Source organism: Antrostomus carolinensis, unplaced genomic scaffold (genome assembly GCF_000700745.2).
Source record: "Antrostomus carolinensis isolate BGI_N321 unplaced genomic scaffold, ASM70074v2 scaffold4503, whole genome shotgun sequence".
Taxonomy (NCBI): Eukaryota; Metazoa; Chordata; class Aves; order Caprimulgiformes; family Caprimulgidae; genus Antrostomus; species Antrostomus carolinensis.
Window position 1 is genome coordinate 45,713 of NW_010304469.1, and position 70,231 is coordinate 115,943.

The following is a 70,231-nucleotide window of genomic DNA, read 5'->3' on the forward strand; positions in this document are numbered from 1 at the left end:
TGATTCAGGGAAGGGTCTGAGTACCCGTTTCTCTTTCTGACTCCGCTAAGACTTGCTGAATGACCTTGGCCAAACCCATAATTTGTTTTCTTGGTTAATAAGTACTTCACGGGAGCACTGGGAAGAATCATCAAAAACCATGTATGATCTGTGGAAGAAAGTGCTGCACAATACAGAGCATTGGTTCATGTTTATAGGCTTTGCAGCCCAAAGGGCAAGCTGTCAAATCTAACCCATCTTTAAACATCTGGCAGGTCTCAGCTGGTGCTGATATACAAATGCAGGCAGTAGCATGATGGGAAAAGAGCAGCTCACAGACCTCATTTACATTTTGTTTTTAGGCAACTTCTCCAATTAAGGGGGGACCAAAGCCAGATTTCCTCCAAAAAGCACCTAATAAGAGCTAAACCAGACTACAGTGAGCCTCTTGGGTGGAATTTCAAATGGTCCATTTCCTCAGCAAGAATGGAAAGGCCAGGTATCAGCGGTCCCCTGTCTCCTTGCCATTCAGTGGTGCAACCTGCAGCTCAGTCACGTTTACAGTGGATCTGTAAATAGCTGGCAAAAGCACATCTCTTCAGAAAGATGCTGTGATCAATCATGTCAAGTAATTCTCATTAGCATCAATCAATTCTAGCTCTTTACCTTTTTTAGAGGAGACAAGGGAGCCCACCTTGTTTTTAAAGAACAAATCAGTGTCAGTGAGCAATATATTTAGGTACTGAGAGGAGCAGGGGAAAAGGCAGAATATAGAAACTGGAGCATAAGAGCAGCGAATTACCTGCTGAGCAGGAATACCAGAGTGCAGCGGTGAAGAAGAGCACAGCAAAGGCTGCCCAGGGCTTGCCGGAGAAGTGCTGCATGCCTGGGGTCCAGCTCCCACCCCAGCGTCCGCACAGATCAGGTCGCTGTCGCCGGCAGCTCTGGTTTCGGCAAATCCTCGGTAAGCTCAGAGAGCTGGTGTGCAAGGCAGAGGGTGGAGCAAAGGAGCTTCCTGCTGCCAGGACACCTTGAACTTTCCTGCCACAACAGAGTGGTGAAAGAGAAAGGTTCTGACCAAAACAGCTCTAGCAGGAGGTGGACACCAGCACTGAGGCAAGTGGAGGGCTCCTGAAGGTCAAGCCTGAAGGTGTCTCCCCAGGATCTGCTGCAGCTGGAGGGAGGAAAGGCCTCCAGAGCCAGCCCTTCCCCACAAGCTCCCAGGCAGCTTCTGTCCTCTGAATCAACTTTTGGTCCTGTGGAAATGGTATAATAGAGTTGAAAAGGAGCAGAGGATCAGGGTAGAGAATCTGTTTCCCTGTTTGGCTTTGATTTTGCATGTTTGTTGGCTTGACCTCCCCTCGAAACTGCCCAGCAGTGGTGATTTTTTTTGGAAGGGCTGTATGGAAACCTAAAAAACCCCAGTCTTTGGCCAAGCTGATATAGTAGCCATGGAGTTAACACAGGCTATGGGCATGTTTCCACTGAGAAATGGGATTGAACCGGTTGCTTTGTGTAGGCTACCAACACCTATTACACTTACACAGTCTTTCCTGAAGGACCTGTGTTGGGTTATGGGTTGGGATCAGTTCAAGCTTGGGGTCTCTGCACAGGAGAAGCTGCTGCCACTCTCACCCCATGAGCACAGCTGTATCACCGCCTCCGTCACCCATGTGCAATGTGGTGGTGCTGAAAGAGCAGTTTTTTCTCCTTTTGTAGTTATGCCACCTCCTCTGTGACACAGGAAAACCAGGAGCTGTGCCTTCCCAACAGCACAGCTCTATCTGCAGACCAGGAGGGTTGCTGGCAAAATGATATCAGCTGAAGGGCACGATTTTTTCTACAACCATGGCTGGAAAAGCCACGCTGTTGAAGTGCTTGTGTTGTCCTGCTCTGAGAAGTGCCGCACGATGCTGTTGTTACTAGGCTGTTGTCTCTGCTTGTTCCTATCTTTGACCCACCATGAAGTTCCCATTAGAGAAAACTTCAGGCATTGAATCAGGCAGGAAAGTGCTGGGGCAGGTGGGCTTAGCAGGGGGCAGGTTGCTGGTGCTCCTCAGCAGTGGTCACTCATGTTTTCGGGTGCTCATGAGAGGACAAAGCTGTCTGGGGGCCTGTTCTAAATGTGCAGCCATTCCATGGGAGGCCAGGGGGAAGGTTCCTGGGGCAGCAATCCTAGTAGGATGGGCAGTATCTAAAAATTTTCTCTTTTTTCCTTCCACGCTGCTGAAACCCCCAGGGAGGGGTGTAATAGATGTCCCATGGGAACTGCAGTGAGCTACATACAGTGGTGTCCTTCTGTGCAAGACTGAGGTTTGTTTGGTCTCCCTTTTTTTAAGTAAAAGCTTGAGAGCAAAACTCACATAGGCTTAGCCCTGCCCGGCATTTCTGTGGGATGAACCCACTTGTCCCTGCTGTCCACCCCACACCACCAAAACCACTCTGCTCCCCTCCAGCTGCGAGTATTTCCACGATGCGGCAGGATGCAGACAGCCAGAGGTTTCCCCTGGAGAAGGGGCATGCCAAGCTGCAGATGAAGGCAGGCCAGCTGAAACGGGTGTGTTTACCTGCCTTGCCTCCCTGTTTTTGTGTCAACATGCCGGTGGAGGGAGGGCTGTGCCAGCCAGTCGGTGACAGCCAGTGCCCGCTGCTGAGGGCCTGCATGGCCCCGTCCTTTGTCTGGCACCTGAGGGGTGGCAGCTGGGCCGGGTGCCTGAGACCAGCACCCATCACTCTTGGCCTCGGTAGACATGAGTCATGGCAGGAGAAATGCTGTAGAAATGCTCCCACTGCTCAGGGTTGCTTGAAATTAGCCTAAAGGATCATCTTCAGCTCTGCCTCATTTTGGTGTCTAAGGACTTTTGTACCAGTTGTTTAATTTGTGTTTTTATCCGAGTGCTCTGTTGCATCAAAACTAAAACTCAACCCTTTACTGGGGAGAGGCACTTCGCTTTCTTCCAGCTTCACCTGTCCCTCCTGAATGTCTTACCCATGATTCCCACAGAAAGTTAATTTTCTGAAAGTCCTGGCAGTTAATTTTATAAAAGTAATGAGTACAAAAGAGTTCTGTGCAGCACAAAATGCTTGAGGGGAAATGAAAAGACAAGACTACTCTGCTATTGTGAGAATGATTCCATTTGTAATGAAATGTCTTTTTAATTTTAACTATTACCTAAATACTCTTTGTCAGCTTGCAGGTAAACCTGCCCATTTCTGAGGGATACTGAAAATTTTTTTGCACAATTAACACAGTGTATTTTTTTTCCTTTCCAAAATGTGTTCCCTCTGCGGTTCAGAAAGGTCTCCTGAAGCAGTGGACAGGCTGTGCTTGGCTTCAGTGATTTTTGGATCAGCTTGGAAATGAAGGCTTTGCTTGGTAAATTCAGACAAAACGGGAGCCCTACAAAATCATTTCCTGACGCAGATGTGGATTTGTTTCATTTCTCCTGTGTAACACATGCACATTTCAGCGCTGTGACTGCCCAAAGAGCAATAAGGCTCTCCAAAGCCTGGTTTTCACGCAGAGCACCATCACCTGTCTCCATGGGGTGTCCTACAGGTGAGGCATGACTGCAGCACCAGCACAGACAGGGCTTCCTTTCCTTGGGTGCCCATTTCCATGCAGTTCTCAAGGCAGAACTCTGTTTACTCTAAAATTATGTACTTCCCCACCCCTCCCCTTGGAGACTCTTCCACAGTGTGTAGAGCTGCTGGTTAGCTTTCCCTGATGATTATTAAGGAGGCGATACCTACTGTTTGGTATATTTTGTGCCACAGAGAGCTTCACAGTTAAAGTTCTCTGATGACCAAGATATTACCCTTGGCACATCACCATCAGGTGTGGCTCTCAGAAAGTTATTACCTTTCTCACACAGGTACACACTCACTCTGTCTATATTTATATATTTTCTGTTTACATAGGAAACATGTTTATATTTTTAATTCCAAATGAAAGCTGATTACTGCTGCAATCCTGTTCTGTCCCAGCAGTGACCAGCATGATGGTAATTGAGCCGTGGCACGGTATTTAACTCAGGGCAAAACACACAACCCATAAGAGCACAGGAGAGCAGGCACCTCATCTCTGGGCATATCAGTGACAAGAGGATAAATCCCTTTTTTCTGTATGACATTTGAGGTTGGGTTAACTACACCCATACTCTCATTTCAGTGTACTTGAGGTGCTACTCTGCTTAGCTGCTACAGTAGGAGGGAGCTTTGGTGAAAGAGAGCTCAAAAATTAACATCCCATGTAGCCATGCAAAATCTTCTACATGGTGAAGCTGGTGGAGTGAACAAAGCTGAGATACTGATCCCAGAGCCACCTACAGCTGCATGAAACTTCCCCATGCTGCTGAAAGTGATGACAGCCAGGCTGGAGGGGTTGCACATTTGGGACCCCTCCTGAGCTCTGTGTGTTGGCTTGATGAACTTGATGCTTAGTTGACAGTACCCAGTGATTATTCAGAGAGGCTCTGTGCAGCCTTTGAGGTCTTGATGCTAAATGCCAAGGAGGATAGTAGTTGGTCTGACCTATTGATGAGAGCACAAGAGTGGCTCTATCTCCTACACTTGCTTCATAGGTAGCAAATTCTCCAAGTGCAGCTCTGGAAAAAGCATCTCTTGGGAAGGCAGACCTGTCTGTTAGCAAACCACTGTCTTTATATTGCAGAGTGGAGTCCCTCCCAGGTGGCCTTTATAAAGCTCAGAAAAGCTCGAGGGCCTTATAAAGCCCTGAAAATGGCTTTTAAAATCTCAAAACCTTAAGCAAGTGAACCTGATGCCAATAATGTGCCCATCAGGGAGGGGGCTGTTTTGTCTGATGTCTTCACTGATGTGGAGAAATAGCTATCTAAGATAAAGCTACCTGTGAACGGGTGATTTGATTTTTAAAACTAGGCAAATGGAGGAAAAAGTCAAACCCACAAATGTTTTTCTCTTTAAATGAAAGAAGGGGAGAGAAGATCTTTCTGTCACACAGAGGAAAGCAGCTCTAACATTTCAAATAACTCCATAACTGTGCCCTTTGTGTTTTCCAGTCCAGGGTTGGGGGTTGCTATTAGACAAAGGTTGTGCCTGTGGCCCTGCCATCACCCCATGCTGTCCCTCTGGAGACCCCAGCGAGAGAGCCTGAGAGCAGCCAGCCGGGCAGCGCAGGGCTGCCTGTGTAGGGCTGCCTTCAGCTCGCCCTGGCAGAGCTGCCAGCGCTGACAATGAGCCCACGGAGGGGGCCCTGCCCCGTCTCCTGCTCCTCCAAATGGCACCTCATCATCAGCTGTGATAATCTGATCTGTAGTAATAAGGTTATTATAAAATAATGTTCTTACTTCTACATGCCAGAGGCAGGAAATTGGATATGCTTTCTGCGTAGGGCTGCCTTCAGCTCGCCCTGGCAGAGCTGCCAGCGCTGACAATGAGCCCACGGAGGGGGCCCTGCCCCGTCTCCTGCTCCTCCAAATGGCACCTCATCATCAGCTGTGATAATCTGATCTGTAGTAATAAGGTTATTATAAAATAATGTTCTTACTTCTACATGCCAGAGGCAGGAAATTGGATATGCTTTCTGCTTCTCTCCTCTGCCCAGGAAGTGAGGAGGAAAGGGCAAGAGAGATGGCTTTATCCCTGAACTCTGTTCACTCACTCCTCAGCTAATGGGATGGAGTGGCCAGCATCATGCAGCTTGCTTTGGCCATGAAGTCTTCGCTGGGGGGCCCTTCTGCTCCCCCCACCCCAACAGCTTGTAGAGGAGTAGCTGACAGTAACCGAAGGGCTGAATAAGAGCAACGTAAGTGCAAAACAGAAGCAAATCCTGGTATCATCAAATGAACACAACAGCTTTGCTGAGGGGAAAAATGTGCTGCAGGTTCAGAGGTGGGGGAGTAGCCTGAGAAGCTGTTTTATTTTGTTGTATCAGTTAGGAACTAAATGATGATTCCTGTTATTTAGCATTATGGCATATTCTGCCTTTCCTGCACCAGCTTCTCCACAGCCTCATGTGGCAGACATTTGATCAACAGCAGTGACTTCACTTCTGCCTTACCAAGTTCTGATTTCCCAGTAGAAAGTGTTGACTTTCATCAGCCATTACTCCATTTCTTTGCTAGCACCGATGGCGAAAGCAGAGCTGACCACCGGTGGTGGCTGGTATGGGAGGAGCACAGTGCAGCCAAAGTGGGTGGGATGCTAGGGAGCCCCACGGCCAGCTCAGCTGAGCTACATGAAAGTTTTAGGCCCACCCGCTAGAATTGCCTTATAATTTTTAATACCTCCGTTTTGGGTCCCACAGCTTGAGGCAGCTGGATCTTGGAAAGTGGCAGGAGCCCTCCCGCACTAGCTAACCTCACGAGGCAGGGCCACCCTTCATTGCTTTTGAATAGAAAACCTGTGTGCTGGGAAACCCTCTGCTGCTACTCACCTTTCGGCATTGTTCCCTTGGATGAGCTGTACCCTTTGGCTTGTTGGGTAAGGGTCACTGGGTATCTCTGAAAAAACAGGTCTGAGAAAGCATTTCTTTTAAGGGGTGCTTTACAATTTACATATAACTATGCATTTTCATTAGCTCTTCTTTTGAGATAAAGCTTCTTATGGGTGCTAGATTTAATAGTGACCCAGCCAGTCTTATGTACTGGGATGAAACCCTACCTCCTCTGACCTTGCTGGGAGCTCAGCCATTGGTTTTAGGAGCAGCCAAATTTCTCTCTGGAGCCCCTGCTTTAGCAGCTGAAGTGGGAGAAAGTCTATAAAGCCACTTTTTCCCACAGCATTTGTTATTTCAAGGGGTGAGAATCAAGTTCCCATGTCTCTGCATTGCCCCAGGCTGGCACCCTTCCCTCCCAGCCCTCTCTTTCCTGTATAGCTCTGCCCATCCCTGGGCTGCAGGAAAATCATTAATCTCCCATAGTTTCCCCGTCCTTTCCACAGCTGCCTTTGATGAGGAAAAACCAGCAAGAAACAGTGCGAAAGTTTTCCACCTTCCTGGCAAGTCATCTTCCATCTAGGGCTTGCAAATGAGCTTTTTATGGGTTATAGCTCTCCTGGTACAGCAGGTTTCAAAGGCTCTCGCTGGTTTTTGGGTGGCCAGGGCAGTGTGAGCTGGCATGCCCCATCTGTTATTAGTCTCAACAAGCTGTGTGCTGCCACAACACAGCTCGTGCTTGTCACAGACGTGATGTGGAGGTTGTGACCGAGCCAGAAAGCACTGGGTCCAGACCACCTGGGGGTTGTTTCAGGACAGAAAAGATTTCCCTTCTCTGGTCCAGACCAGTTCTGACCTTAAAAGAAAAGGCTTGCTGAGCCCCACGCAAGGCAGGAGAGTTGGCCAGGGCACTTCGCTCGCTGCCCGGTGCAGTGCTTGCAGCCATGCCAAAGCACAACCCCGCTGTCGTCGCCTGACAAGACTGCTGGAAAACTGAGGGGACAGCCCTCCCCTTCCCCGGGGAGCAGGCCTGCCGGAAAGGAGCGCGGTGGCTGAGAGGTAAACCCCGAGTGACACCTTTACCAAAGCCATTTACAGCACCGGGACTTACCCTGCTCAAAACCTGGTGCGTTTGAACGGCGTGCAATACTGCTGGAAAATAGCAACCGGGGAGAGCGTGAGTGGTTTCTCAGTTAACTGTTCTTTTGCCAAAGGAAAAAATGTGTGTGTGTGTGTGTGTGCATGGGTGTTGATAGAGGCATGGCTGGCAGCAGGTGGCTTTGGACAAGTTTCCTGTAGCTACAGGAATGGATGAAGAGCAATCGCTCTGCCGTCCTCGGAATGGGGCTGGGAAAGGTTTCCTGGCTGGAAAGAGATTTCTCTTTTTGTTTTTCATTTTTCTCTCATTTCAAATCAAGATGAAAGTGAGCCTTTGGGGTTTTTCCACTGACTGATTACTGAGGAAAAGTAGAAGCCTGGGTTTGGCTGGTTCAAAGCGATTTAACTGAGATATTTCCCAATTCTTCATTTGACTTTTGTTATTTTAATTCTAAGGTTTTAACATTTTTAATGGAGGTTAACTGCAGGTTTAGAAACACAAACTACTTTAAATTGTAGTATCTTCACACTTTTCAGTCTAAAGAAGTTAAGAAGGGGCATTTTTATGATCTTTCAACTTTTTGAAAGTCAGAGCTAGGGAATTTTTTTTTTTACTTTCTTGCATGAGTAGTGGGCATCTCTTGCAGCTTTTGTGTCTTTTTTCCTGTGAAAAATACAGTTTGCTGAAAAATGTCCAGCCAGCTTTAAAGATTATACTCTTACTCAACCCACTGGAGATGGCACATGATATTTTTTATTTTAGCAAACTACTGGTTGTCTTATATTTTCAACATCTTAAATCATTTAGCAAATGGGTACAGAGAGTACAACAAGAAAAACTCACAGGGCAATTGAGCAAATACAAACTTGTGACTACAGTGCTCCTGTTAAACAAGGCTTTAATGTCTTGCAGAGTGTTTCTCTCACATTTAAGATAAATCTTTCATACATTATAAAGAAAACGATCAGAATCCACATTTTAAAAAGTGTTGCAAGACAAGGTTCATGGAGAGAGAGGGAGAGTTAAGGACAATTGACTTCCTATCTCTGTCAACAAGTAGAAGTGAGGATATAAAGGGATTTTACTTTTCTATTTATAAAATATAGGCTTGCTACAAAATGAAATGCATGCAAGAAGTGTACCTACTTGCATGTTTTTCTCTGGGTAATCATAATTACTGTGTTTATGCAAATCAGCTAATTTTTGCAATTTGTATGCTCAGGTGACTTAAAGTAAATAATAAGAAGCATACAGACAAAAGGAATGTTTATTATAGATATTTCGTGTATTTCATTTTGAAAACAGTCCTTTATGGGGAGAAAATGCTTTTTAAAGCTTAAAATTTGTTTTAATTTAAATAAGAGTCCTTTTCTCCCCATCCTCGTATAACATGCTCCAGGTGTATTTGCAATGTTGTGTTCGCAGTACCAATGAAAGTGATAAAAACCAGTCAGGCCTCTTTTACCCATCTAATTGAAAGGTGAAATTAATGGTTTTTCTTCTCTGTCTTGTGGAAGACAAAGATAAATTGAGTCCTTCACAGGGTCAGCATTCAAAACCCAAATTAAGGCCTGGAGTGCAGTGGCCTGAAGCATCTTTGGCCCAGCAGAGGACAGGGCAGGGTATTTGCTCGTTGTTTGGCCCAGTGGCTCCCCTTTTTCTCTGTGTCACACACACACATACACACCTTAGCACCCACCACTGCACTGGTGGGATACAACCTCATGTGGGACCAAGGAGGCTTTTAGGAGCTGAAGAAACCCTTTTGAAGGGCATGATGCGCAATGTTGAGTTAGCTTCCAGCACCTTGACTCAGTGATCCTAATGTTCCCACAGTGCTCAGCACCTTCTGCCACCTCCCTGGGCAAGGGAGACTGTGCTGCTGCCACCAAGGCCCCCTGCGGACTCACTGGTCAGAGAAGGGAAGGAGAAATGGCCTCAGTTTTCCGGAGCGAGGAGATGAGCCTGATGCAGCTCTTTCTGCAGGTGGAGGCTGCCTACTGCTGTGTGGCCGAGCTCGGGGAGCTGGGTCTGGTCCAGTTCAGAGACGTGAGTAGCACCCAGTCAGCACACTGAGCTGCAGGAGATGCACCCCAGGGTCTGGTTGTCCTTCCCACAAAGCACCTGGGGAAGGTGCACCTGCAGGGTGTTCAAAAAACCCCTGGAGACAGCGGGTCTGCTCCAAAGCTGACCTGAAAGCCAATCACCATGCTGACACCCAGCCTGTTCCTGGGTCCCCATCCAATGCTCTGCATGCTCTGTGCACAACCTTAGGACGATTCCCTCCTCCACCAGCAAATAGCGGGTCTCTCCGAGAGAGTCCATCTATGACTCCAGCTTTAACAGCAAGGCTGGGTGGAAATGAGCCTGGTAAGGCCACGATGTTCTTGGTCCTGAGGAACCCATGGTATTGCCCTGCTTCTAGGAGTCTGTAAGACACAAGCATGTTGGCCGTCTGCACTGACAGTGTTTGCTCTGTGCTGATGTTAAAAATGCGCGCAGCAGTGTGCAGCCTCTAGCCCCAGGCTTGTTTTCTCTCCTGTTTTTCAGCTGAATATGAATGTGAACAGCTTCCAGAGAAAGTTTGTGAATGAAGTGAGAAGGTGTGAATCCTTGGAGAGGATCCTGCGTAAGTAAATGCTTGTCAAATGCCATCAGCTTTCCGCCAATTGCTGGTGTGGGATTTATTTCTTTGTTAAGCGCTCTCACACTGTGGAGCAGACTTAGTGGCAAAACGATGATGTTTTCATCTGAGCCTCTGGAAATGTTTCACATGCATCAGCTAATTACTGCTTCATCCCGTATGGGCAATAAATTGTCGCCCCTGTTTTGAAAACTGAACTGAAAGGAGGTTAATTAGCTTATATAAAATCACAAGATAAATCTGGGGCTGGGCAGGAGGCTAATCCAGAAAACCAGACTCTTCCATGAGTGTGCCACCCATTGGCATTCACTTCCTGTGGCCAAGTGCTTCAGCCTGGAGACAAATCTTTTAAACCCTGAGCAACAGAGCTCATGGTGGCCGGCTCTCTTATGGACGTGTGTTCTGTGAGCTCTGCATTCTCCCCACCATGACACAGGTGCCCACTTTAGCCACTGGGCAAGGAGAGCACTTGCCATTGCTAGAGCAGAGGAGCAAAGCTTGCTGCATGCCTTATTCACTCCCCAAGCAACTAGTTGTGCCAGGGCTGCGGGCTGTCCAGGGGATTGGGGTGGGAGTGGCCACCACAACTTCAGGAGAAACACCATCCTCACTGAGAAAGAAGGCTGCTGGGTGTTCAACTCAATGGTCGTGTATATGCACTGGGATGATGACTCTTGTGTATCGCTGTCCCTTGTCACACCTCCATGTGATGCCTTGTTCCTGACAGGGGCTTTAGCAGCAGCTGGTGACCAGGATGATGCAGCAGGAGTGACTGCGTATCGAGACTTCTGTGTCCTTTCCTCACAGGTTTTCTGGAAAATGAGATGGAAGACAATGCTGAGACAGTCAAACCAGAAAAGTATCCAGAGACCCCCCTGCCTCGGGAAATGATTGATATGGAGGTACAGAATTTGGAGTGGGCTGAGGAGAAAGAGAAGGGGATGTGCACCGGGATGTCTGTGTAATGTGCTCGATACAGCCCTCCCCTGCAAGGAAGGACCGGGTAGCTGAGGCTGGCGCAGCTCTCCCTGCCTGTGGAGCTACTTGCCAGGTTGCTGTCTCAGCAGTTAGGTTAAGGCTAGTCTTACTGCATGTTCCTAAAGGAGTCCAGTGTTTTTACCATGCCCTGGGGAACATCCCTCTGGTCCCACATGTTAATGGAAAGGTATCACCATCACAGAATGCCCCCATCATCCTGTAGGAGAGAATAAGAAGGGTTTTGGTGATTAACCAGGAGAGCTGATGTTAGAACCAGCTTCACTGCATAAAAACCCCAGGGCTGCCTGTCCTCATAGAAGTATGGTTGTGATGTAGTAACACTGGGGCCTGACACAAATATTTGTGCCTTGCTTTTGGATGTGCAAGGAATGCTTTATTCTAGCCCAGCTGGGACCTAAGTTTACCGGCAGGGTAATTTTTTAATGCTGCACATGTAGGTGACTAGGAAGAAAAATCATGCTTTCTAAGGGCTTCATCTTCAGGAGCAAGGTAGTTGCCTGGTGTGTTCCTGGACCCACATCCTCACATAATTTTTGGTCTATAGCTAATGAAACTAAGCTAATGGCCTTGTTGTATGCTGCTTTTGTAGTCAGTAGACTGACAGCCAGCCCAACTGGGGTCTGAGATGTCCTGTGGGGAACCACAGAGGTGCCAAGACAGGCTCAGACACCTACACCAGGCACCCACTTATCTGCATGAGCTTCAGCCAAGTGAGTCAGAACTCTAACACCAGAAGAGGACAAAGCACCCAGTAGGGAATGTGGCAATGGGAAAATGAGGCATTGGCATTGATTAATGTCTTCCTACAAGCTCAGTGTTTATTGAAGTACTCATTGAATGTTTCTGTATTCCCCTTTGAAAAAAACCAACTACCTATTGTTTGAGATTTGCTATCAGCTTGGTAAAGGGCCATTGGTCTGCTTCAGAGTTTTTCTGGGTATGCTTGGACCCTAAACAGGCAGTGCTGGAGAAACTTGAAGCTGAGCTGCTGGAAGCCAACCAGAACCAGCAAACACTGAAGCAGAACTTCCTCGAGCTGACAGAGCTCAAACATCTGCTGAAGAAAACCCAGGACTTCTTTGAGGTGAGAGGCCTCTTTGCTCTTCCAACAGAGATGTGGAAGGTTTCTAAAAATACTGACATTTTCTTTTGATGTGTGTTGCTGGTATTGATTTTTATTCAAAACCCAGTGGTCTTTACCACAAGCCAGTAAGTTATGTCTGCAAAAGCACCTCAGTCACTTTGGAGCCTGCATCACTCTGTGAATCAGGGGGTCTCAAGAACCTGGTTCCCAGATCTCTTTGAAAGTGACACTTATGCTTTTCTGTTGCTAAGGTATAGTTTACCTTTTTTTTTTTTTTTTTTTTTCCTTCCCTCACCTTTTGTTCTAAACCTCTGTGGAAAGCTTCCTTTGGGGGAAAAGATGTCAGAAGAAAAATGTGAAAATAGTTTTCAAACTGGCAATGCTGAATAGTTTTTAAGACTAATGTTTTCCAGGCAGAAACCAGTCTGCCAGATGATTTCTTCAGTGAAGACACATCTGGACTGCTGGAGCTGAGAAGCACTCCTGCTGCTGCAGCTGCCAAGCTGGGGTGTGTATTGGTGATGGCCGCCAGCTTGGCCAAGCTTCCCACCTGCACTGCATTGCTGTGACACTGGTACACTTCCTTCAGCTTCTTAGCAGAGGTTGCTCACCAGCCTCTTCAGCATAGCTGTTTCATGAAGATGGAAGAGTGACTGTCCTCTGTAGTTATCATCAAAACTATGGTCAGGTTATGTGCCAGTGGGATAAATGGTGGCTTCTACTTCCAAGCCACCTACTCCAGTGACCCCTTAGTAGGTATTGACTGAAAATTGTTATCCTACAGCATCTCACACGTGGCTTCTGGACTCAGGTATCTGGCTACCAGCCTAGTCTTCAGGGAAGGATGTCTAACCGCAGCAAAAAGCCATGGGATTGCTTGCACTGGGCTTTGTCTGCAATAGAAAATGGCATCGAGGGTGAGATTTAGGGCAGCAGAAACACCACCTGATGGTAATATTGCTGATGGTAGTTCAGTGGACAGCATAGGTTCAAACAACTTTCCCTTGTGTTTACATCGGCTAGGTGTGGTGAAATTTGCTGATGGTGTTCTTCCAGGCTGGTGTTTTTAGCTGCTCATGCTGGTATTTCTGAAGTTCTGTTCAACTCTTATGAGCAAAGCATTTGCCTGCAGAGGGCTTGCCTTGGTGGATGTATACCAGCACGTCGTGCTGCACTTCAAAGGTGCAGTCTGGTGTTTTTTGGAAAAAGGAAAACAGGATGGAGTAAAGACAAACCATCACTTCAAAATTGCTACCTCCTACCTCTGTCATTTAGGCACTCTCTGTTCGTGTGACTTTAAGCATCTCTACATTCCTCCATTTCTAGCTAGAATTGTCTCTTTGCCTTTTTCTGTTGATCTGGGGAGGACTTACAATGTTTTAAAGAAAGAACAACAGGACAAAGTCAGTAGATTGAGATAAGAACCAGGCTTGAGTAAGGAGGTCTTTTCTAGAAGTGCCTACAGCAGCAGCAGAGCCCTGGTTATCATGGACTAGAAAACAAGAGATTGCAAAATCATATGTGTTACAGGTCCTAAAATACTTAGAATGGGCTTGTAATTTATTTATCTTTTAACTCTGCTCAGGTTCACAGCAGGGGTAATTAAGAGGGAAAGGATGATACCCTTTGAGCGTTTACTGTGGCGAGCCTGCAGGGGAAACATCTACCTGAGGTACACCGAAATGGACACCCTCCTGGAAGACCCTGTGACGGTAGGTACCGACCTGTTTTTGCTTCTCGCTGCTCCTTGTGCATGCCTGCCACCTGCAGAAACCAAACTGGTGCCCTGGCCATGCTGCAGCACTAGCTGCCTCACCAGAGCTGGGTGTCTGAAGGCAGCCTGTAGAAGAAAGGTGAGGAGGTCTGAGGATGGGAGAAGTTTTTTTAACATTGCTTTCCTTTTTTGCCGTTATCAAGTTGGCTTCTTCGTCCTCCCTGGTTAAAGTGCATGTGACTACTAGCAGGGTGGCTGTGTTATAGGGACCACCAGGCAGGTGGGCTGTGGCTGTCCTCACCTGGGGATGGCAGTGGAGAGTTTATTCCACTTGGTGTCTCTGAGGTGAACCCTGTGCCCTGGCAGACCTCCTGTCCCCTACCTCTCTGCTCCACATTGCTCCTTCCCCCATAACCCAGAGCTGCTGCTCAGGCCTGGTCCCTGATGCAGCACCCAGAGAAAACATTGCTGCTGGAAAACTGGAGCTGGGGGAGAAGAACAACCCAGTGAAGAGGCTGCTAAAAAAAAAAACCAAACAAAAAACAAAACAAAACAAAAAAACCCACCACCTTTTCCACATTAGACTCTTTCCTCTGGGTGCTTTAAATTCTGCTTGAATTGCGTTGCAGAGAGAAGAGGTGAAGAAGAACGTGTTCATTATCTTCTATCAAGGAGAGCAGCTTAAGCAAAAAATCAAGAAGATTTGTGATGGGTAAGGCAGGCTGGTGGGCAAGCCAGAGATTAGACCTCCGTGCTCTGCCTGTCAGCTCTGCTACTGAGCTCCCTTCTGCTCCTCAGCTTTGCTGCTTCTAACCATGAAAGATATCTGTCACCTTGGCATTTGGAAATTGAGGTCCTAAATTTTCCAAAGTGACTTAAAGTTCTTGGGAGCTTCAGTTGCTAGGATTTTAACTTGGGACATCTTAAAGGGGACTGGTTTTTAACAAATACTCAACATTTCCCCTGAAAACTAGGGGCCCTAGCTTGGGCACTCAGAACATGGTAATCCACAAACTGCTCTCAAGCCTTCCTGCATTTCAGTGTCAAAGGTGATGCTGTAGTTTTCCCCCCCCTTTCCTGAGCCCTTTGGGCAATATCTGTGTAATCAGAGACAGAGCCCAGAAGAGAAATGAAAGCTTCATACAGCCTGACTTGTTTCCACTCTGTTAAACATCTTGAAAAGATAATTCCTGTTGAATATTTTGTTACTCTTTCATAACCCTGATGACCAATAGGCTTTGTTGCAGTGTAAATCAGATTTGATGAGGGGATCTGTCTGCTGTCACCAAATCCATTTCAGGTATAGCCCTTTGGCCAAGCAGGGCCAGCTGAATGCCTGCTGGCTGCAGGTCACAGGAAGGGGATGAGCAATTGCTCTTACCTGACGTCTGCACTCAGGGCAGGTCCTTCCTTACATCCTGCCTTTAATCAGAATAAAAGCAGGAAGGTCAGTTAATCCATCTGGGAGAACTGACTTCAGTCCCGTGAAGCGATAGACCCCTGGGAACTATTAGCAATTCCTTCACTAGGAATGGTGCCCTCCAAGATGCCTTCTATAGGTGGTGGAGGGCAATGCTCATCCTGAGAGCAATTCAGCCCTCTTGAAGTGGGCTCCCTCCCCCTCCCTATAAAGCAGCCAAGGGGACATGGAAAGCTGGGGGAAGGCTCCCAGGTCTCAGTCACTCATTTCTGATCCTGAACCTCAGAAGTGGAGGGAGTTTTGCCATGGCCACCATGCAGGATCAGTCTGCTGCTGGTGGTGCTCTTTGAGCTTTTTGGCTCGTTCTCTTTCTGGATTACAATTTCCTGCTTATGTCCTGTTTCTTCGCCTGCTTTTCAGATGTTGTTCAGTACCCTTCTCCCCTTCTGCAGACATAGGAAGTTGCTGGTGGTGAATGCTTCCCATTGCATTTGCCCCTGTGCTGATGGCCTTGCAAGTTGCCAGGCCGTACATTTAGAGTTGGCTGGGGCTGCTCACAGAGTGCTGAAGGTGCTTCATTTTGGAGGATTTTTTTTTTTTTTTTTTTTTATCAGAATCTTCCAAATCAGAGGCAGGAGCTTGGGGTGCAGCCAGGAGCATGGGGCAAGGCAGTACTGGAAGTGTGAGCAGATTCCTGCAGGGTGGGCCATGATGTGCAAATTGGTCAGGAGCTGGTGGCGTGTATGTGGTGGCAGGTTTATAGAAAGGAACTTAGACTGGTTTCTCTCAGCATCTTATAACTGAAGGAAAACATACCTACCTAAGACAAATTCACAGGATGTCCTTTGCAGTGCTAGTGCACTTTTTTTTGTTTATTGACAGCTAATCAGGCTACGCATGAAATTGTCCTTTATGTCTTTTCTTCCTCCTTTTCAAATTTTTTCGCTTGCTAATATGCACGTATACATGGATATTTTGCTGAGTGGCATTTTTTAAAATGCATTAATCCCATGACTCTCCTTTTGTGCTCTGTGGACCATCAGCTATCCCTGGTACACAGTTCAAGGCATTTTGGTCCGGTCCATCTTTAAGGCAGGGTTAACTATACCAAAAGCAGACGGCAGTGTCATTCCAGCCCCAGCAGGACATTTCTGATTTGCACTAAGTCATCATTCATGACAAGTAAATATCCTGCAAAAATCATGGGACTGGTATAAGCCAAGTCTCCTGCAAGGCAGGCTGAGATTTGTTTGCAGAGCAGTGTGCCTCAGGTTACGCTTGTAGTCCCTGCTTGACTCTAATTGGTAACATTAGCCTGCCAATTTCATAAGCATTAAGTCCATGCACAAATTTATTAGTGAAAGGTGTAGAGGGAGCAGGGAGAGGGAAAATGTGAGGATTTTTCTTTTCCTACTTTTCTTGCGGCTGCCTCAGTGCTAATGTGAATACTAAAGTGGGTTTATCAATGTAAGGATTCCCTGCTGAATTCTCCTGGAGCTTTCAGAGATGTCTGTGCCATTAGGGCAAAGCTGATACTCAGTATGCAAAATGGCTGTTAAAAGATCAAAGCGACACTGCTGCAATAACGTTATTGGAAACAGGGGAACTGTACAGCATGGAGGAATAAGCTTTCAAGTTTGATTAAAAATCCTTATTAAAGATGAACTAAGAGCTGTGAAGAATAAGAAGATGGAAATAATTAGGTGGGGTGAATAACCTTTGGAAACGAATAGCAGGTGTTGAGTGAGGAGAAATTCAATTCTGGAAAGGGAAGTTTAGCTGCAGAGCGCATGCTGTCATTACACACACAGCTCTGGGCTGATCTCTAGGAAACTGCTGGGTGTTTTGTTCAATTTGCAACTGCCCTCACTTGTGTGTGTGCTGGAACTGATTTTGGAGAGCAGTGGTGATGTAGTCTGTGCTCAGACAAAGCCAGAACATGACGCTTATCTGTACACAGAGCATGCACGATTTTGTCTCTTAAGCAGGGACAGACCCCTGTGACCTGCTACATCTTCTTTTAATTAATCTCACATGCAGAAAGGCAGCCCTGCAGCAACCCTAACTCAGTGTAACTCCACTGCAGGATGGTGAAAGTGTTGCCTTAGGTGGGCAGATGATCCTGACTTTGTAAATAGGAGACCAGTTGGGGTAATATTGAAGGATGGCATTTATAAATGCCAACTGAAAGAGTTGGGGCTGTTCAGCCTGAAAAAAAGAGAAGGCTCCGGGGAGATCTCATAGCGGCCTTCCAGTACCTGAAGGGGGCCTACAAGAAAGCTGGGGAGGGACTTTTCATAAGGGCAACTAATGACAAGACAAGGGGAAATGGGTTTAAACTGAAAGAGGGGAGGTTTAGATTAGATATTAGGAAGAAGTTCTTTACTGTAAGGGTGGTCAGACACTGGAACAGGTTGCCCAAGGAAGTTGTTGATGCCCCCTCCCTGGAAGTGTTTAAGACCAGGCTGGATGAGGCTTTGAGCAACCTGATCTAGTGGAGGGTGTCCCTGCTGAAGGTGGGGGGATTGGAACTAGATGATCTTTGAGGTCCCTTCCAATCCAAACCATTCTATGATTCTATGATAATGTGCCTGAAATGGCAGGGCCACTGGATATCACTGACGAAATGAGTAGGAAAAAATAGAGGGATTTCTGTTATTTTAGTTACTGCAGCACCTCAGCTCAGTTAAAGCTTGTAGGCACAGAGCCTTGCAGCAGTGCACCCTGTGATCTGTGAGGTCCCAGTGGGAACTCCTTGTGCCTACTCAAGTGTACTCTGGCGCTTGTTTTGCTGGCAGGACAGGTAGCTGTACACTTTTCAAAGAGACATTATTTATTTCTAATTGGCTGTATTGGGTTCATATAGTGGCTTTACAATACCACAGTGGAGAAGGTCATGCTGTATACTATAGATGAAGCAGTATACAACACCTGCATGGAGGTAAGAGCTTCACTCGTATATTAGAAGCCCACAATAGTCCTTATTATACCACATTAAATAAACCAGCTGAATCTCCTAAATACCGCCTCGGGGGTAAGCCTATAAAAGCATTTATGCTGGCCTGGCCACATGTAAACTGACATAACAGATGCCACTCTCGAGTGTTTAAAAAAACTTCACCCATCCTTCCCTTGCTCCCAAGCTACCTAGCCGAACAGATGGACCAGAAGCGAAGAGCCTCCTCCTTTTGTTTTATCCTGGAAATACAATCTTTTTTTTTTTTTAATTACAGGGTGATTTACTTACACAGCCTGCACACAGGGAGGGTGTTTGCTTTGCTTCCCCCAGTGACTGCGAGAGGGTAGTGCAGGGACAGGGACGTGGCGTTTTTCCAGCCTCAGAGCAAGAGGGACATCTGTTGGCTACAGCTCTTGATGTTATCGGGGCTGCCTTTGCCAGGGTGGGGGGCTTGGGGGGCTCTTTACAGCTTCCCCAGAGGTTAGCAGGGCATCTTCAGTTTGGCTATAAGGGAGGTGCCTGTGTATTAGTGTTGACCACTGCATAATATCATGTACCTTGTAGCCCTTGAGACAGGGAATGGGGTTTTTCAGCTAGAATAGGCAAAGGGATCCTTTTTCTCATGAAGAGATAAATGTACTTCTTTTGGACCTTTCTGGGAGACCAGGCACAACTTTGTAGTATGTAAGAAGAGTATACTACCAGGTGAGGAATATAGTCTGGTTTTCCCACCTTTGAACTGAGGAGTCCAGAGGAAGAAAAAGTCAGTCAAATAAGTGGTGTTTCTCCCTTCTCTCTCACTGAGGCTAGATTTCGTGCCACAATCTATCCCTGTCCAGAGTCTGCCACTGAGCGCCGAGAAATGCTTGATGGAGTCAACACGAGGATTGAGGATTTGAACACAGTAAGTGGCAGTGGCTTTACCGGGGTCTGAACACAGTAAGTGGCAGTGGCTTCACTGGGGTCTGAACCCGGCAAGTGGGACCTGCCCAGATATTTGTCCTGTCTGACACCTTGTGGCCATGGCCAGATCCCAGGCTTGTTTTGGGAGCTGGTTGGGCAGAGCTGGGGGTTGGAGATGAAGCCACCAGCCCACGAGCATTTCCCCACCAGCTCAGAGGCCAGGGGCTCTGCTCTGCCCATTTACATCCCCAGGAGCTGCTGGGGGAGCAGCCTCCCATGTCAGGGGCTCTAAGGTTGCTTGCTACTGATGGCTGTGCAGAGGTCAGACGTTTATACTCTATGACATAGGGCTATGGGGTGGGATCTAAGGTCATCAGCAGGCTGCAGATATCATAACTAAATTGCATGTTACACAGACTGTCCAAAAGGGTTTCATCTAGCCCTTACAGTAGGGTTTCCCTCAGCAGCTCATGAAGCTGTTCAGTCACATGTGTAGTACAACTATACTAGGCCCAGAAAGTACTCTTAAGATTTTTTAAATATTTAAATGAGGTTTTCTTTACTAAGGAAATTGATCTTGGGGTGCTTCTCACATGAGCAATGGAAAGCAAGACTGCTGTTCTAGAAGTACAGGCAGACCTTTGTATTGTCACACATGACAGTTAGTGGGTCGCAAGGCAGGGGGGAATTGTACATCTACATATTGTATTAGGACTTCGTGCCTTTTGGAGGGACTCCTGCTTGTGACCTTTGTATTGTCACAGATGACAGGCAGAAGGGGATGGACACCCTGTTTGCCTGAGGTGGTCCATCTGGCAGTTGACATCCTGCTGTCACCACCTCCATGGATGCCTGTGACTGCCTGTGTGCAAGTCTGCTTCCAAACTACCTTTCACTCCTGAGCATCATGGGCACCTAGGCTTCTTCAGCACTTGTAGACCACACAGATTATCTTCCTACTACATCATCTCCATCACTCATTCATGCAGCAGCACTATGGTGGCCACACGATGCATGGAGATCCCACCAGGGCCATAAGCTGTAGCTCTAACAGGACAGGCACGCTTGTGGATGTGACATGCCCCAAGTTCATGGCACAGAGCTGTCTGCAGGAGATGGCAGGGTGGGAGCGCATGGTGAGACGTGACCAGTCTGTAAGCAACTGGGTAAGGAGCCAATCCCACAGCTCAGTAACTCCCAATGGTCTCCTCTATGCTTACAGAGGCTTAGGGCCATGCAGGGAGAGTCCTTAGTGAACAGCAATGTGCACCTGGTGTTGAGTGCTCCTGTGTCCAAACCTGCACACACTGTCCTCCAGGATACCCCACAGATTCATATAAATAGCTGCCTTTCTGGAACCCTCTTCCACTTGCCTTCCGCAAATAACTGCTGAGTAGATCATGCCACCTATACCTTCTTATCTCAAGTGCTTCCTGTGCTGTGTTTGCAGGTGATGACCCAAACTGAGTCCCACCGCCAGCGACTGCTGCGTGAGGCAGCAGGCAACTTGTGGTCCTGGGGAATCAAGGTGAAGAAAATCAAAGCCATCTACCACATCCTGAATTGCTGTAACATTGACGTCACTCAGCAGTGCGTCATTGCAGAGATCTGGTTCCCAGTGGCTGACACTGGCCGGATAAAAAGAGCTCTCCATCAAGGAATGGTAAGACACCAACATTTTGGGTCCCTGAAGCTCTTACCCAAACTGCATTGTTTACATGTTGAGCATATATTCAGACTTCTGTCTGCCACCACAATACTGGGCTCCTTTTTCTGTTTTAATTAAAGTTGAGGTTGTCGCATGATCACTTGGCCTCAGGGCGTTTAAGGTCAGCATTAAATCTTATCAGATTTATGGTCGACCCACAGGAGTCAGCAGTGCTGGCAGCTTTCCCTGAACAAATCAATAGCACAGAAAATGGAAAAATGTGAATACTAGCACCCTTGAGCCCAGCTTTCATGCACATGTTTGGACACAGACCTTAGTGCTGTGGGACTGATTTCTCTCTGCTAGCCACCCTGACTGTGTCTGTCCTTGTCACCGGGTTTGCAGGAGCGCAGCGGTTCTACTATTGCCCCTATCCTGACTGCCGTACACACCAGGATGTCACCACCCACCTTCAACAGGACCAACAAGTTCACAGCTGGGTTTCAGAACATTGTGGATGCCTATGGTGTGGGCAACTACAGGGAGATGAACCCAGGTAAGAAACACTCAGCTAACTGCACCTGGCTTGGTAGAACCAAAGTGAAGCCTTTGAGCTCCATCTTCCTAAAACATGCACTCATTAGAATCATAGAATCACCTGGTTGGAAAAGACCTTTGAGATCATCAAGTCCAACCTTACCTATCCACTACTAAACCATATCTCCGAGCACCCCATCTAACTGTCTTTTAAATACCTCCAAGGATGGTGACTCAACCATCTCCCTAGGCATCCCATTCCATTGCCTCATTGAGAAATGTGCACCATATTTTCTACTGTTAAAAATTGATATTGTTTGATGCATAGGCATGGATTTTCTCAGGCAAATAATTTATCCATCAATCTTCAGTGACTGATTGTGGCAGGAATAATGAACTATGCAAATACAGGATGAGGAACAAATGGTGAGGTAGCAGCACTGAGGAAAAGACCTAAGCTCACAAGACAAGCATAAGTTGAGCTTATCGTGCTGAGGCAAAAAAAAGTGAAAAGGTTGTGAGAAAAGAGAAAAACACTCATCTCAAGGACAGTAGTGAGAATGAGCAGAAACCTAGAAGTCTTTCTAGTGGTAAAGGTAGTTCTGCACTAGATCTGATTGCCTGGTGAGTAGGGGAGGGATCATGGAGGCCTTTAAGGGTAGCAGCTGTCAGGAATGGTCCAGTGGGGTGGGCTGCTTCTCTACTGAGGTCTTTTTGTTTAGGAGGAGCTGAGCTCCTTTTCCTTTCTTTCCTGCAGCCCCATACACTATCATCACCTTCCCCTTCTTGTTTGCGGTGATGTTTGGGGATTGTGGCCATGGTGCCATCATGCTGGGCTTTGCACTCTGGATGGTCATTAACGAGAAGAGCCTTCTTGCCCAGAAAAGCACTAATGAGGTAAGTCCCAGGGAGCTGGTGTACCCTATAATCCATATTTGATAAAGGGGTCATCTAGCCTCCCAAAGGCTGAGTGGTGATCCTTTGAAAATGCCTGTGAGGCAGAGACTTGGCAAGTAATTCTGCCTCCTTCTACACAGAGACCTGGGTGGGCCCAAGGGACCTGGACTTTCCTATGAGTAGTTGTGTATAAATAGATTAGTACAATCATGGCTCCTGTACCCTGGGGCCCACCATTTAATGGGACTGCAGGTACTTTGGTCACTGGCACTGCCTTCTCCTTCTGCAGATCTGGAACACCTTTTTCAGCGGGCGCTACCTGATCCTGCTCATGGGCATATTCTCCATGTACACTGGCTTCATCTACAATGACTGCTTCTCCAAATCATTCAACATCTTTGGCTCTTCCTGGCATATCATCCCCATGTTTAAAAATAGCACTTGGAAGTAAGTGGCGAGATGTGGGAAACAAGTGAAAACACACTGAATGGGGCACGTAGGCTTTGAAAGAAAGTGACACAGTGTCTGCCTGTGTGGGGAAGGGAAGAACTCCCTGCTGTGGATGCAGTCATGAATGAATCAGAGGCTTTGTCTGACACACACAGATGAACTCACTATTGAAATGGAAATGTAGAGTCCCCGGGAACACGCCTGTTTGTTCAGGCACTGATGTGCATAAAAATCTGCAGGTGTCCGGGACTGATGCATGGAGAATTATCAGTGTGATGGAGACTGTCCTTGTGTGGCACCCATTTGCCCACACGCACACACATACCCAGGGTAACAGTTCACAGAAAGGCTGGAGTCAGTGACAGCTATCATGTGGCAGTATTCAGCACACCTCATAAATATATTGTAGGCTTATACAGTGAGATTAAGCTGCAAAGGTAGTTTTCCTTTTCTCTTGTAGTAAGGATGTGCTTCTGGACAATACGGTGCTGCAGTTGGATCCGGCAGTCCCAGGAGTCTACTCTGGAAATCCATATCCATTTGGAATAGATCCGGTAATTAAATTAAATTGCTCTAAGATAATTTGTATTTCAATCCTGTTTCTACAAATCAGGTATATCAGTAGCTCCCTGTTCTCTCTCCTGAAGCCATGCTCTTCACTTTTTGCTTTTTGCCTGTTCTTTACATGGTCATTGTGATGCTTTTATTTAGCAATCAAGGATATATATTGCTGACAGTTTTGCGCAGGCAATAGCAAAATGGTAAGCAGGAAGGAACTTCGATTTTGCTGTAGAGTGGTCTTGTGCTGCAGTCTCCACTCTGTCACCAGTCTGCTGGAATCCATTTCCTTGCTTGAGTACTTAACCCATTCCAGAGCTACCTCACACGTTTGAAGGGAAAGTCCTGATCTCCATGCAGTCTATTTATCATATGAAGTGTGAAGTAAATGCCAGTATTAGTTAACTTATCCACATTTTATTCTCTGTCCCCTATTCACCTTTTCTTACTGTTTGCTCTTTATCACATATTGAAATGTAGTTTTTAACATCAAGCCTTCCTGTTTCATTCTTCATATTAGCCAATTAGCCTCTGTTCTGCTGGGTGCACTCTCAGTTCAGTTGGTCACACAAAGAAACACTGACTTCCTCTGGTTTGCAGAGATATTGACCTTGTAGAAAGTTTTTCACAAACCTAGCTCTGCCCAGGACGTAGGCAATCCAGTTCAGGAAGTCACAACAGAGGAAGATGAATTTTCTATATGTTGCCCTGGCAGATCCCTAATTTAGGTTAACCTAGGCTAGCCCCTCTTCCACCCTGGCTGCTGCCTGCTCGAGAAGCTGGGACCCCTGGCTGGCAGAGAGGAACAGCTGAACAAGTGCTGTCAGGGAAGGAATGGACTGGAAAGCACAGCCCTTACATGGGCCTCTCTGTGGAAATTATCCGTGTCATCTGCCCAGAAGGATGGATGGCTCTTTGTATTTTGCAAGTCCTGGAAGGATGGTTGAGGTGTATCTTGGAAAAGAAAGAGTCACCCTGAGATGAGGAGGCTAGGCAGTCTCTTCCATAGCCATAGAAGAGGTAAAGCACATCATACAAAGGCACAAAAGCTAATGTTTTACCTTCCAAATAATCCCATCTTCCTCGTTTCTGTTCAGGTACTAAGCATCTGAAAAGAGGTGTCTACTTACTATCTCTAAGGTTAGATGACTACGGGGTCTAGAAAGTTTTAGAAGAAAGGAGAAACAACCCCAAAGCTCTGTAGCATAAAAAAGGCAAGCCTGAGAAGAGGCATATGGTTCTTGTCTTAACGCAGCTGAAAAGTTGCTGCAGAGAGGCAGGTGATAATCTGATCTCCATGGCCAAAGAGTTGGAATGAGCTTTTTTGTAAAAAAAATAAATAAATTTTATATATATATATATATAAAAATTGAACATGTTTTGCCCTTGGTACTTCTCTGGTGAAGGTGGAACAAATTTCTGTAGCAGCAGGAGGGATTTTCTCATTCCTTTCCACCTCTGCTAAAGGAGATGATTCAGCCTAAGGGCAAGGAATGACACTGCAAAGATCTAGGTTCTGCTCCAACCTTTGCATTGGTTTCTGGAGGACTGAAGCAAAGTCACTACATCATTTTAAATTCTTGTTATTTCCTCTGTTAAACAAGGATAATACCTCATACCTTTTAGATGAGAAACCTGTCAAGGTGAAAAGGATTATAAGGAACATCAAGATTTCCATCTCTTGTTATCTTCTTACTAGAACTGATAGGAGTAAATCAGTGGTGTCAGAGCAATAACTTCCACAAATCTGTTATTGATCAAACACCTGAAAACCTTGTTCTTCTGTCTCTCTCTGCTCCTTTCCCCAAAGATCTGGAATGTTGCATCAAACAAGCTGACTTTCCTGAACTCCTACAAAATGAAGATGTCGGTTGTCATAGGGATTGTGCATATGATTTTTGGAGTGACACTCAGTCTCTTCAACCACATGTAAGTTTGTTTAATCAAGCCTGTTGCTGCAGCACACAAGTCCTTATTGCTAAACTAGTGTCCTTCATTTAGAGAAAGCCTCATATCTTGGATAGCTGACTTGAATTTTGTCCTTTTCCCAGTGTGAGTAGAAATGCCCCATATGTTGACTGACTCACACCACTGTTGGTATAGAGTGCTGAGTCCAAAGGCCAGGAGAGCCATCACATTACAGATATTTTCTTGGATAAACTCTCTTTTTTGCTTTCTCTCTTATATTCTTGATTCTGCAGCAATACTGAAGTACACTAAATTAAAATATATAGAACCTCCCACTATTGATAATTTTTGTCTTGAAAGACATACTCTTTTGGCCTAATCCAAAGCACACTGAAATCTTGCACAGTGTGTGTGCGCATGTGTGTGTGTGCATTTCACCTGACTTGGTGAGCCTTTGGTCAGAATCTGTGGGTGTGCATGTCTGTATCTCTTTATATATCTTTATTTTGCAATAAAAATTAAGAAATGGTGATAGAGTGGAGGGGCAGACACTACTGTCTTGAGAAGCTTTCCAAAGCTGGAAGGTGTGTAGTGACCTTCAAGGACAGAAAGTGTTTGCAGATGACAGAGAGAAGGACTGCCCCTACAGAATTGATTCTACACCTGTTTCTGACCTTCCTCGGTGTATAATGCTTAACTTTGTAAATTATCTGTTTTTTAAAAATCAGCTTTTATTTCAATGTAGTAATCTTTTGGGGTGCTTAGATACTGGTGGGTTAAGTACAAAAAACTGAAGAGAATCAGTATGACAAAACTTTTGTACTTAAATAATAGCTTTCCTTGATAAAGACTGCAGTTATAGACTTCTTTCTTGGCTAGTGATAGTTGTATGTTTCTTACATTATTTCCAAAGACCAGCTAGTGTACAGTACTGCCATACTTGGCTGCAACCTTGTATTAATACCTAGTGTATTAATTGTAGTTATCTTTCCTGATTATTTCCAGATACTTCAAGAAATACATAAACATTATCCTTCAGTTTATTCCAGAGATGATATTTATTGTCTCTCTTTTTGGCTACCTGATCTTCATGATTATTTTCAAATGGTGTCATTTTGATGTCCACTCATCCCAGAGTGCACCAAGCATCCTCATCCACTTCATCAATATGTTTCTGTTCAATTACAGTGACAGTTCAAATGCTCCCTTATATCTGCATCAGGTATGGATCATCAGTTGTAACTGTTTTGGCTTTGCAGTGTGTGATGTGGAGAGTGGACATAAATGTGGGGAGCAGGCTCAGAAGCTTCATCCGAAGTGCCAGTCAAACAAGAGAGGTTTATTCTGGTATTCATGTTGGCCTTGTAGATAGGTAGAACAGAGAAGCTATCAATCAGTGGTACAGTAGAAACCTCATTTTTAGTGTCATCCTAACAAGAATGATGATGCAATTTAAGATACTTCTGGGAAAAAAGGGGAAGAAGAGTGACCAGAGATGCAAAGGTGTGTGTTGCAGATGTGCTATCCTGAAGTCTGGGCATGATGCTAGAGACAAAGCAAACCTCTCCTTTCCTTGATAATTTCTTGTTTCTTCTTTGGAAAACTTGAAAGCTTTCTATTTTCAACTAAAAAATAGAAGTAGTTAGAGGATTTTATGACAGCTTTTTGTCAGAAATATCTCTTTGGAGGAGTTCATTAAAAAAAAAAGGAAAAAAATATGCCCTAAGAGAAAACTTCCTTTAAAGTAATCTCTATTTATTTGCTCAGAACACAGATTATTTTTTTTTTGCTTGCTTGATTTTACCTCAGCAGTATCAATGACAAATCTGCAAGCAAATGCTCCCTCCAGATATATGTATGCATCTACATCTACCATTGCACTCTCTGGCACTTCAACATGAGCTCAGTTTTAGGGCTGCTGGTGAGTCAGAGTTGTTGCAAGTAAATGTGTTAAGGTTGGAAGGGAATTTGGGAAAACACAGGTTTCCCAGTCTTCAAAAAGTCTTTAGATAATGTTTTGCTTTGTAACAACCCACAGCCTTTCCAAGATGGTAATTTTTTTCTCCTGTTCCTAACCTCCTGCCCCACCAATAGCAGTCTGTGTCATCCACCTGGGTAGTCTGAATGCAAAGATTGTATGAGACCAACCATAAGCTGATCAGAGATCTGAGACAGTTTTTTTAAAAATACAAAAGTCATAATTTGGAGTTTTCTTTGTGTTTTTTAATTTTTCTTAAGGTACAAACAGTTATGTTAGGACAGCAATAGGGGTGCAACAAAAACACCTTATATTGTGGGGGTTATATATGTGTTATCAAACTGAAACAATGATGATGCAATTCCCTTCTGGAACTGCAAACGTAGAACAAATCCTGGATTCCATGCTTTCCAGGGGAAGACTTGAATGACTTGGCTCTTACTGCAGCATTTCTATGTTGATCAAAGCAAGGCAGACTGAGTGGCTCATTGGAAGTTAGGACATTCACTTGGGACACTGGAGAGCCAGGTTCAAGTCCGTAAAATTGGGTTTTGGCAAATGAACCCTTTCCAACATGAAAGCCTTTCATCTCTGAGTGTCCAACCATGGCAGTGTTTAAACAGTATGCATTCATTTTCATGTCCTTACAAGTGGAAGGAGACTCAACCAATATAGGGAGTATATTTTAAAAATAATAATAATAAAAAATATTTAAAAATCAGGTTTATAACCATAAATGTAGTTGGCTAAAGGAAGTAAAGTAACTTTTTTATCTTCTTGTTGTTTTGTCTTTTAGAAAGAAGTGCAGAGTTTCTTGGTCATATTTGCTCTGATTGCTGTTCCCTGGATGCTCCTAATTAAACCTTTCATCCTTCGAGCCAACCACCAGAAAGCACAGCGCATGGTAAGGGATGTGGATCAGGCAAGGGGGATTCAGTACAGCAAAGGCAAAGCTGAAGAGATAGACCCTCAAAACTGTTTGCAGTGATCTAATTCTGCTTTTCTCTGATCTCAGAGTTTCTCCAGTGATTTCAAACTGTGCTTTACGGCGCATGCACCAAGAGCATGTGTATGGACATTTGCCTGAGCCATCTAAGTGGGAAGCAGGAGCTTCGCTCACAAGGCAATGCCCTATTTGTTGGGAGAGGAGTTGAGCTGGCACTAAGCTCTTTCAAGTGTCATGGTTTTGGATAACCAGAGAAGGTTTAGAAAGACTGATGTGCTGGTAAAGCCAAGACAGGGCAAAGACCTCAGTTGCCAGTCCACGACCACCACTAACTGCTGGTTGGATGTTCTGTAGGAATGGAGCATCTGCGATACTCCTGGCCTTGGAGAGATCAATGCTGCTTGGAGGACAGGCTTGATTTAAAAGCTGTTGCCTGCTTTCTAGTGCTGCTTTCTTCCCTAAGTGTTTGCCTTCACATTAACAGAGCCCTCCTTCCCTTGGGCTCTGTGGTTTGCCCAGCTCTTCAGCACGTAACTGCGGCAGCTGCAGTTTCCCAGTTGTTCATTAATTCTCTCCTTTATTGTGCTAACAGGACTTTACTTGTCTGTCAGGATTTACTTCTCTTTATAGATGGAGTTAGTGCCTGGAGTATCTTTTATAGGGCACAGATGTTTCCATTTGAAGAAAGGGATTCTGGTTGTGCTGCATGACCTTTTCCAACCCTGTCACTTCTGACCTATAACTGAAAGCCAGGTCCCCGGGAGACCTTTGCAGCCCTGCCTCTGTGCTGTAATTTCTTATTTTGTCATTCTTCTGGGATTTGGATGAAAGCTTGACATGGCTGACTCCATCTCCTGCTTTTATGCTAGCAACATCTGACAGCTCTTCTCCATCTCCTATTATGCCCCTGTATTTCTGTTCCTAATTTTCATATGTTAGCTGTCTGATCACATCTTACATTTACCCAGATTTATAAGTTTGCAACAGTCTGTTCTGTACCCTGACATTCAGGTAAAGCAAAGATAAAGTGGGTGTGACAACCATTACTGCTGCAATAGGAAACAATATGTTATCATGAGACCTTGCCCATGAAACCTGCTGGAAGCTATAAAGAATGACAGGGCAGAACCTGACAGAAGCTGTGAGGTCTGTATTTGGTTATGCTGTATAATAGGACAGTTTTAGTCATACGATGTAGGGCTATGGTTATGCTGTGCTGTCATTTCTGGAGTGAGGTTCAGATCAGTTTGTCCAGGCCTCTAGAAAAGCTCTGTAAAAAGTGAATAAGGAGAGAAGATGGGTTGTCACAAGGTTTTTGTCAATTTAAAATTAATCAAGATCTGAATTGCATTTCTGTCTGTATCCCAGGAACCGTGTGACCTTCATCAAGTCACCTGATCCTTTCAGGCTCTATTTCTCTTTCACTCGATGTTAATTCCTTTGATTTTCACCCATCTAATTGAGATCATCAGCTTTAATGTGCCTCAGTTTTCTCATTTACCAAAAGTGATGGATCTTACCAGGATGGGTATAAAGGATACATTGTGAGACTAAAAACTAGCTCCAAATTAGTTGGAATCACTGGAAAATGCTCTAGGATGGCAAATATTTAAGTATTATTAGCCATTTGGCAGGAGTATTCAGTTTCTGTGTTCCATGATGACTGACTATTGTTGAAATTGTCCTCACGTTCATGATACAGTCCTCCATATGTTACCCATCATGAGGTTATTGCTGAAGTTCTGTGCCATGGTCTTCTTCATTTTGGTATTAGCCTATAGCATGACACAAAAGACATACTATGTTTTGCTTCTGAAAGATTCGATCTCAAGCCATCTCAGGAAACCCTGGAGGTGAAAATGAGGTAGATGTCCCAGGAACCAATCATTCCAAGAAAGCTTCCCAGGGAGACCACAGTGGTGACCATGGAGGACATGAGGATGATGATGAAGAGGTAAGAAAATGTAGGCAGAAAATTATTCAGACAGACACAATAGTAAAAGACACAAAGTCAAGCAGACTGTTGCAACAGTTTGTGTTTCCAAACAGAACAAGCTTTGAATTTTCATAGAATTAATTCCCTTAATTTTTTCCTTTAGCTTTTCCTGATGAGGGCCAGCATTATTACAAACCTCAAGCTTTTACAAACCTTAAACTTTTGTTTCCCCAGGGGCAATTGTTTCACTTCCACATTGCACCCAGAAAAGGTCAAGCCTTCCCCAAGAGTCAGTGAGTTTTCCTTCATTTGAATTGCAAAGGAGCATTTAAAACTTGGCAGCCTGCAGTGCTGGCTAGGGAGAAAAGTCCTCCTTTGGCAGATATTGTCAAGAGCTTCTGCAGTATGCACACTTAAAAAAGTGACAAAAGTGTTTGTAGTAATTGGGAGTACCAACAATACTGAGTGTGGAGGGACTGGCTGTTTCCAGTCACAGGGAATCTTCACAGTCTTAGGCAGATAGTCTGAAAACCCCTATTTTATATAAGAATTTCTGTCTCTAAGAAATCATGAAGATTGGTAGCAATTAGATTGACGTCTAAAGAGTTGAAATTGTAAGACTGGAATATGAGCTGGTTCCTGAACATTTGTTTTTCACTGGAATTGTATTTTTCTGGGGAGAATGTGTGGGAAGATCATACAGAACTGACATTTTTCAGAGCAGTCTCTTTATCTGGGAAACACTTTTGTGTTGCTCAGGACATAGCATGGAGAACCTTTGATGGAGTGTTGCTCTGTTAGCCAGGAAGCCCTGAATTAAGAACTAATAAAATGCATTTGGTTTTATGTTGTTTCAGTTCAATTTTGGTGACACATTTGTCCACCAAGCTATTCATACCATTGAATATTGCCTTGGCTGCATCTCCAACACAGCATCCTACTTGCGACTCTGGGCGCTGAGCTTAGCCCATGCACGTGAGTGATTGACTACCTATTAGTTACCTTGGCAGCAACTCCGTGGCAGTCACTGCTTCTGATGGTGTTTGATTACTCCTGTGAATTTCTCCATTAAACCAAAGTTCTCCTTGTGGATGTTTGTGTCTCAGAATGTTCTGCTTCAGGTCAGATCAATCCAAGTGGCCACCTCAGTTTTCAGTCATGATCCCTAGTAGCTATATATCAGGCAGCTCCTGACTGCATTCACTGGCTGGGGCCCTTTTCCCACACTGCTTTGTAGCCACCCCTCTGGAGCAGTCCTCATGATGTGTGGCATGGTGGGAGGTGCAGTCCAAATGGGTAGTCCAGTCCATAGAGGTAATGGCAGTATGGGAATCAATCATAGCTTCATTTCCCAAGAGGCACTTGCTATAGCCTTAGGGAATGCAGGTGAATGTCAAAATGACTTGAAACAGTTATTTTGATTTGGTTCAGCAAACTAGAAAGAAAGGTTTTGGTTCAAGAACTCCTGGAATTTGTCATTTTCACTGGGATTTTTCCCAGCAATGTTTAGTAGAACCTCGCATTCCATGAGAAATGTACAGCATTTCAATGTCTTTTCTCTTGATTTAAGATGGAAACAAATGCTCAAATATTAAAAATGACCTCAGGCTGGAACTTCAGATTTTTAATGACTCTAGTTTTTCTAAAATTTTTTTTATTAATATTGCTGTACTGCCTCTGGCTAGTTGTGCCTGCCCTAAAGAATTTGGCACACCAAAAAGGAAAACAAAAGAGGGGGTGCACCATGGATTGACAGGGGTGAGCTGTACTTCTTGGCACAGAAATGAGCTTAGTAGAAGTCGAATGGAAGCTAATAGATATTAGCTTTATGGAGGACAGGCATCTAAATAAAATAAAATATACCAACTAAAAAGCTTAGGTAATGGCAACTAAAAAGCTTAGCTCAGGGCAGTACTATATGTTAAGTCAGAATTCTGCCTGGAAAACCACCATATTCCTTTGCAGCCTTACAAACTGACATTGACAACAGCATTTTTCCCAAGGGCAGCAGTTGCAAGGGATCCCTTGCGTCTGTTGTCACCTAAAGTAACAGGTCTTTGAATCCAAATATGGCTCAAGCACCAATGACTGGCAAAATGGAAGGCTGAACTGGTGGCTGGAGCATCTGGATGGAGACGAACTGGCCTAAGTCCTTGCTTTGCCTGTATCACAAGAGGAAAATTGCTCAGTCCTGAATCTATCCTGTGTCACTGGTGTAGTTAAGCTGGGAATATATTATTGAGCTAACGGGACACATCAGATATACCTGTGCTGTGAATGTTGATATAAACCTGTACAGGCAAAAAAAAATCTTTAAGAGCATGCAAGCAACCTAAACACTAATACAACCAACAAGTTATCTTTTTATTTTTCCCACCACAGCTTCTCCATGACACCCTAAGAGAAGTGGTTTGGAGAACAAATGGGAATTACATGTCTCCTGTGGGTCTTAGCTAGCATCAATCAGCACAGCTTGTAACCTAATCTACACAGGTATTGACTATGTCAATAGATCATGTTCCCTGGGATTCAGCAGCAGGCAGTCCTAGAAGGCTCCTCATACTGCCTATCTGCCATGTTAAAGAGGTGCAAATTAAACTGATGATTGTATCACGCCAGGGTAATAGCAGTCTTGGTGGCATACTCACAGGACTTGCAACACAAAGCCAAGCCAAAAACAGCACCACCAGCTTCTAACACAGTGAAAGGAGCAATGGAAAAGAATCTGCATCCATTTTCCTTCTGCAGTTATCATGGAGAGGCAGGGTGGCCATGCATTACCATCATGTACATTTTACTGTCATGTATATGATTACTTCATGTACATTTTATCCTAGATTGTGTACATTTCCCACCTAACTGGGAAAAATGGGTGAGCTGCCCGACTGTGCAACAGCTGTTGCTCAGCACTGCTTTCCCTTTATTTGCTTTTGCAGAACTGTCAGAGGTCCTCTGGACCATGGTGATGCACAACGGGTTCAACAACAGCAGCTGGACAGGCCTCATCGTCATCTTCATCATCTTTGCGGCATTTGCAGTGCTGACGGTAGCCATCCTGCTTGTCATGGAGGGGCTGTCAGCCTTTCTGCACGCCTTGCGTCTGCACTGGTAGGTGGTGTGGTCTTTTGGAGCTTTTCCCAGAGCAGTCTTTGGGAGGGATCAGGCTGTGGAAGTAGGTGGCCACACCATGACGAGCTGCGCTAGTAGCTATGCATTAGGACATCAGTCCCTTCTGACAAATGAAGTGAGGGAGACTCCTCTAAAGGGAGGTCAGAGGTCCCTGCTCCTTCTTTGACCTGCTCTGTGGAGCAACCTGCCTGTCCTCCTGAGCCTGTGGTGGCTGTGGGCACATGGCAAATGGCAACCTGCATTTCTGCCCTGGTAAAAATGCAGAGTCAACGAGGCCACCTTGGCCTGCATGATAAGACCTGAAGGCACCACAGCCACGTCGCTGGTTGTGTATCCCACACAGGGTTACCATCAAACAAGATAGCTGGGGACTACCTACGGCAGCAAGAGTTCAGTCAGAGCTGCAAAACCTGGGTCAACACTTGAACACTTGTGCCATTAGCCCAGGTTGAGCTCCAGGCTGTTTTGGCTTTGTGGCAAACCAATTTCAAGTTAGCTTATGTCTGCCTTAAGTAGGCATCAGTCCAGGCAAGGACAGCAGTGCAGATGCACCATCAGGCTAATATGTAAAACAAAACCAAGGTAGCAAATCACCCTTCACCACCACCATAACTTGGCACCCTGCCTGAACACCCAAGAAGTGTCCTACCACAAACCACAAGTGCTGCCAAGGCAAACCATGGTGCAGTTGTTTGTCATTGTGCAGGGAGGGGGGAGATGTCTGTCCCCCACCAGAGTGTGCAACCAGCAGGTGGTTGTCCTAGCTCTCAGAGCTGCTAGAAACAGTTTAGCAGGCAGGCAAGGTCCTGTCAACTGGCCTTGTGAGGACTATTTCCAGGCTGACTGAAGGAAAGTCAAAGCTGATGCATGCCGGGTTGCTCCCTGACTGTCTGTGTCTCACTGCTGGCTCCAGAAGTCATCTAAGTTCCCAGCTCAGCAGCCACTATCTCTTGTGGCCTCCCTTTTCCCATGGGTGCCATGTTTCAGCCTCTCAGCTGGAGGTAGGTCCTGCCTGCGAGCAGCACTGATGCCATGCTCTGCTCTCCTCAGGGTGGAGTTCCAGAACAAGTTCTACGTGGGAGCTGGGTATAAATTTTCTCCATTCTCCTTCAAGTACATCATCGATGGCACCGCAGAAGAATGAAGCTAGTGCATTGTTGCTTCACTCCTAACACTAGACTCTTTTTCCTTGTGGTCGTTCACCCACAGAGTAGGGTATATGAGATGAAACAGAATGGGATATGACCCTTGAAAGAAGAGCAACTGTAGATGAAAATGTCCTAGCTGCATTCACATATGCTGCTGTATCAGCTGAGACCTGAACTGCATTGGCCAGGCTGGCTGGACCATTGGCTGTCTCCACTGATGTCTTTGCCAAGTACCTGGTCCTCAGCTTTTGATCAGGTCAGCTGGCTACTGCTTGGTTGAAAAGAGGAGATCCAGCTTTTGAATTAAATTGGTTATTAATAATCAGCTCACGTGTTTTGCTCCATTTGCTGCCTTGTCTTTGTGGCATATTTCTTTCCAAGGAAAATATGTTTCGGCTGTTGTTTCAAGCTGTGGTTGATCATATGACAACAATTAAGTCCCTTATAAGATTGCAGCCCTTCATTTAGCACACAATACAAACCAGCTCAAAGACAGATCATATTGCAGGCTTGCAATTTTCTACATGCTTTACTACAACAACCCTCTTTTTATCTGATTTGCTCCAGGGTTTGACAGCACTGGATTACAGAAGTTTGCACACGTCATCACTTAACAAAAGTGTTAGTTTTGAGCTGTGTAAACAAAAGAGTGTGCCAGTTTCCACATTGGCAGCCAATTTATTTCTCTCTATTGACTTGTTTCTCACTGGAGACTTAAGATGACTCCCCCTGTGCTGTATTTTTCAAGACGGGTTGTTAAAGCAGACGGTGTAGAAATGCTAATACCTAATGAACAGAAAGAAGAGAGGAATCAAAACAATTGAGATGAATTTGAAGTACTGATGTACTGTGATCTTTCCTAAATGTTCATTAATTACTAATCTTTCAAATTGAATAGTGTTAATCCTAACAGGCTATTTTTTTTAACCATGGAGGATGTAAAATCCCAACACAGCACACCAATGGATTTGGAGCTGACAGTGTGACCAAACAAGCCCTATTTTCAAACCTCACACCCTTGATATCCAACTCCACCAGAGAAACCTACCTGGGAGTGTTCCCAGCAGGACACATAGTGAAATAGTCATCACAGGCCATGAGTCTGCAATAGTCAGACTTAAGATCCACCTTCCTGCTACAGTGACCAAGGAGAAAATACTGCCCTGGGCAAAACAGTTGTTCCAGTTTTCCCTTGTGGTCTCAAGAAGCCATACTGGTGTTGGGCGCCAGTTACCAACAAAGACACAAGTTTTCTTCCCTTTTAACAATAGCTTGGGTTTGAAACCGTGGCTAGAGCTGAGAAGAGGTGGGCACAGGAGTGTGTCCGTGACCCACACGTGGCCTTGTGCTACCAGTTATTCCAGCAAGGGTAACCTGTGGTACAGGCAAAAACCACATGGACATGAATGCAGCTGGTGTCACATTGCTCAGTGTAGGCACAGAACTTTTGTTTCTTCCTTCCAGCCTGTTTTGTTTATTCCTATTCAGCAGACAAGCTGTCTTGAAGCAAGAAAGGCCAAACTACATTCTGTGATTACCAAATACAGAGAAAACAATTTTCTTTATGAAACAGTGGGTGGATTTTCTGCACAAACACATATTTTACCTTTATTGCACCCTTCAAGGTGATTACCTGAAACAGGATACCTGTTCCTTTTAGAGCTTGTTGGTGTTTTGCTTTTTGTCTGAGGTTTACGTTTTAAGCAAGAAAAACGAGTTATCCTGTGAATTCTGCAGGTGCCAAGATGGTCTGTTGTTTACCATAGTGAACAGCAATTCAAACATTTGCCTTAAGTCTGTATTCAGCTCTCCCTTTCTGTGCCCAGTGGAATAATGCAGCAGAGCCTGTGGCTCACTTGAGCATTTGTGATACGGGGACAGCACTTCCCCACTCCACAAGAGGACCAAGCCCACTTATAATCAGGGAGCATTCAGATGAAAGATTGCTGAAAGGCAGGGTTGTTCTTATACACTTTGAGGAGGACCCTGGCTTTCATCTGGGTTGTTTTTAAGACTTCTTTAAAAACCCAGAAAAGTTCCAGAGAGTGCCTTGTTTTTAAAAGGCTTTTCTGCAGAAGATGAGGTGAATTTTGGAGCAGAGCAGTGACTGCCTGTTCCCCTGCACAGCTGCTAAGCTGAATGGGACCATGTTTTCTAGCTGGTTTTGTTGAATGTGCCCACCAGATGTGGTCAGATCTAGCAGAGACCACTGTTATGGACTAGTAGACCTTGGCATATCACCTCGGTATCTTTATCTGAACTTTACCCATTGCTGGAGTAGTTGTGACTTGTTATCACTTGACTGGGAACTCTTCCTAAGTCAGGACCTCAGCATGCCACTCCAGAGTGGACTTGGGATTGATGCCTAGGGAGAAACAGATGGTTCTGGATTCAAAGCTCATCTCATTGGTAGAAAGGTGTATGGGGACCTTTCTTCTTACCCTCACTCTTTTGTTTGTCCTGGAGCTTTCACACATGGAGACATTTCCATTCATGCTTCACTCTGACCAGTCTTTGCATTTCTGTGGCAAATAACTAAAATATCACAAGGTGGTTAAAAAATTTAATAGACATTATATCCCTTTGTTCAATCCCAGACACCTGGGTCTGAAAGCACATCTTTGTGGCTGAGAATTTCACTGGTATTTTGGTCATTTTTTTCCTTCTGTGTTGGGAAGCTGGAATGCTGAAACATCTGCACTCTCCTGTGATTGCACACCCACTGTCTGATTTTTTTGCAATGAAAACCTAACAGTATGGATCTGGCAGCCTGGATCATGCATCTCATTCATCAGATGCCAATAAAATCTGTAGCTGAATATTAGATATTTCTAGGAAGATGATGTAAAATAAGGCTGTGAAATAGCGTATGTTGGCTGGTAGCAAATGTCAGCTGGTAACAAATGTCTTTCTAATGCTTGGAAACATGAGATTCAATGTGGGAATTAGTTACACACTTTGATAAAAATATTGCAGAATTGCTGTCAGCTCAGTATATGTATTTCAAAACAGAAGGATTTTGGGAAACCTCGTGAGAGAGAGACAAAAAGCGTCCCAGCATCTTCACTGGCCTTCAATGCCGACACACTGGAGTAGTAAAGGTTGACATACACACTCCTAGTCAAGAGCACACAGTTATCATAGCTCAGATTCACTGGCCAACACAACCTGTAGCCCTGAGCTTCTCTGCATGGTAAGGTCAGGATCACTGTGGCAGTTCTAAACCACGAATGCTCCCTGCAGTTTGGTACTTTGTTAGCAAATTTAGAAAGATGAAGCAGATGAACTGGCCTTATTTTTTTCATGGTGCTGGTACCTGAGATGGCTTCACTTGGCCTAAAGGGTGCTGGTGGCTGCAGTGCCCGGCCACTGCTCATGGGTTTTCAGGGGATGACAAAGCCACCTTACATAGTTACTGGTGCTGCAGGACGTGTCCCTGGAACCTATCAGCTAAAATCTTGTTGGTGTTGCAATAGAGGTGTATCCCCAGCGCCCTCCCTCCAATCTCCCTGGGGTTGTCCCCACAAGAAGGGATGGACAAGCACTATCACTCGTGGTGGGCAGCTCCTGTGGGGGACCTGTAAGTGCCACAGGACCAGCATAGGTCAGCACTGGGGCATTCCACCTGCAGCACCTATTTCTGGGCGGTGGAGGCGGGTGGAGACGGACCTGCCTATGCCCAGCAAGGAGGAAACCTGACCCTCAGCAGCTGGGTCTCAAACCCACAGCACCACTAATGCCGTAAAAAGAAAATAACAGAAGAGAAAGAAACAGCTAGAAAAGAGGAAAGGTCTGCTCCTCTGTGCCTGAGACACTGCAGAGGTAAGAAAGAAAAAAAATAATAAATCAAGCCTTGGCTTAATAGTGGGGGTATCTGATCATTCCTATGTCATGTACAGAAGCTCTCTGAATTTACTGACAAAATTCCCAGCTCGTCTCATGTGTAGCATTGCGTATTGTGTGCCCTTTGTGGCCTCACAGCCCTCCAACGTGGGGTCATGGCATCCTTCCTGACAGGTCCTAGCAGCAGTTTCACTGCACTCTTGTTTGTTCCCTTCAGATGGAGGATTGCTATTTTCCCTGCCAGCAGCAGCTCTGTCACTGCTGTTCTTTTGGCTCATGTAATTGGCATTTAATAGTTTCAGTGGGATTTACAAGGAGCAGGAAACTTGTAACTCCCCAAAGAGGCATGATAGATACTAGCTACTCCATCACGGCTAACAGGGCTGCAAAGCTTTGGGATAAGCGAACAGTGGGTTCAGTAGGAACCGTTAGGAGGTTTACTGAAGTGTTGTATCTAAATTTCTGTCTTTTGGACATAAACTCTAGAACAGAGCGTACAGTGCCAGGGACTTACCTGAGCAGTGGCTTCTTTTCTGTTTATGGTTGAGTGGATTTTGTTCCAGCTGCCCCAATACCTGGACAGAGGGGGATGCAGGTGCCTACATAGATTTCTGATGTTATTTGAGATGCTAGAGCAGCTATCCCACCTGCTCACCCACTGCTTTTTGAGAGCAGTGTGTGTCCCCCATAGGTGTTATCTGCTACCATGACACCTCTGGGGGTGTCTTGGCTACTGTGGGGTGTTGAAGGTGGCACTGCACCCTTCTGCTTGAGCACCTGAGCCTCACCAGGGGTCCTGCACATCAGCACCAGGGATCAGGGTTTCTTCCCCTTTTCTGGAAGAGCTGCAGCACTTCCCAGAATTGTGATACGTGGCTTACAGTTAAGCCTCTCAGAAAAGAATTAGCAGAGTATCCCAGCGTCAGGATGGGTGGGAAAGGGCCCAGGGCTTGATCCTTGTCCTGGATATGCTCCAGTCTGGCCTGCTAGTGCCCTGGGCTATGGCCACTGCAGGCTTTGGAGGAGAGCAGCTGTTTAACCAGACACAGGCATGATATTGTGGCTTAGAGCAAAGTGTGTTTGCAGGTCTCTAATCATAAAGGAACAGAAAAGGAGAAAAACAGGTCCCCAGATTTTGTTATTGCAAAGCCCTTTGTGATTCAGCCGCACAGTAAAGCTTTACCTCTCCTCAGGAGCTCTTCCAGGCACCTTGTTTTGTTGCACTTGAGCCAGTTCCACTTGGAAAGGTCCCTAGCTGGTGGCCAGCATGATCAGCTGGTGGCACTCTGTGCTGCTGGCAGCTATTGCTGCGTCCAAGGACACTGCTGAGGGACTGTTGTAAGCAATATCTTACATATCCTCTTGGATGCTGGACTGTAATGATCTGTAAAAGCAAGGTCAGTGTATGCAACCTGACCAACTAATCTGCTATTAGGCCTTAATGACCACCTTATAACTGTACTTCAGTGTAACGCTTTTAAGGTATCCAGCCTGGGAGTACTGTAATTCATGCTTTCTGTGTTCCTGCTGCCCTCTGTCTTAGCTGGGATTTTCTATCTCTTGTTAGATGCTCTCAGTCATTAATTCCCTCAAGCTCACACCCTACTGCAGCCTCCCTGATCACTGCTGGGTGACCATGAATGCTGCCTGGGCCAAGCCTGGCACCCCTGAAGGAAGGTAATCAAAGGAGACAGTGTGGTCAAACTGGAGATGGGTTAAGACCCAGTGTCTGAGCAAGCACGCGGCAGGAAAGCTTGTGGGTTAAAGCAAGCGGTGTGCTCAATCTCCGCCCTGGCATTAAGATGGGATTTTCTGACCAGGAAAAGCAACTGTGATCAGGCCAGGAGATCTAGTGTTGGAAACCAGAAACACTGGTGGAGGAAGCCAGCTCTCCCCTGTTGCAATCCAGCACTCGTGGCTGTGTTTCTTGCTGGCCTGAGAGGATGGGGATCAGCATGGCAGGGGGGTGAGGCAGAGGATCAGGTTTGCAGCGGGAAGTGCAGTGCTGACAGGGTACAGGCTGGGTGAGGAAGAGGTTGGTACCTGCTACTCCCTGGCCACACCATCATGGGGCACCCAGGGTTAAGGGCGTATTCTGGGCCACCCTGTTCCTCAGCAGGGCTGTTCCTACCAGCTGGCCCTGTGTCAGTGCACACTCTCGTAAGGCTGGGCAATCACAGAGTGCAGCACCTGTACTTCTCACTCAACCCTGGCTCCCGAGGGGCGGCAGTTTCTGCCTCCAACAGGGCAACCTGCTGCCAGTCATGTATGTCTTGGCTCTTGGAGATGCAGCATTTTTTGGTTGCTTCTGCATTTCACTCACCTCGGGGCTGGGGAAGTTGTCACTTGCTCTCTTGTGTTAGCAGGTCTCCAGTCTTCCCTAAGGCAGCCCCTTTTCCTTAAAAACATCCAGTGCAATGCACTGACAGATCTCTGTCAGTTCAGCTAACTTGTCTTGTGATATTTCCATGTATTCTTCACAAAAAACACTCTGAGAAGGGACATGTCCTAATAGCTGACTGAAACAAACACATGTTTGAGGATATCTGAATGTTTCTTCTCCAGCATGGGATACTGCTTTGTTGACTTATTGCTCAGGCGGCTTTGTGACTGTCTAGAGGTTTCACAGTTAAATCCCGACCTTGCCCAACAGTGACGGTGGACCCCAGCAGGACCTGAGATGGCCACTGCACCAAAAGAGGCAGAAAATACTATTGGCTTGGAGGAAATCCACATGGAGAGACAAGAATCCCCAAAAGGTAAGTTTGTATTAGCAGCTCTAGAAATTAGAAATTCGGCTCCTCATTTAGCCAGGGTAGAGGGACGGTCCCCAGTCCTGGCACTCCAGCTACCTAAAACCTCTGTACATGGAGCCACAAGCATCAGCTTCATACTGCTCCTCTCCCATCACAGCTACCAGACTGGTGGCTGCTACCTACAGTGGTAGGAAGAACTGGCTGGCTTGGTTTTTCTTCCAGGCCTCCACTTTGTATAAACAATGTATTATAACTATAATCAATGGATTCTTTCATTGTGGATAATTCGTTCTTGAAAAGAAAAATATATGCTATTTCAAAAGCATTGTAAAGTGAAAGAAAATGTAGAAAAGCATTAAATGAAAAGTTCTGCATCTGCAACAACAACAAAAATTTCTCCTGAAATCTTGCAGTAAATTCTTTTCCATTTCAGAGGTAAAGTTGATGGGTTTGAGATTATTTAGTTGCGAGATAAATGACCTGACAGAAAAATTTATGTAGCTATAACTTTACCTAAATAAGAGCTTAAAAGTATACATCTACTGAGAGCTTTCTGCCAGGTCTGTTTATAGAGCCATCCCAGCCCTGATCTTGAGATGCTTTGTTTGCTCCTGAAATGGGGAGAAAAGTCAGGAATAAAAGCTTAGGAGATGAAACTGAGCTCAGAGTCCCTGGTTGTGCTCATCTTGCAAGGCTAGGATGTGGGACAGCCCCCAGATCATGCTGCTGGTGCTGGGATTGGTCCCATACCCCAGGGGTGCAGAGGGACTGAGCCTCAGAGCAATTTGGGCAGAGGAAGGGAGTAGAGCATTGCCCGGACGCAGTTCCAACCATGGTGTTTCTGAAGCAGCTGGGGTGACTCAGTACAAGGCTGTTCTTCCTCCATTCCCAGCCTGCTCTCTTCACTGCTGACTTCTGTTTCAGCAATCCCCTGATGTGCCCAGCCACCAGTATGCCCAGTGGCTGGTCAGTGGACACACAACAGGTAGATGTTTCCAGTCCTTTTCCTGGTGCGGTCCCACAGTACCATGAAAAATGTTGGCATTTCATAAAGAGAAGGTAAAATTTGATTGCTGATGGGGTTTTTTAGTCTCTGTATTTCTTTCTTTCCCTTTGGTGTTCAGGGCAGAAGACATTTACAGTGGAAGAAGCCGTGGAAACCATTGGGTTTGGGAAGTTCCACATCTTGCTTTTCCTGATCATGGGTAGCACTGGGGTAGGTGTCTGCAGCTATCTGCACTGGCCTGAAAAAAAGCTCTTCTCATTTTCTTTATTACTGTGCAATAACAACCACAAGCACCATGGGTATATATTGTAGCCCATTTTTTCACATGTACATTCTCAAGCAGGATTTCTGCTGTTATCTTTGGCCAAAATCAACATTAGCTTGAATTGGTATCAGACCTATTTCAGGGCAAAGCTGAGCAGGTTGGCCCAGAGCATCCTGGCCTGGCCTGATGCACTGACAGGGCACATCTTCAGTAGTGCCTGAGGGTTAGATCAGCCTCCCAACTGCATTTTTCATGCCATCCCCAGGCACCCAAACCCTGTGCAACCTGTCACAAGAAGGCTGCCCTCCTCTCTCCCTTGGCTACCTGAAAAATTTCCTAACGGCCAGGGTATTGGGTTAATGGTGTATCTGGTCTGGCAACTGGGGCAAAAGCCTGAGGGTAAAGATGAGATGGGGACATATCCATGAGGGTGACTGCAGCTGAGGTGTAAAAGCCACTAGCTATGTGTAAATGATAGGCTCATTTCTTAACTGAAGCCAGCTGCTGGGGCAAACAGCCAATAAAGCAATGAAATTTTAAATAAAAAACAGTTTTAAGAGGTCATCTTTGTGATAGAAGCCCAAATTCACAGCCAGGTACCTAACCAAGCAGCTTGGTTTCCAGAGTTAGTTAAAGACCTTCCACTAGCACATGTGCAAAAGATGAGTCTTTCCGGCCTCCCTAGATACACAGTGTATCTAGATACTTGCTTTCTAGCTGCTCCTTTCTCCCCTCCTCTCCTTGTTTCCAAGTGTTCACATGTTGCAGATCAGGCACAGGGCTCAGACCACTATGGAGGCACTATGCCTTCACAGGGCTGTTTTGACATGGTGGGACTGCCATGGCTCCAGGTTTGGTAGGACTGAGGGACTTTCCCCTGTGGGCTCCTTGTGGCTTCCCTTCTTACTAATGTGCACTCTCATTCCTAAAGGTGGCTGAAGCCATGGAGATCATGCTAATAGCTGTTGTGTCCCCTTTCATCCGATGTGAGTGGCAGCTTCAAGACTGGCAAGTGGCATTAGTGACAACGGTGAGTGACTTGTGTTCCCCCCACGCAGGTCATCCACTATGTGGGCATTGTCCAGGGCACCACCACGGGCTTTGTAAAGTACATTTCCCAATGGACCAAGTAAATTCCTAGGGCTTCCTCTCAGGGACAAGAACGGTACCACAACTGTAGAAAGCAAGCTGATGCGAGCACACATCTGCACCCAGAGCTGCAATGCCAAAACAAGCCCTCACTTCCTTATTTTAAAGTCCTTGCCATCCAACCTTCAGCTTTGAGAGATGAAGCAGTAAGTGCCTACATGGAGGAAGTTAACCCTTGAAACTTATCACTCATGGTTCTGGGCACTGCAGTTCATCCTGTGGCTTGGAAAACATTCCACTCACCCACATTTCCAAGAGAAGAGCTGCCTGGTGCTGATGGGAGTGGACCATCCACAGCTATGTTTCGATTCCCCTTAGATGGTGTTTTTTGGCTACATGGTCTTCAGCATAGTGCTCGGGCTCCTGGCAGACAGATATGGCCGCTGGAAGGTGAGTGAGCACTGGGGGCTGCATGTCCTTTTCCTGAGCCCCGTGGGAGCCATGCACCTGGCTAAGCCCATGGTTTGATGACCCTAATTTTGCCCCTTTTGCAGATTCTGCTGCTCTCATTCCTTTGGGCAGCCTATTTCTCCCTGCTGACCTCGTTTGCCCCATCCTACATCTGGTTCGTGTTCCTGCGGGCCATGGTAGGTGGTGGCGTGTCCGGCCACGCGCAAGGGTAAGGCCATGCTTCGCTCCTCACCACACAGGCAGGGGCAAGCCAGCCTTCACAAGGAGGGTAGCCGAGGCACCCATGGACCCCGCGGGGCTGAGTTCCTGAGTTTGCAGCAAGACAGACCCTTCAGGTCCTTTTGTCTGACCCCAGCAGAGTGCCTGGTTTCCCTTGCGCTGAGCCAGATAAACCATGGCTGCGCAGTGACCTTGAGGAGGCGGCAGGGAAGGGGCCTCCACAGGGGCTGACAGTAGAAAGAGGAGCAAATTCCCACATCAACTTAAAATAAAATAAGTTCCTGTAATTCCACTGAATCCCAGTCGATTGACTTTAATTGCAGTTCCCAAGGACTCCCAAGCTCAGGAACAGAGGGCGCAGCTGGTTTACATTAAGCAAGTGATAGAGGGATTATTAAGCACATATATTATAAAAACAATTAGACAGGTAACAGACGAGCACAGGCTACTTTCTTGTAAAAAAGTCACAACGGTTCTGTTTAAGTAGCAAATTCTTCTTGAACTGATGTAAAACATTCCCACTTAAATTAAACTTATTGCCTTGTTGGGGCAGAAAGGGGGACGTGGAGGGGAAGAGGAGAAATTCACAGTATTAACAACCACTTCACAAGGAGCCTGGAAAAATCAATTATTTCTTTTGACTCTCTCAGAGAAACAAATGCAATCATAGAATCATAGAATGGTTTGGATTGGAAGGGACCTTAAAGATCATCTAGTTCCACCCCCCCTGCCATCAGCAGAGACACCTTCCACTAGACCAGGTTGCTCAAAGCCTCATCCAGCCTGGCCTTAAACACTTCCAGGGAGGGGGTATCCACAGCTTTTCTGGGCAACCTGTTCCAGTATCTCACCACCCTCACAGTGAAAAACTTCTTCCTAATATCTCATCTAAACCTCCCCTCTTTCAGTTTAAACCCGTTTCCCCTTGTTTTGTCATTAGTTGCCCTTATGAAAAGTCCTTCCCCAGCTTTCTTGTAGGCCCCTTCAGGTACTGGAAGGCCACTATGAGATCTCCCCGGAGCCTTCTCTTTTTCAGGTTGAACAGCCCCAACTCTTTCAGCCTGTCTTCTTAGGAGAGGTGCTCCAGCCCTCGGATCATCCTGGTGGCCCTTCCCTGGACTTGTTCTAGCTGCTCCATGTCTTTCTTGTGTTGGGGGCTCCAGAACTGGACACAGCACTCCAGGTGGGGCCTTACAAGAGTGGAGTAGAGGGGCAGAATCACCTCCCTTGACCTGCTGGACACGCTTCTCTTGATGCAGCCCAGGATACGGTTATTGGCCTTCTGGGCTGCAAGCGCACATTGTCTGCTCATGTTCAGCTTCTCGCTCACCACCACTCAACGTCTTCCATGGTTCCTCAAAGCCTTGTTGCTGCCCATGCAGGAAAGCCCAAAGCTGGTCATGTTGACCCAAGAGCCCTTTGCCAAAGAGAAGGACAGTAGGAAGATGGGTGCTGTTGGGAGGAGAAAGCACCGTGTGCTTGGGTTGTGCATCATCTGAGCTCCCAGGCCTGCCTCCCTTGCAGGAGGGCTCCAGTCCCTGGCCACAGAAGCTGCTAATGAGCAGGGGAAATTGCATATTTTCTAAGACATTTCAATAGCCAAGGTAGAAAGATACAATGGGGGTTTCTCCCCCTTCTCTCTCTTTCCAGCTAAGGAAGCATTATTCACAACTGTGAGCTTGAGAGACGCCTGTGCCAGCCTCTCCCCCAAGGGCTATCCAACCATTTGATAAAAAGTGGAAGAGACCATTTTCTTTATTTAGTGGAAAAAACATTCATTTAAAATTGTCCACTTCTGCAAACATCCTCTGTACACGTGCTGACACCTCAATCACTCCACAGGACCTTCCTGTGGGTTTCCTGGTTCACAGAGTACAGTGTTTGCCTGCCTGTATCCTACAGCCATGGCCTGGAGGGGATTCATGCCATGCATCTCCATTGCCTGTGTAATTTGGTGCCTGCCCGAGTGAAAGGCATATTGAGCAAGAATGCCCTGTCTCTGGGTGCTCAGTGGTGGAAGAGGGATGGGACTTTTCTAAGGGCTGCAACGTCCAGCACTGACTGAGCTGAGCTGAACTGCTACTTGATCAGTGTAGAAATTCCCTTTGTTGCTATATTTCTGCATTTCTTTTTCCTTTTTTGCTAGGCTTATCATAAAAACAGAATTTTTGCCCACCAAATACCGAGGATACATGTTGCCCTTATCTCAGGTAAGAGTGAGCATGTTACTGTTTCTTCTGGCCCTGAGCTCCAGGAGGTTTGTCCCACTGTTGTTTGTAAACCAGGTCTCCAGCACATCAGCCTTTCTTCCAGAGTATTTGCGCTCGTCTTGGTCCGAGCGAATGCCTGCTGTGTCCTGTGTCCTGTGTCCTGTGCCCTGGAACGTGGCCTCTGCATTATCAAAGATGTACACAGGCAGCTGCCTGCACAAGAGAGGCAATTTCTTCTCAAATAGTTGAATGCTCCAAACATTGCATGGGGACTTTGAGTGATGGCTGATACCCAGCCTCTCAATTGCCCTATCAATAGCCATGCTGACTACTCTAACAGGGCCAGTGCCAATGGGCTTTCTGGCAAGCCCTGGGGCTAGCAGCACCACTGGACCCCTCCGGGTCTGGGCTCGTCCCTTTTCTCTTTGGACTTGTTCAATAACAATTTATTAATAACATGATTCCCAGATGAGGTCCTAATCTGTGTCTCTCCCTGTCCCTGCTCAGGGATGGTACAGGGTTTTGTGTGGGATAGGACTACCATAGATGGTCCCAAAGTAGTCCTGAGACGTGCTGGGAGGGTTGTGACTGCTTGCTGGGCAAAGACCACAGCAAACATGCCTACTTCAGATTTCTGCAGTGGGCACTTGCTGCATGTGCAAATGTTATGCAAAGGCCTCATCAAGCACAAAAATCCATGTGATTGTTGAACCAAAAGTGTTTGTATAGGGTCTTGGTGGCAGGGATAATTTGGTTTTCATTACTGCCTGTTTGATTCCAGGGCTTCATTGCCAAAGTGTCATCAGAAAGACTAAGGTTTATGGAAAAGAACAATCTTTTATTTCTGCCCAGAAATTTGTTATTTCTGCCCACAGATTACTCATGAACTTGCTGTGGCTTTTATGTATTTGTTTGTCCTTTGTGTTGGCTGAGCTCCCTTGGGTGGTCCCCTGGAAAGGGATGCGTCTCCTCATGGCAGCAAGTGAACTTCGGGGAGGAATGTACTTGCAGATCAGGGGCCCAGATTCTCCATTGGTATAACTTGGCATTGAGTCCACTGGAGACCCAGCAACTGCCAGCTGTGGAAATCTGGCCTGGTTTTGCCTTTGGTGCTTTTAAGTCTGCTGCTTCCCCGCAGAGATGTAGACAAGAGGAAAATTCAGGGGCATGAGCATTAGCACAGAAGCGACTGGAAGGACAAAAGAAATGGCTTTAAGTATAATGGTAGCCACAGCAAGTTATCTATTTTCATCTGGAGATAATTAAGACTACCTTCAGCCATCACTCCCCAAATCCTCATCTTTCTTTCCCTCTTTCCTTTAACCCAAGCTCAGCTTCCCAGACAGCCACAGGATGGCTGGGTTTGAACACAGCACTCCCCAGCACAAATCCCCACCTATCTGTGGAACCAGACCAGAAGGGAAGAAACTGAACAAATCGTTGCTGTGTGTTCATGTTTTAACCCCTTCCTTTCCCTTGGAAAGGTATTTTGGTTAGCAGGATCCTTGTTAATCATTGGCCTGGCATCGGTGGTGAACCCAACCATTGGCTGGCGGTGGCTGATCAGAATCGCCTCCATCCCTGGCATCCTTCTCATCTTGCTGTTCAAGGTAGGAAGAGTGCCTCTCTCCACCCTCTGCTGCACTGCCATCAACTTGGCATCTCCCCAGGCACCTCCACCCCCCTCAAGCCTGGGGCTGTCCTTGTGTCCTCCTTTCACCACTGCAGCCCCCTCACCTGAGGGTCTTGGGAAGGTCCTGATGGCCTCAGGGGCTGCAGAACAGCTGCTGGGGAGATGTCATACTGTGCGAGATGGCTTGGGTTTGCTGTCCTGCTGCAGCCCTGCAGCATCCTGGGCTCCAGTGCCCAGGCTGGCAGTGGTACCCAGGGACCATGGTGATGGGCCAGGCATCAAGAGGAAAACAGACTAGACAGGTTGTGCAAAATATCACAAGGAATATCTTCAGTCTAGTGCTGGCCACAGCATATCCTCTTCAGTCTTTACATTTGCTAGGGCTGAGAAAAGAAGCCTCAATAAAGTGTTCAAGCAGCAAATGGGTGTCAGAGCCAAACATGGCTTCCCCAGGTCTACTCATGCTTCAGAAATACCAGCCTTGAACATGAGAAACATCTTATTTCTGGAAAGTGATGTAGAAAAACTCTGCTTACGGTGCTCACGGGCACTGTAGTGCTAAGCTGTGGCCAGTCATGCAGATGTGAAATCCCTTCCTGCAGCTGAACAAATGCATGAGTCCATGTGGGGTGCTACCTCAGCAGTCAAATGCAAGGTTGCTGTGAATATCCACTCATATAACTTTGATGTTTGGTTTCCCTGATTATTTTTGCCATTTGGGCAGCAAAATTTTTAAGTCTAGAAGAAAAAAAGATACAGTCAGTATACATACCTTTAAAAAAGAAGGAGTCTTTAATTCATATTTCAGTGATACATATGTAATTGCTTGTAATTTAATAGAGCCATCATTTAATGAAAAGGCATTCTATTTTGGAAGGAGCACCAAGTGTGGATGAGCGTTGCAAATGCTAGTGATGAGTTTGTTTGTTCCTAAATTTCATCCATGTCTTCCTTTTTTGTAATGGCCTTTTTGAGTCTTCCAAGACTCTTACTTAAGTACATGACACGTGCCACATCCTATTTTAGAATTTCAATTAATGAAGGGTTGTTTTTGTTAAACCTGTATCTTTGGCTTCCACCTCTCATGAGTGCTCACCACAAACATCTCAGTAGCAGATCGGTGAGAGCTGGACCAGGAAATGGGTTTGTTGGGCAGGGTGAGCCCCCAACATTGGGTATGGGGAGTTGGGACAGGCAGGGCTGGCTGGGGAGGAGGATGGGCAAAAGGCTGCTCCAGCTCAGGCAGTGCCCATGCTAACCTGGCCTCTCTCCTGGCTGTGAGGGAAGCTGTGAGCAGGGTTGGGTGGACAGAGGGGTGCAGAAAGGCTCTCTGACACTGCTTTGCTTTCAGTTCATCCCAGAGTCAGCACGGTACAACATCTCCACGGGAAATGTGACGGCTGCCATGGCCACACTGCGAGGGATAGCCGTGATGAATGGGGCAGCAATGCCTGAGGGCATGCTGAGGGAGCCCACCCAGGTAAGCCGAGCCCGCAGCACTCTGACACCAGGGCTGCTGGCATCTGGGGTTCAGGGAGGGAGCAGGACCACCAAGCAGATCTTGCTCTGCTTTCCTCCCCTACTTGCCCAGTTTCTTTCCAAAAAACTATTGAATGTGATGATGAAGATGTCATTTTGCTTCTGGAGAGACAGTAATCTTGGCTCCCAAAATGGAATTGAGTTTTCTACTTTTTTTTTGCATTCTTTGTGTTTACCCAGAAAAATATCATGCTGAGAAAGGTATGCTTCCTTTTCCACAGAAAGGGCTCCTGGCAAAATGCCTTCTTCCTTACTGCCCATCCAGCCCCTGGAGGTGTCCCCTGTACCTGAAACCTAGGACCACCCCCTCGGGATCCCTTTCAGGCTGCAGGGGTCCCTGTCATGACGTCAACCCACAGTTCCCAGAGGCTTCTCTTAGCTCCTGGCCAGGCTTGTCTGCTAAGTCCCAGCACCCCAGGTCCCTGAGTGTGGACCAGCAGAAGAAGGTCAAAGCAGGAGAGGCTATTTCACAGCTACCACTATTTCTACCTGTAAGCAGCTGAGCAGCTCAGGAGTTGATCACTACTGGACCAAAATGCCCAAAAACATCCTTGTTGCAGATGGGGCAGGAGAAGCCTGGCTTCTCCCCCTTACCCTCAGTCCAGGCCCTGCTGACTGCAGGGTGGGAGGACTCATTCAGGTGGCTCCTTTGACCCCCAAGAGAGGTAGGTAGGGCAAAATTATTGTCCAGGGCATCAAACTTATTATCCAGCTCTTTTAAGTCCCTTTCCTGGACCTCTTCGCTGCTTACTCAATCCCACAGGCACCAAGCATTGTCCTTAGCAATTCATGCAAGATGGTGCTATTGTATTGGAATTAATTAGGATTAAAGCTTCCCTGTAGTTTAATTGAATTTATGTAATGGACCCGCATTGGCTGTGGGACGGGGTTTTGTTAGTTGTACACCCTCTCAGGCTTAACCAGTGATGAGAAAAATAAAAATAAAGGCAATCCAAACCCTCTCTATGAACTCATCTCCCCTCGGTGGTGGGATGCTGGGGCAACTGACAGCTTTTGGGGTGCAGTGGGGCAGGCAGGGACCCCAGTGCCTGCTTGTCTCTCTGCTCACTGGCATTTCAGGTCTCCCAGCAAGACGTACATGGCCACAAATTGCTCCACAGGCAGAGCAGCAAACACCGGGCCCCTCTCCCCAGCACACGGGGCAACAGAAGCTGCCAACAGCCCCAGCAGTGCTGGCCGCCCAGCAGCAACCAGGTCCCGCTCCAGCACCATGATGGTCATGCTGGGGTCAGAATGCCAGGAGCTGGGGGGGTTCTGTGGGGGCCAGGAGTGCTCAGGGTGTTCTCCTCTCCTCCCCTCCATCCTTTGCAGCACGTCCTCCTGTGGGCATCCTTTGGGAAGAGAGGCTTTCCTCTCTGGAGGGCTGATGGGGTGTTGTACCATCTGTCAGTCTGTCTGAGCCATCGGCAGCCTGGGGCGAGGGCGGGGGCCTGGGGTGCCAACTGCTGCTGCTGAACACGCGCCCCTCTATAAAAGACACATTTTTAAAAACTTCTCTTTCTATCAAATGATTTGCAGGATAGGAGAGGAAGATTCAAGGACCTCATCCACCCCAAATACCTCAGAACCACTTTGCAGATATGGATCATATGGTAAAAAAAACCCAATTTCTCTTCTCTTCTCTTCTCTTCTCTTCTCTTCTCTTCTCTTCTCTTCTCCTTTCCTTTCCTTTCCTTTCCTTTCCTTTCCTTTCCTTTCCTTTCCTTTCCTTTCCTTTCCTTTCCTTTCCTTTCCTTTCCTTTCCTTTCCTTTCCTTTCCTTTCCTTTCCTTTCCTTTCCTTTCCTTTCCTTTCCTTTCCTTTCCTTTCCTTTCCTTTCCTTTCCTTTCCTTTCCTTTCCTTTCCTTTCCTTTCCTTTCCTTTCCTTTCCTTTCCTTTCCTTTCCTTTCCTTTCCTTTCCTTTCCTTTCCTTTCCTTTCCTTTCCTTTCCTTTCCTTTCCTTCCCCCCTCTTGCTCATCAGCTCGTTCTCAGTTGAACGTGTGCAGGGAGCAGAAGCCTCTCTCTGACTCTGCCATGACAAGGCACCGCTTCTGCCTCAGGAGGTGGCTGCAGATCCTTGCCAGCTGGAAGGGGAGTGTGTGGTCATGGGCCACCACAGGCTTGTCCTGATCTCAGACCATGCCTCAGACACCCTGTGTCAGTTGGTGTTAACATAAGCAGGAAAAGGCTGGCCATTCAGGACTGTGCAGGGCACCATGAGTCCTTCCTTAGGCCAGGGCAGCTCAGGAGAGGTAGGGTGGGAGCCAGGTGAGAGCTGCAGGAGAGAGCCCACCCTGCCGTGGTGTGTGCTAGCCATGTGCCCACAGCCCTGCTTCCCTCCTTAGTGTCAACTTGTTCTTCCCAAAAGGATAAATATACCACCTTTGCCAGTGTATCACTGAAATAGGGCTCCAACAGTAATTCATGAACCATTAACAGTGCCACTGGCCAGGGAAGATTAAGATTGGAGAGAGCTGAGTTTCATATGCAATGTTCCCGGTAGCTGTATGTAATGTATGTTTCATTGACTTTGCTGTCTGGAATGGAAATGTATAAATAATGGGTCCGTGGGAACTCATTGATCCAAAATGCTAAGTCAGACCTTGAATTTTTTATACATTTTTTTCTCCTCAACTTGTATAAGTGTTGTGAAATATCCTTCCTCTCCTAGTCCCCCCAGGAGTCACTGGCATGTTCTGGGGTTTGCATTCTCCCCCAGCAAGCCCATGCCCTGAGCATCCCCCACCTCCCCAGGCAGCTCGTTTTCTAGCCCAGCTTCTGCTGCTTGTTTCTGAAACTGCCAGGGGGGATAAAAAAAGTGAAAATTACTTCTCGACCTGCTTACGATTAAGCATATGCTGAATGACTTGATAATGACACAGTCAGGCTGCCATCACCGATGCTGTGTTTTTGACAGCCAGCCAGGGTGCAATGTGAGCCTTTCCAGCCAGTTAATGAAAACTCCTTTCAAAAGTCCCTGGGCAGAAAGGATAAGGACTAAAAAAAACCTGGATAGTTGCTTCATGTGAGCTGCAAGCATCGGGGCCTGATGTTGAGACTCCCCCGTAAGGGCCCCCCTGGGCAGGAATGGTTTGGAACTGTGTCACCTCACAGCCCTGGGTGAGGAAATGGACCAGAGGGGCACGCTCTCCAGCCACTGCTCACCCCACGCATGGCACACCACTACCACCTATGTCCATGCACCTCTTTTCCTTGGAGGACCCCCACCCCAGCTCATAGCTCATCTTTTTGCTTGCCCCTTAGTGCTGTTTCTTGCTCTGCAAGCAGGTGACCCCGTCGTTGCCGCCTCTCACTGCAGTGTTTTTCCCCCCACAGGCTTGGCATAGCTTTTGCTTATTACGGTGTCATCTTGGCCAGCGCTGAGTTACTGGAGCGGGATCTTGTCTGTGGCTCCACGGCACCACCCGTGCAGGGTGCTGGTGATGACTCCGAGGAGAGCCTCAGCCCCTGCCACTGCCACTTGTTCGGCCCCGCTGCCTACCAGACCATGATCATCAGCACAGCTGGAGAGATTGCATGTAACCTCCTCTCCCCTCCCTGCCCTGCTCTTCCCTTCCTGCAGCCACCTAATACTCGCTGCACAGCTTTTAGCTGTGCATGTGCTTAGTGACGTGCCAGGGGCTGAAACACTCTCAACATTGCTGGCAAACACTGGCACAGGCTCTTCAAATGAAGGTCTGGGACATAGGCCATGAGCTGGAGGCAAGGGGCAAGGGAGGGCATTGCTGCCCAGGTGAGTAATTCAGCTTCTGATGGCAGCACAGGTCCTTTCAACAGCAGAGCCAAAGACCTCCCTTGCAGTTAGTGTGTACCAACAGCCTTGGTTAGACTCCAGGGGAAATTGCTCCTTACTAGGAACTTACCAGAACCTAGGTTCCCAAATTCCCACATACGTATTTTTTGGAAAGTCACAAATAAGCAAGGATTGCAAATAACCGAATTGATGTAATTGAATGTGCCACACAAGTGCCCTACTTCCCAGGTCCTGTGCTGAGTGCCACAGTAAACGGCAGCTCAGTGCCCAGGGAATCTGCAGCAAACCAAAATGCTTCCTGCCTGCCAGGGAGCACTGGGGATGGCAGGACAGCCCAAGGCACCCACATGGCACCCTTGGGAGAACCTGGCACTGTGTGGGTCTAGTATTGCAACACTCCTGAGAGGTGAATGATTTCCCTGGTTCATCTCCCAGCAACTGAGCTACAAAGCGACCAAATACTGGATCCTGCAGGGATCGTTTGCTGGGACAGGCCAGTGATGCACTCAGGTCCCTGCTTCGCTCCTGGCTCATGGTGGGACTCAATGGGGCACACTCTGGGACACCGTGTTTGGCTCAGTCATGGCCAGAGAGAGCAAATGGGTGCAGAACCAGCAGTGTTCACTCAGCAGGTGCCTTCCTTACCTGTGTTACACATGGCTCAAGACCCATGCTGGTGTCCTGCTGCAGGACAGCAGGCCAACTGCAGAGAAGGACAGGCTCCATCCTCTGAGAGGAAGGACAAACAAAAGAGAGGGGACAAATCACAGGGTTTGGGTACAGGAAGAGAATTATAGGGTTTGTGCATTTTATAGAGCGTTTGGTAGGCAGTGGAGATGCAGAGAGGTATTTTTGAGGCACGTTACATAAGGTCTGTAAAGACAGACAATCATTGCAGTTAGGTTGTCTAACATTTTCTGGTTTTCCTTTTCATCTCCAGTAAACCCTTTGAACATTCTTGGCATCAATTTTCTCGGAAGACGCCTGAGCCTGTGTATCACCATGGGATGTACAGCGCTATTCTTTCTTCTCCTCAATATCTGCACCTCAAGGTAGTCTGGATCAGCATGTGGGTCTTTTTGGGGTTGGGCGTGCAATGCTGAGGGAAGAGGGCAGTACCTATGGTATTTTCAGGTCACCAGTCAGGCCAGTAATTCCTGTATATCTGAATAAACCCTCTGACTGGTTCCCCACGCTTCTCAAGAAAGCTGTGTCAGGAGATGCCATGGTGCAGCAGTGAGCAGAGCAACTCACTTGTATTACTGAGCCCACACAGCTTCCCCTAAGCATAGAATAAGCTGCTTTCTAGTGCAGTCTAGAAAATTAAAAATGATGTGACCAACACCCACCAGAAAGATGTAATATTTTTCTTTCAGTCTCCCCTCCCCACTGCTCCTTTCTTTCATTTTTGGCAATGTTACATATGTCTCCTCTAACTTGTAGAGTTGGGCACTTCAAGAGGAGCTCAAGACATCAAGAGAAAGGCTGCCATGAGTGCTGTAATTGTCAGGTTGATTTGTGAGGATGTGTAAGAAAGATTTCCCCCCCCCCTCAAGCTGGCAGAGCTCAATGGTTACTGAAAATCAGGATGGCTTCAAGCTGAAGTTTCCTCTCAACTGGGTGGTAGCCCGGCCAGCAGTGTACAGCCCTGCTGCTGGCCCCATGGGCCACTGGCCCCAGAGACTGTCTGAAACTCGGTAGCTGGAGTGGGAGGCTGAAAATAGTCGTTAAGCTAAATGAGCCCCCGTCAGGAAGTTTACAGTCATTCATTAAGGCATCAGTCTCTGTACTGCTATTATTACTGTTTTCAGTTTTCCCTGAAACTGAGCATGGCCATCATACTTACTTGCAACTGTTCCATAGAGGAATGGAAAGCAAGGGTAGGCTGAAAGTCAGACTTGACCATAATGCTGAAGGCATGAGCTGAGCCACTACGGTCCTGGTCAGATCATTCCCTCCAGCACTGACCTAAAGGAAACCTAACATGCAACAGCCTGTTGTCAAACATGCCTTGCCAATGGACTAAAGAAAGATTATACTTGTCAGCAATCAACTTTTCCTTATGCTTTCCCTTATATTAAGCTGGTAAAAACCTTAGCACAGTGAATGTCTTAGGCTGTGTCTCTGCTAATGACTGTTCAGCGATACTAACTCTTTGCTCCACGTGGCTTTCTCTCTAGCATCGGCATGATTGGATTTCTCTTCATGCTGCGTGCCTTAGTTTCAGCAAACTTCAACACCATCTACATTTACACAGCAGAGGTGGGTCCTCCTGAAAGCATGTTAAGCTGCTCTGGGGCATGAAAGACCATTTGCCTATACCCAGGAATGCTGGCACATTTATTGACTAGTTAGAGTCACCTTCCTTGAATTAAGTATCTCTGGTTTCCTGGCCACACTATTTTCATGTGCAAGAAGCGAGAAGGAATCAGAAAACTAGCTGGAGATGACTAGAGCAGGTGGAAGAGGGATGAATGCTCCACTGAGCCACCTGTTGGTCATCTACTACAAAGCGTTATTTTTGAGGATGATGTGTACCACAATCTTCCAAAACCCACAATCTTTTCCCTCTCCAATCACTGCAAAGTTAGAAAATAGGCTCTCATGGAAAGGAACCTTTTCCAGCACTTAGGGAATAATGTAGTATAGGATTTTAAATTTTTTTTAATAAGTATTTTCTCACTTAATAGAAATTGTTGTGTTTTGTCTGCAAATAGTTTTAATACTACAGAGAGCTTGTCCTTCACACAACTTTGGAGGCATGAGTTCTGTGGTTTAAATATGCATTGTTTTTGTTGTTTTGGTTTTGTTGTTTTGGGGTTTTTTTAAAACAACTGTGTGGAGTTAAACATATTGCCTTCCAGATTGAGGAAAGTGATAAAAAGCAAACAGCAGCGGCTCCCTCTGGATTGGCTGGATACTTCTCCTAACAGCACACTATAGTTAAGCATGCTCCAGTCTTGATTCATTACTAATCTTTTAATACTCCTGAATTGAATGCTGTTGATGTCCAGACCATTGCTGCAATGGCCATATCATAAATCAATACTACTTACAAGTTAATCACTGATCAAAACCAAACTTGGAAATCCCCTTTCCAACCACATGCCTGGACTCCTCTTGATTTACCTCCATTGGTTTGGCCCAGTAAGGTATTCAAACAAAGGCTTACATAAGTATACTTGCTAAAAATCTACTGATATTAACAGAACTTAATTAAGTTAAGCATGTATTTCGCTTAAGTGTTTTACTGGCACATGTGTTTGGGAGATGTGAAAAAGAAAACTGTCCTGTTTGTTTGTTTTTAGTAGTTAGAATAGTGCTGTGTTTTGCTTTTCAGCCTGGGAATTGTTATGAGAGAGACACTGATAACAAACCAGTGTTTGTATTATTGTCACTGGAAGTGAAGGACTTTGTGTTTTGTTAGTCTACAAGCACAAAGTCCAAGGGGGTGAGGAATACTTAAACTAATAAGCTAAATTGGTATTTGGGTATGCCAATGGGATATTCCATATCATATCACGTCAACTATCACAAAAATACAAAAAACATTCTTCTAAGCCTGGAGATTTTTTTGTTGGGATCTGGGTTTTTTGCTTGGTTTGGTTGTTGTTTGGGTTTTTTTTCCTCCTTCTAAACAAAAGTGCTGTTGATACAAATAAATAGGCAGTCTTGAAGGCTGCAGACAATATCCTTTATTCCTGCTTTCCAGATACAGGGCCTGGCAATATAAACTGAATTCTTCCTTTAGCACACAGCCTATTCTCTGTGACTTTGATGTGAGCTGCCCAGCACAGCTGGGAGAAAGGTGGTGGTGGCAGCAAACAGCAGGGAAATCACATCCAGCTTTGACTGACTTGCCCTGAACTCCACTTGGGGCAAAACTTGGCAGATTTGTAATGGCACAAACAAGATCCAAAGTAGCCTTTATTTCTTTTCATATCTTATCCCACCAGCTGCCTTGGATAATGTAATGGGTCTCTCTGAAGAAAAAATAAAAATAAAAAAGGAAAAATAAGGACACATATTATTGTTGCACTAATGTGATTTCTTTCTGTCCTGTTTTAGGTTTATCCCACCACAATGCGAGCCCTGGGGATGGGAACAAGTGGGTCATTGTGTCGTGTTGGAGCTATGGTGGCCCCATTTATATCACAGGTAAGAACATGCTTGATAAAGTTGGTAAACATTGTGCCCATCATTGCTATCAAACATTGAGATGCCCCTGAATTTCACACAAAAAAAAAAAAGAAAAAAAAAAGACGGACATATTCAGTTACACCCCACCCAGCTCATTAGTTCTTTACCTGATGTTTATACAGAGTACTCATGTGGTCTTTGGCAGATGCAATTATGCAAAAATCTTTTCCCAGAGCTTTGCTTGCTAGTATTTTCTGAAAGTACTTTCTGAAAGCTCTTAGGATTCAAGACACTGTTTTTCTTTTGTTGAGTCTCTCGGGTGTTTGTGACCCTTTGTCCACTCTTTAATTCATAATTAACTGCCAGTCCCCCATACCACTGAGCTGATCTTTTGCCTGCAGGTTCTTATGAGTGCTTCCTTCATTGGGGCCCTGTGCCTCTTCTCATCTGTGTGTGTCATCTGTGCAATCTCTGCGGTCACACTGCCCATCGAGACCAAGGGCAGGGCGCTGCAGGTTTGTATTACCACTCCAGGAGCTCCTGTGTATCTAAATGCTATTGAGAAACTAGTAGATCATGATTCAGCCAGAATCCAACCAAACCCCACTGAGGGTTCATAAGCCAAAATAAGGCCTGACAGAAAAGCACAGGAACTGCTGTTTGAGCAGCTTAAAGCACTGACCCTCCAGTTGCCTAAAGCTAATTTCTCATAAAAAGCCAAACCAGAAGGCCTGCCCTAGCCCCAGCTACCTCAGGCAAGCACGATAGCTTCAGCCAGTGCAAGCCTCTCTTTGCTAGTATCTCCAGTCCTGACTTGAAGGTGCCACTTCACGAGCACACATTCTGCTCTGCTGGTGCTGCAGGGAGAGAGCATTGCATACACAAGTAATAGCTTACACTACAAAAGCCATTTCTTCATCAAATTCAAGTCCAAAGCCCCAACTACATCAGCCCGTTAGCTAAGCCCTTGTGGCTACTGTTTCCTAATCAGCCCAAACACTAAGCACAAAGATTAAGGGGGAAAGTTTAAATTCAGACAGCCTCCCATGCATAAGTTGCACCAGTTTAACTACAGGAGGTGGTGAGCAGTTCTGCCACTCGATTTAACTATACCAGCATGGAAATTTTCATGTCATGCATGCAGTATGCCTGCATCACACTGCCTGTTATTCTGCAGTCTTACCTGTATAAACCACTGCCTAAATAATCCACTTTCTTTAGCAGCCTAGAGCAAGACAGATGTTTGATCAAACTGTTCTATGTGGGCTTCAGAACCAGACTTAAAAAAATATATATATATATATATATAAAAACACACACATATTACATATATACACACACACACACACACTTAACTTGATTGGGTCTCATCTTCTAAGGTTTCCCTAAGGTGCATGGGACAGTTAATCTTCGGGTTTTCAGAACTGTAACATATTGGACTAGATGATCTTTTGAGGTCCCTTCCAATCCCTAATATTCTGTGATTCTGTTATATTCATCATTTCCTGCTTCTTGTAGAAGTGCTTGTCTTTTATTTTTTTATGCCATCTGAAACATCTACATGATATTCTGTAAAAGACGGGGGGTAAAATATAATCAAAGTTTAAGTAAGGAAGTGGTCATTCCCTTGTGGGTGAAATTCAACCCCATGCAGAGACCAGAAAGCCACTTAGGCCTTCAAATGGTTAGATTTACAACAATTACTAAGAAAAACACTTCATTAAAACTGATTTAGACAGAAAAGGAGAGCTTTGATTCAGCTACAGTTGGATTGACTTTGGCTAACAGTGGTCGAGATAAATGGGAGTGTAATGATTCCTGGGGACTTAACTAAATGGCTGTATTATCCTCCTTGCTACAAATAAGAGTTAGGAGCTCCAGCTGCTGGCCTGTACATGCACAAGCCAAAAAGACGGAAATACAAAAATCTGCAGCACTCATGTACTCAGAGAAGCCATCATTAGATCTTAAATTCAACTTCCTAACTCTTATCTTGTGGTCATTTCAGAGACTACATTTGTGTACATGGTCATTCAGGGATTGCTGAATGATGACTGTGGAACGTATTGTCCAAGGGCCTCACACAATACAGTCATCCAATCCATACAAGAATTTAAATACATGATGTAAAAGCTCTTTTAACATGGCAATATTTAGTCCTAAGGCTTCAGGCTATAGATGTGTTCTTTAAAACTAGGTCTAAACAAACCAACTAAATAAAAAATATGTAAGTAACTTTTTGTGAAATCTAGGCAATGAGATTTAAAAAGCATATCTACTCTTGTTTCAGTTTATTAGGATAGCATCAGTTCACTCTCAAAGCAGTCATGGGGATTGCCTATCAGAGGCGAGACCTTTGGGACATATCCAAATGCATATTATTTTCCCCTGTATCCATTTCTCTTGGTTTTCATGTGCATTTTATTAATTTTATGTCTTTTTTTTTTCTTTCTCTTTTTTAGCAAGTAAAATGAAAGTGAGTGTTTGATGTTGGACTGGGTAGGAAAGAAAAATAAACCTTTGGAATCTGTCATTTCCTGTGAGCTGCATTTGATGTTAATTGCATCTCCATACCATTTCCATTATAAAAAATTGCAACTGAACAGTGTAAGAGCTATGATTTGTATAGACAAATGGCAAATTTCTCAAGGATATTCCCTTTCTTATAATTCAATAAAAAGATGCTTTCTACCTGACCTGTGAAGTGAGATGGAGTCTCTTTACTACTAGTGCCATTAGCAATGCCATTCCACACACACACACACACACACACACACCCCCCAAACAAAAAAAAAACCCAGAAAAAACCCCACAAACAGAAAACAGCCACCATTCAGTGGACTGAGGCAAAGAGGGGTGAAATACACAAAGTAGATACGGTCTTAGCCATAGCAGCTTGAAAGAATAGAGTACTTCCCTTTAAAAACAAAACAGCATTCCTCAACTATTTGTGCATATATCATCTGCATTCAAGTACTTGTATTTAACATCTGAAATCTCATTGCAGTGGCAATTTCTGAAGATTCTTAGGGTGACATTCAAGACGACAAAATGAAAGTTGAGTCAGATTTTTCCAGTGGATTATTTAAACATAGACATTTTCAAACAGCTTACAGCAGACAGGTAAGTAACTGGATTGCTGGAGAGATATGCTCCTCTCCCCAGTATTTTCCACTGGAGAACAACTTGAGTGTGAAGCTGTATAGGTGTCTAACTTCACCTCTAAATGCACTAAACCTCCTAATAAATCTATGCTTGCAGCTTACGGTCCGGAGAAATACACAGCACCTTCCTCTGGAAGCACTGTTAAACGTGGTGACAGGGTATCTAAGACTTCTAGGCATTGCTAGATTTTTAAAAGTCTTGCAATGGTGGTGCCTCTTATTTCTTAGGTCTGTGCTACTGCAGTATGCACTGATCACATCTGTTTTGTTAGAACGGTCTCCCTCACGGTCCTCTTCTACTCTTTCACCTCTCTCCCTTTCTTTCTGGTACTCTGGGATGGTAAAACTTCTGCTACAAGCAACTTTATTCAGGAAAAAAAAAAAAAAGGCAGGGGGAAATAAATAAATGGTTACTCTGGACAGCTTGAAAACCAACCAAATCATCATGGCATTTCAAAAGCTACGGCAAAGGCCTGCTGTAAACACAACTTCTTTTGAAGCATCCACTACACTTAAGCATGCAGTGCCACCCTGTGACAGAGGCAGGTGGGTAGCATCTCACATGGCAAGAAGCAAAAAAAAGGCCTTTTTCTGACTGCATATGTACACAGCAGAGAGGCACAAGCAGCCCTTGTATCTAGGCTCTTCAACGATCTATCTACGGCACCACATCAGTGCTACATAGCAAGCCAAAAACAGGATTGTGTACACTCCGATGTCTTCACAATTCCATCTGCAAAATTCTGGCACAAACAGAGCTCAATTAATCCAAAAGACTGTCTGCTCTCCCAAAATTTCAGTTTTCATTTAAGATGAAATAAATGACAAGTATAAACCAATAGCTGGAGCAATTATAGACAAGTACTCCTCTAACTGCAGTCTCTGAGGGCAGAAACAACCATCTATATTGTTTTCAGTGCTTTTGGAAAGTAGACAGAACAAAAAAAGGCAATTTTTCCTCACCTGGTGATTTTAACAGGGACAGAGGAAGAGCTGAAAAGCAGTATCTTTCTTTTTTCTCTGCCTCTTGTGTACTTCCAAGTGAATACCAACACTGGTTTCATTCTAACAACAACATATTTAGAAATTCGGGAAAACAACAAGAGCTTGTGGACAGAAAGGATTTTTTTTCCCCCTCTTTAAACATACACAAAAACTGACTGATAGTTGCAAGTAAAAACATTTCCCCTCGAGGCTTTGCTGTTGACTGCAATAAACAGAGGTACATCAAACTTGAAACACCTATTAAACAAAACAGTACGGGAATACCAGCAAGAGCTGGTGGTGAGAAAATGGTGCAAAACAAAGCATTGTCCTTTACTTCCTCCATTAAAAACTCTCAAACAAATTCCTTTTTTTTTTTTAAAGTTATTTTTAATACACTCTCCCTTATATTTTAAAATCACCAATAACTTCTCTGGGGGCAACTACACGTTCATTGTACCAGTCAGTATTGCAGGACAATAATATTACACCATCAGTTTTCATGGCTTGTATTAAATACAGTACAAAGGAATCAAATTATGGCCAGCCACATGCCTTTGGTAAAATTAAAAGTCTGGTGAGATCACATTTTCTTCCAGCTCAGGAAGCCACATATTGAACCCATGTAATGTTTTAAAGTTCAATTCTACACAAACTTTTTTACTTTGAGGAAGAAAAGTTAAACAGCTGTCACACCACACAAATGGCAATTTCTGTGCTGCTCGAGAAGTATGATGAAAGTTTGGAACTTCAGAGAAGCTCTCCACATGCCTTGGTCTCCATTTTGTGTTTCAGACAAGGGGTAGAAAGTTCAGTAAATATCCACAAACCTAGAAGTCAAAGCAGTCATCATTTTCCCCCTTTTCACAATTAAGAGTGATAAATATTGTCAGTTTTTAAAAAATGTTGCGTAGTAACACACATGGCTCATTTAAGCAACTGACGGTCTTCTCCTTTGAGCCGTTTTTTCCGGGGCTGTACAACATCATCATCTGAGTCGTCAGTAAGTTCTGGATTATCTTTTTCACTCTGGCAGTTGGGTTGTACAGGGAACTTTCTCTCAGGATAAAGGCTCCTTAGAAGTTCTTCAAAGTACGCTTCAAGTTTCATGCCGGCATCAGCCACTTCTGAATCAGGCTGTTGGGTGAATTAACAACATCAATGCATCATGAAATAGCTTTATACTTAGATCACATTAGGTCTTTTAGGTGCTCTTATGAACTACGAAAATATCAATCAGCAGTGAGAACGGCACCTGTGGAACACATGGTACCAAAGAGCACAGGCCTGCAAAACAAAGGGTGAGAATACATCCTTTGGCCAACACCCCCAATTACTTTTTTCTTTGATGGATTATCACAGAAGCCAATTGCAAAAGCCATACTGCCTGGGTTCTGAAAGCTAGAGAAAGAGATTCTGAAAACTCTTAAATCCTGACTGATAAAAAAAAAAAGAAGTTGGGTTATGCTGTTGTCATGGTTTAACCCCAGCCGGCAAGCATCACACAGCTGCTTGCTCACTCCTCCCCTGCCCCCCAGTAGGATGGGGAGGAGACTTGGGGAAAAAAAAAAAACCCCTCATGGGTTGAGATGAGAACAGTTTAATAATTGAAATTAAATAATATGATAAAATGATAAAAAGGAAGGTAACAAAAAGAGAGGAAAAAAAACCCAAGGAAAAAAAAGTAAAGAAGTGATGCACACTGCAATAGCCCGCCACCCACTCTGCTGACTGATGCCCACACAGTTCCTGAGCAGTGATCAGACCCTCCTGGACAACTCTCCCAGTTTATATACTGAGCACAATGTCCTGTGGTAGGGAAAATCCTTTGGCTAGTTTGAGTCAGCTGTCCTAGCCCTGCTCCCTCCTAGCTTCTTGTGCACCTGCTCGCTTGCAGAGCGCAGGAAACTGAAAATTCCTTGACTTAGGATAAGCACTACTTGGCAACAACTAAACCATCAATATGTTATCAACATTATCTTCATACTAAATCCAAAATACAGTGCTGTGCCAGGTCATAGAAAGAAAATTAACTCTGTCCCAGCCAAAACCACACCAGCTGTTAAATACAGATATGCCTTCAGGGTGTTAAAGTGTTTTGGAATGACTGCTTGAAATGCTACAATTTCTATAGCTTACAGATCTTTTTTTAATTACAGTGAAAATATTCCTAGGATAGATGACGACTGTAACCTGGAAGACTAGGCAGTCCTGAAGTCATTCATAGCCACCATGGCTCATCAGTTTCCTGAAGTGGAGGTCACCATGGCAGGAAGTATTCCCAGCTATCAAGGGTGACTGGATGAGGCCACTTAGAGAAGCCTTTATTCCTAGTGTAATTCTCTCTTGTGTTGTGGTCCATGCAGTACCTGCATCCCTTTTTCACCATGCGTTCCCTTACATGCAGTGACGGACAATAATAATCACTCAGGCAACTAGAACTCATAAGAGTGAGTACAGACCTCCCAGAATGAAAATCCCACTGAGTTTAAGATTGAGGCAAGAAGGATTAAACCCATTTTTAAATCAAATGCCCACCATTAACCTCTATGATAAAAAATTGTCCTATTCTTTACCTGCTGTCCTGCCATTCAGTTAGAACACTTGTTACAATCCTCTTTCTTTCTACAGAAGGATCGACACTGCATAGTCATCTAACACCACAGTAGTTTCAAATGGGATCTATGGCTTTTTTCACTGCAGTCCTAACATCAAACTAAGTTTAATGCAATAAATTCTTGTGTTGTAAATTCTACCCCCACTACAATTTTCCTGAAAGCAATTAAGCCTACAAAACCAGATAAAGTATCTACTTTTCTAACCTCATTAAATTCAGCGCAGTTTTGGAAAATCAGTCTGAAATCAGCCACAAAATCTTCTGGCTTTGTGTAGAATGAATTGGTCACTTCAAGTCTTTTCTTGATGGTTGACAAGTCCATAGGCTTTTTGATTATTTTGTAGTAATCAGGAACCTAAATGGAAAATACATAATTTTTTTTTTTACCAAATGCAGTCACGTTCATTACTTATTCTTTTATAAACCTTTAGCTCTGAAGGAGAGGGCAAGATTTAGTCTCACCTTCAAAGTACAATTATAAGACACAAGAACTGTACTTTTAACATATATGCAGTTAGTTTCTGGAAATAATGTGATGCATGCTAGTTTTGCTGGCTAAAAATCTACTCCTCCCAATGCCTATTTTAAAATAAAAGAAAAATAAAAAACCCACCTACACTGACTACATGTGATAGAGCAAACAATGTAGACATTCTTTTTGGATGTAGTCAAATGAGCCATTTATTAAGTTTCACTCTCAAGATCACCATATGATAATTCTGGCAACCCACTCAAACAGAGACGGCACGTGGGTTGCTTAAAATTAATCTTGGTCATGAAACATGTTATTGGAAATGTTGGAAAATTTCAGAGATACCAACGATTTTCTGTATATCCTTGGACTTCTAATGCACCTAGGCATCGTTTACCATTTTAAACTAATACACCTCAAGCTAATAATAAGAAATTTAATTTCATATTAATACTATGGAGTACTCTAATTCACAAAATCAGGTAATTTTTTTAAAAACCAAACATATCCCAATTCACCTTTTTAGTGACATCACTCAGCATTGTGAAATCCACAGACACTGTTAAAACTTACTTTTTGTGTCTATTTTTAAAGTACTAAGTAAAATCAGTTATTGGGGAATTTTACTAGTAAATCCCCTTCCAACCCAGTACTTCAACTTCTAACTCCCCTTCAGACAGTTTTAATAAAATTAAACACATTTTATACACTCGGTGTCTGGGAAACTTGACTTCTTACAATGGATATACAAATGCCATCAGAAACATGCCAATTATGCTACTAAAACCAGAAAGAAGTAAGGTACATACTGTGGGAGGAACTGGATCTTGAAAAGCAAGGCTCATTTCATGACAGTAGAGGTATAGCAGCAGTCTTTCACACTTCTGTGTCAAGAAAAATAGATACCCAAGTAATTAGAGAATCATACAATATTTGTTGTAAAATAACAAACTACAGAAAATACCACACAGATGCTCAGTACTCCCCCAGACCCTAAGCAGAAAAGTGAGCACAGCAACTGCATTTGGAAGCAAGATTAACTGCCCTGACTAGTGGCCCACGGTATATATTCCTTCTCTGCAACAGATATATCATTATAAACTCTCAAATGCATGCTATGAAACTTCATATGGTTACTAAGTGTTATTCAGCATTTGTTGAGCTCAGCAGACATTCCAGGGAATAAAAAAGCATGTGTGGCTCTTAGTGCTTTAAAAAAATCAGAGATATCAGTAATATTTTTTCCTGATCTGGATACAATCGCTCTGTCACTACAAAGCCTACAGTGCTTTTTGTTAGCAGTGGGAAGGGATATCTTTTCTTTGTGTATCCAAATTTATTAAACTGGATCTTGAGCCTTGAAAGAGATTCTAAAAATACTTTTGTGTGATTTTATGCTTGCTGATCCTTTATCAAAATAGTTACAGGACTCATAACTTACATCTTTGTAACTTACATTTAAAGCAAAATACAGAGCTAGCATTTTTCCTTTTAGGTAGCAGCACATGTAAATAATGGTTCTACAGGTAGACTAAGACCCCAAATACAATACTGATTTCAGTGTATTTATAGAAGTTGCCAACTTAAATCAAGTATGCTGAAAATTTCCATATAATAATAAAAGAACTACAAAGAAAAAAGAAAATCCATCCCCAAAACCCCCAAGAATCCAAAAGATTCTGTCAAGCCGTTCAACTGTCTGCTCAAAGGTACAGTTCTTTTAACTGTGAAGTTTAATGTTTAAAAAACAAAAGTTGGAGACACACTGCTTGCTTTGTAGCTTTTCCACCAGAGCATTCAAAGCTGCAAAAAGATAGACTTGTGTTAATCTCTGCAGGATCAGTATTGCATCTCCATGTATCTTCTTTGCGAAAGAGCCATCTTAATTTTTTAAAAGGATGTTGACAAAGTGCTTTAAAGACTAAAACCATTACTTGATAATGTCAACCTATGACAAATTTGGAAAGCATAAACAAAGAAAAAAATTCTCAGCGCAAGATCACTGTATGAGAGCTCTGTTGGTAATTCCTAGAACAGAGTCCCAGTTCAGAGCACCAGATCACAACCATGTCTCAGACTTTCATAATGTGTTGTTCAGCATGTTTACATGAAGGCTGCTATAATCTCAGAGCTTATTTAAAAAGTTAATTCTCCTTTTTTACTATCACTTTTTAAAAGATGCATACATTTCAGAATACAAGAGGCAGCAAAACAGTACTCATTTTAATCTTACCCTACGGTCTATTGGCGCCAAACCCACAGTATCTTCCAATTTTCTTTTTTCAGAGCTGTGAGCAGGTTTATCACAGTCATATTCAACTTCTGGCTTGGACAAATCCCGACAGAATGTACAAATCCACTCTCCACTACATAAGACAAATAGACACATTGACCTCAGTGATGTAGCACACTCTTGACAAAAGGCTTTCCACATATTTCTGGATAAGTTCCTCATTTGTGGGGTGTTTTTTTCTGCATAGCACGTTGTTTTGTTGGTGGTGTTTTTAAATACTACAAAAGGCACAGACTACTGGCAAAAATGCTTTATTAGAACTTTGTTTCCTTTTTAACGACCCCGGTGTCATTAATGGTGTCATAACAGAAAAACAGTTTGTCATAATACACAAATGGTGTCTATCTTTGTTAGTACTGAAATTTTTCACTTGAGCTTATAGGATTCAAGCAAAGCACTATTAAGAATTCTGTTTCCTAACTACAAAGAGACTGAACAGCAGGAAAAGTGTTAGTGTTATATAGCAAGAATGATATCTTCTCTCTACAAGCTTGGTCTACAACACCTTACTACTCTATATAGATTACTCTATACAAATTTTTTTTGAAAACTGGAAATTCTGCACTCCCTAAAACTTTCAGATCTTCCTGATTTTATCAGCTAGTCTAGGAAAACCATAATAGATTTAAATGATAGTATAAGATTACAACAAAATTAGTTCTGCAAGCTATGTTTGCTGATTCTTTAACACAATTTACATCAAAGTTTTGAAAAACCTATGACGAGTCTCTGTTTCTAATACAGTTCTCCACAAATGAAGAAACTTGCATGCTTGCAGATAACCACAAGAGGGCTGAATTGTACTTCTTACACAGTAGACAGAATTCAGCAACAACCAATTATGAGATCTAACTGCATGTATTTACTCAGAGGTATGTTATAATAGTAAGATCTTTGTAAATGGGAAATAGTGTCTGCAGCAGCTTTTAATTAATTTTGATAGTAAGGCAGAAGACTTTCCAAGTTGTTTTTTTTTTTAAATAAAATCTTACTGGCTTTTATTCAGAGTAATACAAAGATTTCCACTATCTGCTAGTTTTAGCATACAATAAAGAATAATGGGCATTGTACTTCAGAGAGACTTTTACCTTCTACTGTCTTAACTTGACGGAGTTATTTATATGACAGTGTTACCTCTGTGCCTGGACTAGCATCACAGAAATTATGAGGCAGATATACAAAAACTGATACAGGCCATGACCTAAAGATTTTATGTTACAAGAAAATATGAAACACATGAAAGATGGAGGAATTATGAATTCGAATAACCAAGAATCAAGAAAAGTGTGATGGGTTGGAGCGAAGGAAAAAAGATGCAGTGACCTTGTGAATCTATAGGGGAGCAGCAATAGGAAAAGGGGTAATAGTTTTAATAGGGAAGACATTTTTTACAATGAAGGTGGTGAAATACTGGCACAGGTTGCCCGGAGAGGTGGTAGAAGCCCCATCCCTGGAAACATTAAAGATCAGGTTGGATGGGGCTCTGAGCAACCTGATCTAGTTGAAGACGTCCCTGCTCAATGCGGGGGGGTTGGACTAGATGACCCTTAAAGGTCCCTTCAAACCCAAACCATTCTGTGATTCTACAATTCTATGAAATTGTTCTACCCACCTGAAGCAAGAACAAAAAGCAATCATGAAAGAAGTACACTGCTGAAGAAGATGCTGCTGACATAATAATATAGGAATTATTTTGTGTGCTTGAAGGAACTAATACTAAGAGACCAAAGTTTGTTAAGTAGCTTGTTACAGCTGCAAAAAAACCTCACAAAGATGAGAACAAAACCTAATACATCTAAAGCCACGAGGAAACTTAAGGTAGCCATGGTTCTGAAGTTTAGGAACACAGTACCCTTGTATTAATATGAACCTTTACAGATCTGAACATTTGTCAGGAAAGTTGTTTTTGGCCCCCTTGCCTCCAGACATCTCAGTTTCCACAGAATGATCCAGTAAAGAGATATTTTAAAGACTTATTCTTGAAAATTTAATTTTAACAGAAACAAAGCCTTGTAAGTACTTAGTTATCTACCTGCTTAAAGATTTTTTTTTCTTGTCAGAAAGGCACAAATGTTTATTAGTTTAAGTGCTCACTGTAACTTTACTGGGTTTTGCTTATATTACAAACCTGTAATACAGCATCCTTTTATTTCAAAAAACCCCAAACTGTAATTTGAAGTTTCAAAAGATAAAAGAAACATTTTTATGTGCCATTTCAAGTGATATTTAAAAGAGTAGATATGCTTGCAAAAGTATGCTTGTTCAGAGTAGCACAGAGATGAACAATGTACTAAACTAAGTTGCTATCCAAATGTTTTACACCAGCAATCTATGCTAATATGTAATAAGAAAACCTAATATTTATAAAATCATTAAACAATGAGCATGTTATGACAGATGTTTTTATCCTTTAATACTAATAAGCCTACTGCATGGCATTTCCAAGTTGGAACATTGTAAAAGGCCATTTATTTTAATCAAAGACATTAATTCCAGAAGCAAGCGCCAGTAATGCTTATAACAACCACCTGTTTTAAGTCTGTATTTTGAAACTCAAGAAACTGAGTAGTTGTTTTGTAACAGCCAATCAAGAAAGCCTACTGCTTGTTTCAACATTGAGCGAGATGTTACTAGAAGATGTCAGTCGCTACATGCCATGCTTGGAGTGTAGCCACGTTTAGCACCACAGTAAATAAAATATTTAATATAGTATTAAGGTACTATTATTATTATTATTATTGAAATGTGAATATTTTCTGTCACCCTTAAAACATTTTATGACAGATTGATAATTCTGTGGCCCAGTTTTAACAGATGCCCTAGATGTCAGTGATCTTGCTTAACTGTCAAATAAGTGAAGAGTTTTATTACAGCCACAATAAAGTTAAACTGAAGGTTCAATGTAAACTCCAGTTTTTACCAATTAATAAAACTTCTGGATTCAAGATTTCAAAGCAGACTTCTTGAAAGACTTCAAAGAAACTTCTTGTACTGGGTTTTACAGTACAAAGCTTACGTCTTTTAATGCAAGTTTAGATGGAATTCAAGGGGTCATAATTACCTTGGAAAGCTCATCAATGTAGGGACATGACAAGAAAGATGGAATACTTTGGGACACTTCTCACAGCAAAGGAGCTCCCCTCCGTTCTGACATACTGCACACCAGTCTTCATTGGGATCATCGTCTTTTCTGCCCTCCCCAACATGAGAGGGGCCGATCCATCCTGTCTTCCCACCAGATGTGTTCTCCTGCAGCATCCCTGGTTGATCATCTGTGCTGTCTGGTGCATCTGTTCTTAAAACAGCTTCATCAGAAGTGGAATTATGACTGTTATCTAACAGCAATGAAGTCAGTATGCTTCTTGAAAAGGTAGCCTGTAAGAAGAAACAAAGGAAGCCAGATT

At 44.7% G+C, this 70,231-nt stretch overlaps 4 protein-coding genes across 4 annotated transcripts in view; 2 read left to right on the forward strand and 2 right to left on the reverse strand.

Annotated features, from left to right (window-relative positions):
* The window catches only part of TMEM213 (transmembrane protein 213), a 3,759-nt gene extending 2,896 nt beyond the window's left edge, over positions 1-863 (reverse strand). Inside the window, exon 1 of the mRNA XM_010164462.1 lies at positions 782-863. Within this exon, the coding sequence (XP_010162764.1) occupies positions 782-863 (82 nt within the window). The remainder of the gene's footprint in view (positions 1-781) is intronic.
* Positions 864-9,337: 8,474 nt separating this feature from the next.
* ATP6V0A4 (ATPase H+ transporting V0 subunit a4) lies at positions 9,338-34,347 on the forward strand. Its single transcript, XM_010164463.1, has 20 exons — positions 9,338-9,542; positions 10,044-10,122; positions 10,945-11,039; positions 12,095-12,220; positions 12,634-12,728; positions 13,806-13,932; positions 14,564-14,646; positions 19,124-19,217; positions 20,667-20,879; positions 21,270-21,420; positions 22,159-22,298; positions 22,588-22,745; positions 23,209-23,302; positions 25,117-25,235; positions 26,220-26,436; positions 27,989-28,096; positions 29,958-30,092; positions 30,932-31,049; positions 33,011-33,182; positions 34,254-34,347. Exons 1-20 carry the CDS (start codon positions 9,426-9,428, stop codon positions 34,345-34,347), a joined length of 2,535 nt encoding a protein of 844 aa, XP_010162765.1. The 5' UTR covers positions 9,338-9,425.
* A 6,527-nt stretch (positions 34,348-40,874) lies between these two features.
* SVOPL (SVOP like) lies at positions 40,875-57,917 on the forward strand. Its single transcript, XM_029084139.1, has 14 exons — positions 40,875-40,953; positions 42,075-42,166; positions 43,153-43,251; positions 43,689-43,760; positions 43,865-43,989; positions 46,147-46,210; positions 47,695-47,820; positions 49,195-49,323; positions 50,922-50,995; positions 52,719-52,921; positions 54,098-54,209; positions 55,338-55,419; positions 57,226-57,315; positions 57,699-57,917. Exons 1-14 carry the CDS (start codon positions 40,875-40,877, stop codon positions 57,915-57,917), a joined length of 1,566 nt encoding a protein of 521 aa, XP_028939972.1.
* A 3,916-nt stretch (positions 57,918-61,833) lies between these two features.
* Positions 61,834-70,231, reverse strand: part of TRIM24 (tripartite motif containing 24) — a gene marked incomplete at its 5' end in the record, with an annotated part of 38,132 nt that continues 29,734 nt past the window's right edge. The window contains 5 exons of the mRNA XM_029084140.1: positions 61,834-62,582; positions 64,268-64,417; positions 65,344-65,418; positions 66,768-66,900; positions 69,889-70,202. Coding sequence (XP_028939973.1) covers positions 62,373-62,582; positions 64,268-64,417; positions 65,344-65,418; positions 66,768-66,900; positions 69,889-70,202 — 882 coding nt within the window. The remainder of the gene's footprint in view (positions 62,583-64,267; positions 64,418-65,343; positions 65,419-66,767; positions 66,901-69,888; positions 70,203-70,231) is intronic.

What these genes read in the sequence shown, in the direction of transcription:
- ATP6V0A4 (XM_010164463.1), top strand. Translation starts at nt 9,426, where the DNA reads ATGGCCTCAGTTTTCCGGAGCGAGGAGATGAGCCTGATGCAGCTCTTT. An exon ending in GCTGCAGCTGCCAAGCTGGG is followed by an intron (nt 12,729 to 13,805) that starts GTGTGTATTGGT and finishes AACTCTGCTCAG; the next exon opens with GTTCACAGCAGGGGTAATTA. An exon ending in CTCCCTTATATCTGCATCAG is followed by an intron (nt 26,437 to 27,988) that starts GTATGGATCATC and finishes TTTGTCTTTTAG; the next exon opens with AAAGAAGTGCAGAGTTTCTT.
- SVOPL (XM_029084139.1), top strand. Translation starts at nt 40,875, where the DNA reads ATGGCCACTGCACCAAAAGAGGCAGAAAATACTATTGGCTTGGAGGAA. An exon ending in AAGTGGCATTAGTGACAACG is followed by an intron (nt 43,252 to 43,688) that starts GTGAGTGACTTG and finishes GATTCCCCTTAG; the next exon opens with ATGGTGTTTTTTGGCTACAT. An exon ending in TGCTGAGGGAGCCCACCCAG is followed by an intron (nt 49,324 to 50,921) that starts GTAAGCCGAGCC and finishes AATGATTTGCAG; the next exon opens with GATAGGAGAGGAAGATTCAA.